The sequence below is a fragment of the Trachemys scripta genome, chromosome 5, assembly GCF_013100865.1.
Source record: "Trachemys scripta elegans isolate TJP31775 chromosome 5, CAS_Tse_1.0, whole genome shotgun sequence".
In the NCBI taxonomy this organism is placed as follows: Eukaryota; Metazoa; Chordata; order Testudines; family Emydidae; genus Trachemys; species Trachemys scripta.
In genome coordinates this window covers 13,379,009-13,450,884 of record NC_048302.1, presented here as the reverse complement: position 1 = coordinate 13,450,884, position 71,876 = coordinate 13,379,009, and the positions used below count along the sequence as shown (strand labels likewise).

General features: G+C 45.7%; 2 protein-coding genes across 2 annotated transcripts in view; both read right to left on the bottom strand.

Annotated features, from left to right (window-relative positions):
- LOC117878201 (C-X-C motif chemokine 13-like) overlaps window positions 1–9,348 on the bottom strand; it is a 10,783-nt gene extending 1,435 nt beyond the window's left edge. Inside the window, exons 1-4 of the mRNA XM_034772256.1 lie at window positions 9,280–9,348; window positions 5,808–5,943; window positions 1,386–1,469; window positions 1–136 (exon numbers count right to left, since the gene is read on the bottom strand). The exon at window positions 1–136 is cut by the window's left edge and continues 1,435 nt beyond it. Of these exons, the coding sequence (XP_034628147.1) occupies window positions 103–136; window positions 1,386–1,469; window positions 5,808–5,943; window positions 9,280–9,343 (318 nt within the window). The 5' untranslated portion in view covers window positions 9,344–9,348 and the 3' untranslated portion in view covers window positions 1–102. The remainder of the gene's footprint in view (window positions 137–1,385; window positions 1,470–5,807; window positions 5,944–9,279) is intronic.
- Window positions 9,349–36,373: 27,025 nt separating this feature from the next.
- LOC117878180 (interleukin-8-like) lies at window positions 36,374–41,280 on the bottom strand. Its single transcript, XM_034772205.1, has 4 exons — window positions 41,169–41,280; window positions 40,205–40,337; window positions 38,820–38,903; window positions 36,374–37,031 (listed from the first exon to the last, which is right to left on the bottom strand). Exons 1-4 carry the CDS (start codon window positions 41,230–41,232, stop codon window positions 36,998–37,000), a joined length of 315 nt encoding a protein of 104 aa, XP_034628096.1. The 5' UTR covers window positions 41,233–41,280; the 3' UTR covers window positions 36,374–36,997.
- Between the last annotated feature and the right edge of the window lie 30,596 nt (window positions 41,281–71,876).

Genomic DNA, 71,876 nt, shown 5'->3' with positions numbered 1-71,876 from the left:
TAATAATAGTAGTTGGGAAATCGGTGAATCGTTGCTTTCCAGGAAAGGAATTTCAGTCCATTAGTAAGCCTGCATCTTGTCGGTTTCCTTTACTGGGAAAAGTCAGTCAAAGAATTGCACTGCACTGACGCTGTTACTGTATCGAGAGAGAAAAAAGTTGTTTTTTTAAAGAAGGTAGCAAATATTTTTAGTTACTTAAAATGATCCAAACCAGAAGTCAATTACTGCAAACTACAAATGGCAATTTATAGTGTGTGTGAACTGAGGGCTGTTCATGCTCTGTTCCTATCACTGTGGTGCTTGTGATGTTTGAACGCTAGTTGTGAGATGGGGAATTTAAATTAATTATCCAGGTGACTGTTTCTGATGCATAGACGTTAGGGAAAGAAACGTCTTGCACCATCATTTCCAAGCTTTTCTGAAATGAATCTTTTCTGTTGGTCAATGCCTAGTATTTGCATAATGATATTTCTCATCCCCCCCCTCTCAAAGTGCTTTACACACCGTAAATCCCTCACTGAAATACTGCTCACTCAAGTGTAGAATGTAGCAGCTGTTTAATGGCTCACAATAGCATTAGGGGCCGGTCTCTGTAGGGGGAAGGAATTTGAAGTTGCGGAATATAACACATTGCTAGATTCTTCTGACTGTCGAGTGGCAGCAAAAGAGACTTGCGTATGATTAGACTCCTCTTTCTCTTCTTTAGACCCTGGCTGTTTTTCAGTTTGAACTGGTGAGCCAGAAAAAAAACTATTTTGCTGTGTATACTTGCATCTCTTTCTCAAGGTGCCTCAGAGGTGAAAGTAAGCTGGTACGGTACGGTACAGGGTACCGGCAAGAGCTGGTACACCGTGCCGACTGGACCAACTTCTCCAGCAGTGATTTAAAGGGCCCAGGGCTCCAGCCCCTGCGGGGAGCCCCGGGTCCTTTAAAGCGCTGCCAGAGCTCCAGAAGCGATTTAAAGGGCCCAGGGCTCCCCGCAGTGGCAGGAGCACCAGGCCCTTTAAATCGCCTCCGGAGCCCTGCCGCCGCTACCCCAGCCCTAGCCTGAGCCCTGCCGCCCCGGTGTAGCGGCGGCAGGGCTCTAGCGGTGATTTAAAAGGCCCGGAGCGTCACGGTGGCTGGAGCCCTGGGCCCTTTAATTCGCCCCTGAGTCCCGGGGCTCCCAGCCGCCTCTGCAGCTGGTAGCTCCAGGATGATTTAAAGGCCCTGGGGCTCCCAGCCACAGCCAGAGCCCCAGAGCCTTTAAATCTTGAAAGGCCCCGCCTCTTCCGGTTGAGGCCACGCCCCGCTCAGGACTCCAGCGTACTGGTAAGTCCTTTAAGTTACTTTCACCCCTGAGGTGCCCACCCACAGGTGGCGATTAGCTAACACATATACAGTACCTCTGCGTCAGCTTATGAAGCAATATCTGGATCCACGGTGCATTGGGATGCACGCAGGCTCTCTGTTTACTCTTCAGGGTAAGTCTGTGAAATATAATGGGGTCATTTTAGCTTCTCATAATATCAACCCTTGGGAAATCTTCCAGGAGGTCACCTAGCGAGAAGAGCCGAGGCAGATTACAGTTCTGTGGGGCCGTGGCCAGATCAAGTGGGGGCCCCTCCCCACCCTTTTAGCCTGCAGCCACCTCATCCCCCACCCTCCTGGCACTCCTGCTGGGGAGTGGGGTCAGAGCATGGGGGCTTCCCCCACTCCCCAGCACAGGAACACAAGCGGAGCAGGTCAGGGTGCAGGGGCATGAATTTTTCCAGGACCACCCAATTGGCTGGGGCCCCTGAGCACGGGTCCCATTGGCCCAGTGGCTAATCCGCCACTGCAGAAGAGTAATTCTGCAGTGTTCAAGTGGGAGCTGGGTTTGGCTGTGTGGAACTGGCAATTTCAGCATTCAGTATAGTGCACCGGTGCTGACCCCAAGGGCATGTCTTCACTCAGAGCTAACTTGGGTTCTGACATGGGTGCTGCCCCAACCCTCCTGCTGTCCACACGCAAAGCTCTGACCCTGGTTTGATAGTGGTGCTCTAAACCCAGGCTAGCTGGCACGGCTGTGGGTGTGGGTTAAATCTCAGGTGTTGCTTTCACTCAGGCCAGTAACACACCCACTTTGCAGTCAAGGTGCAGGCTAAACCACTCAAGTGTTGATAGTCCTAAATGCCTTCTCTCAATTATCCCTGGGTGCTCAGAAGGACAGACAAGTTCTCCCACAATTCATTGGGAAAGATTCCTAGAGCAGCTCAAACAACGTTGTTCTTACTGTAGCACAAAACCCATGGTGAGGATATAGTACATTTTGGTGTGACTTTGTGACTTTGGTTGCTTACATCCCAGCTCACTCTGCAGTGAAGATATAGCCTAAGGGCATGGCTACACTTGCAGATGTAGAGCGCTTTGAGTTAAACCAGCCTTCGTAGAGCGCAGTAGGGAAAGCGCTTCAGTCTGTCCACAGTGACAGCTGGAAGCGCACTGGCGTGGCCACATTAGCAGCTCTTGCAATGGCCACAGAGAGCAGTGCACTGTGGTAGCTATCCCAGCATGCAAGTGGCTGCAACGTGCTTTTCAAATGGGGGTGGGATGGAGTGTGACAGGGAGTGTGTTGTGTGTATGTAGGGAGAGAGAGAGTGGGTTTTTGGGGGGCTGAGAGCATGTCAACAGCAGCAGACCCTCCCCCCATCTCTCTCTCTCCCTCACACAGCATTCCACAGTAATGGTTGCTTTGTCTTGGAGCAGATCAGTAGCCGGTTTTCAGAAACGGAGCTTTCAAAGGGCATATCGGCATTCCTGCAGCGATTCCAAAACAATGACAAGAGTGGCCACTTGACTTAAGGGGATTATGGGACGTTTCCGGGGGCTGATCAGAGCACAGTAATGCAACATCTTGTTCACACTGACGCCCGGGCGTTTCAGCCAAGGCGCACCAAGTGTTACTGCTCTCGCCGAGATGGAGTACCTGGAGTGCTCTAGCTGTGGAGTGAGAGCGCTCTACGTGCTTTGCCAGTGTGGACGGGTAGTGAGCTAGGGCACCCGGGGCTGCTTTAATGCGCTCTAAACTCACAAGTGTAGCCAAGCCCTGAATGTAGACCAAACACGTGCAATGGGCTTTCAGCAAAGCAGGGTTTACCTTATTTTAAGCAAGGTTAAATCCTGACTAGCAAAATTGGTGCAAATCTCTGAATATCTTTGTTTACACTTAGGATAGGTATAGAGAGGAGTTTATGGCTGTGTTGTAACTCAAGTAACAATTGGCAATGAACCAATTGAGCCAACTCCTCTGTAAATGCCAGTTTAGATACTCTTTGCAAATGTTTGTTCCAGGACACACGCAGTTGTGATGTACCCCAGGCAGAGCCCTACAGTAAACCTCAAAAATCTGTGCAGTTGTAATGCTGACAGACCCCGCTGTTGTCGGTGGTCAGGATCGAACCGGGGACCTCTGGAGATTAGTGCATGAGCCTCTACAGCATGAGCTAAAAGTTACTGGCTGGTAGCTGAGGTGTAGAGCAGACTCATTTTCTCTCTCCATTTAAGTGGTCTCGGACCACTAAATGGGACAGAACACCACACCCAGGTGGTGTGGGGGTGACAGTGTCTAAATTAGCATTTACAAAGGTGCGAGCTAACTTGAATTAACTGGCAACTAATTAAGTTGAGTTCCAATGGGGCCACAAACGCTTAGGGGTGAGCACAGGTGCAGGTATCCTGCATGCTCAGACAGGGCTATTCCTGAGTGCAGATACGGCCTAAATTAAACTGACAAGAGCCATGTTTACATCAAGTGAACAGAGTGTCCACAGAGCGATTTGCGCCAGGGCTTGTCTACACTGGACATGTATACCACTCTAAGCTAAAATGTGAATTTAAAACATTAAATGTTTTACTGGTATAACTCCCCACATGGACACTCTAATTGGAATAGGAGCGGCTTTTTTTGGTTTACTTTATGTCACTTTGGAAGGAGTTCAAACTAAATTGGAGAAAGCTACCCTTATTCTGGATTAAAAGTGTCTGTGCAGGGAGTTATACCAGTATGGCTATAGAGGTTTAACTTCTCAGATATAACTGGAAACATTTCTTGTGTAGGCAAGCCCTGAGACACCGACCTTTTCTAGACTAGGAAAAAGCACCTGTGGATTCCTTGTGTGGCAGCTAACACGTTTTAATTAAGTGCTCTTAATAATAAAAAATAAAGTTAGCTGGTTATCTTCAACTCTGGGCTCTCCTCTCTTCTTAAAGGTCTGCTCTCACTGCTAAAATGTTTTGAAATAGCACTTCCTTAAAGCTTGGTAGCTAAAGCCTGCCCTTACACACTGAGGCCTTGTCTACGAAATTGTGCAGCTTTACTTGTGTAGTCAGAGTTAAAGTACAACCTGCCCAGGTGGGTTATACTGGTGTAGAGGTGCTTAATACTGGTATAGCTATTCCTGTACAAGGAAGGGGAATAGCCCATACTGGTCTGAGGCACCTTTATACTGGTATGGCTGACGCATACTAGGGCTTGTACTGGTAAAACTATTTCAGTTTAAAAAAAACAAAATCATACCCCTTAACTGAAATAGCTATATCTGTTACAATTTTCAAGGGTGTACCAGGCCCACACTGTCCCAGTTTAACTAAATATGTGATTTAGAGTTACCTCACCTCCTGAGCTACGGAGCTGGGCCCTAGGTTCCCTGAGCACAGGGCGGAGGTTGGTTATTTGACCCGCCTGGCTGTTTTTTAAATGGATTTGACAGTTGCCAGAAAAATAAATTAATCTGCTGTGTTTTTTGTTTGTTTTTTTTAATATGGGTCTAAAGATCTGCATCATCATCACAATGCACTGGGCTATCGAATGAGAAAAGTTTCTGTGGCCAGCTAAAAATGCTGCAGTGTCCCCACTTCCGCACTTTGAGATAACAGATCAAACCTGCTGAAATACAACAGCTGTTTGCCCACCAACGCGCAAGTGCACGGAGCATGTGTGTGAGAGAGGATTTGAGTCACAAGAGTGAGTATAGGTACGGGGGGAGGGGGAGTGGTTGTGGAGTTGCCTTGTGGGTTGGGGTTGCGGTTGCGGTGGGCTTGCCTTTTGGGGGTGGATAGGTGCTGGGGGTTTTGCATTTCAAAGGTGACTTTAAACTGATGCAAACCCCTCTGTGGATAAGGTGTGAACTTGATGTAAACATGGCTCTTGTCAGTTTAACTTACCTCAGTCAATTGACAGGTAAGTCATACTGATATAACCAGTTTTAAATCGCTTATAAGGGTGTCTTGTAAATGTACACATGGACTTGCACAGGATTCAGCTAAATCAGTTGAATCAATCACTATCTTAGTGAAACCAGTGCAATTTGTGCGTGTAGATGTAACCCAGTGCTCAGTGCGAGTTCATTATGGCCCCTAGCTACATAATCTGGCATTTTAACTCATGCTGTAGAGACTCATGTGTTTAGTTCTGGAGCTTCCCAGTTCAGTATCTGGTATGTTGGCCAAGATGGCAGCTGTCACAGAAACAAAACCCAACACGTTTTAAAAGGCACCTTTCCTTAGTTTAGACTAGGCCAGTGAGGATTCAGAGGTCACACCCCATTAAAGTGAATAGAGGCATTTCACATCCTGGCTAGGGGCAATTCTTGCCTCTTTTTGCATGGAGGTCTCGGATTCAGTAGAATCTGTTACAATTAATCTACAAGAGGTCTGGCAGGATCTCAAGAGTTGAGGCAGGACATGTATAAACAACCCCTGGATAGAAAACTGATCACACAAACTACTCAGTGAATGAATGCCAAAAGAAATTGCATAAATTGAGGGTCATTGGCGTTCCAACTTACATAATCTCCTTCCTTCTACACTGAATCCCCTGAGGAATCACCTCAATAAATCTAATCTTCCAAGCACTGATGACATCTGAGGTTTGCTTGCGGCATCTGCATCTCTGGTTGGTTAGAAGGCTTTCCAGAGGTAGGCCTGCAACAGGAAGTGATGAACAAAATCATCTTTTTGTCTCTGTTAGCCAAAAATTGCCAAGGCCCAAACCCATTCTAAGCTACTACGGAGAGCACATCAAAAATAACCTAGCCTCAAAACGAATAAACACTAATGAAAATAACCGTTGAATTTACAGCACTGTCTTTTTGACTATGAGCCATAGCCGTGTGAGGGAAAGCGGGATGGGAGTTAAGGGTATTTTGTTGTCCTCCTTCAAACTCTCTCCCTCTCTTTCGTGATACCCGCAGAACACTTGACAATGTTTAGGCAACTCGTATGCTATGAGCGCTGTTTATCATGCTCAATAGTATCATTTCCTTATGCCGCCGGTTGGTTGGTTTGTATTTATCTGTGGTCTACAGTCTTAAACTTAGTCCCTGCCCTGAAGAATTCATAATCTAGATCTTTGCTTGTACAGTGCCTAGCACTTTGGTGCCCTGACTTCTAGACTCTACCATAGGACAAGTAATTAATAATACATTTATTTTGTGCCCATGGAATAATACATTTATTCTATGCCCATTACAGGGCTTTGTGGAGGGATGCTGGGTCGCATGGCACTCCATGGACATCAGTGGGGTTCCACAGAGGAACATTAGCTGACCCACGTGCAATCAGTTTCAGGATCAGACCTGTTAAGCTCAGATGTAAATTAACAAATGCCCTCATCCTGTGAGTTACTCCATGTGGGTACAGGAGTCCACCTGCAGGGAGTAACTTACAGGACTGGGGACAAAGACCTTAAAAGGTGGAGGAAGCAGTGAAGGTTTTCTGCAAGCCTGTATATTACACTGTACTGTAATTACAGAAGTGAGGTATCTTTGGAGGTAACTAGTTTGGAAGAAGGTTAAAATTGGAGATAGACGCTGAAATGTGGAGCCTAAAGGCATGTCTACACTGCAGCTGCAGTGCGCCATTATGTGGTGTCGTGCCGTAGCGTAGATGCTTCCTCCGTTGACAGAAGGGGTTTTCTGTCAATGTCATCTCTGTGAACGGCAGTAGAAAGGTCAACAGAAACATTTCCATTGTCCTAGCACCATCTCATTGGGCGTTAGATTGCCATAATCATGGCATTCAGGAGTGTGAGCTTTTCACACCCCGTGTGATGTAGCTAGGTTGATCTAAATTTTAAGTATAGACCAGATCTATTTAAGTGGAAACTAGTTTTCTAAGGCTAGGTCTACACTACCCGCCTGAATCGGCGGGTAGAAATCGACCTCTCGGGGATCGATTTATCGCGTCCCGTTGGGACGCGACAATCGATCCCCGAATCGGCGCTCTTACTCCACCAGCGGAGGTGGGAGTAAGCGCCGATGACAGAAAGCCGCAGAAGTCGATTTTGCCGCCGTCCTCACAGCGGGGTAAGTCGGCTGCGATACGTCGAATTCAGCTACGCTATTCACGTAGCTGAATTTGCGTATCTTAAATCGATTCCCCCCTGTAGTGTAGATGTACCCTAAGTGCTTAAGCCGCTTCTGAAAGTTTTACCCATTATCCTGCTCTCCCCAAAATAAACAAGCTCCAACTTTTTCCTTCTGTTCTAGTGAGTTGGATTTTTTTTATAATGAAAATGTTTGCCTTTTGGTTCAGCCAAAAAAATCATTGGTTTTGCTATAATAGTTTTTTCCATGTTTGAGTTAAATTGTGTTAAGTTTAACCAAGACATAATAACCGTCCATGTAATATTACTTTAAATATTTATTTTAGTTTCAGTAATAAGGGTTTTTATTTTAGAAGCTAAGGCCCATTTTTAACGAAGCAGGCAATTAGGAGATGAAACTCAGTGGGAACTAGTCTCTCAAGTACTTAAGTCACTTTTGAATATGGGCACTTCTGAAAATTTACCCAATGTTTTACACAGCCCATTAGTTCTACCATTATGTACAAAACAAGTGATTGGTACTTTAAAAAGAATAATTGTTACAGTAATAATTCCTTTTGCAATGTTATTGCAGTGAAGTGACCGAGTGTAAAAGACAACTGCAAGAAAGGAGAAGTGGGGTCCGGGGGAGTCAAAGTATTGACAGTGCCAGTCCCGCAAAGGTACATACACATGCTTAACTTAAAATATTGTTAGCAGTGTCATTGTCTTCAATGAAGTCTACTACTTGCAGTGCATAAAGATAGGCATGTGTAAGTTTTTGCAGGATCAGGGTCAATATTACTGATGCCTTGATATTTTCTTTGACTAATTAGGTACCTCTGCTTAGCATGCAGTAGGTTAATTTTTCCAATATCATTACAGGCCCAATCCTGCTCACATAGGACTCAATGGCAAAACTCCAATTGGCTTCAGTAGTAGCAGGTATCAAGTCCTAACTCTTAGTTTAGAGTTCCAGGTAAGAAAACCAAACATCGAAGGCCACAGTTTCTGTGGTGATGCTATACTGTAGATATTAAAACTGAATGCTTTGACGTCTGTTTCACCAGTAAAATGATTGGAGTTTGCAGCTGACTCCCAGACTGCTGCATGTAATTAATAAATTGTCATATTAAGTTTCTTATTCAAAGTCACTAACAAAAAATGGTTAAGACAAATTTGAACAGAAATAGAATTGTGGAATTTTACAGGGACTGGGTGGAACATATTTAATCTCATTTTACCCAGTTAAGAGGGTAAAAAAGGTGTGGCAGTACTGGTGAACCAAAATGAACCAATAATCTCTCCCTGCCTAGAGTTGTAGAGAGGGAGAATTACTGTAAGATGCATGAGAGAGAAATAATAATTTACTCCCCATATGAGAAATCACAAGCCTTTTTCCCAGTTACATCATTTATGTCAAAATATAGTTTCATTGTAACTAACATTTAAAATGGGTTAATTAAAAAATGCAGTCTGTTCTGTCTCATTTGCAGTGTTGCATTAATATTTTCAAGTATGTCTTATTTTGGATGTTATAAGGAGAAAAGCAAAATAGGGAGTACTGTACATGGGTTTGGACTATAAAGTACTATAAATAGTATGTGTGTGTAGATAGTCCTATTTACTGGTTTGTGTATTCCATTATAACACAATGTAATGTAAAAAGCAATACAAGTATAGGCTCCAGTCTTGCATACCCCCAGGCACTGAAATGGAGCTGTCCGTGGTGGGGCAAGGTGGCACTCTCTGGATCTGTGCATGGGTATGAGAATCTGCCTGCACAGTTCAACTTTCAGAATCAGGGCCTTACTAATCGAGGGGTAGGAATAGCGCCTAAGCCAAAAGGAGAGGCATAGCTTATAGGGCTTATTGACCGGTTCATGGTGAAAATTACATCCTTTTAAAAGCCAATTATACAAGAGCGTGAAGTTCTAGTAGGAAAAGTTACTCACCAGTCAGGGTAGTGAGGTCAGTTACAATCAGGGCTATTGCCAGGACTACAGCCAGGTTCTTCATCTTGGCCTCTGTTAGACTGAACGCAGCTTGAATGATACTTCTTTTTATTTCCCTCCAAAAAGGGGAACTTGCAGATTAGCCTTCACAATGGAATTTTCTATTCAGAGTCCTGTAATATACGGAAACAATTTCTTCTCATGGTTTTTTTTTTTTTTTTTTTAAAGTGTCTTGCCTGGACTTCTCTCATTCCTTCCTCTTAAGAGCCAAATGTGGTGGGTGTTAGGGGTTAGAGTACCACAAGAACATATGCAAATTTGCAATTGGGAATGTGGCGTGGCACCCCTTCTGCCTTGCTGGACCTAGTGCTCCCTCTTCTGGCAGGGACATGGCCTGGGGTAAATCAGCCCCACTCTGGAGCGTGTCTGTCTTCCCGCTTCGGGGTTTGTTTCTCAGAGCCTGCCCGGTAGGCCTCGGGGCAGGCCTGAGGAGTGCTTCTCTGCCAAACAAAGGGAACCAAGTCTATTACCTTTCCCTGGCCCCCCTCACTGGGGCAGATGTCGTCCTGTCACTGGCCCCAGGGTGTCAGTCCTTCCCCTAAACAGGCACTGGGTTTGGTGTCTCCCCTATGGGGAGGAGCGCAGTCTCTCACACTGGAGAAACCTATCTCCCTGCTACCTCCAGCTTCCCACCCCTCACCGAGAGGTTTTAATAGGTGTCAGGCAGCCCTTAATTGGACTCAGGTGTCCCTAATTGACCTGAAGTAACCCCTTCCCAGCTCCTCGGAAAAAGGGCCTTTAGCATTCTAGGGCTAACATACCTGTTTTCCCAGACCCTCCTGCAGCTGCCCGGCCTGACTTTGTCACAAGAATTAGGTGTAATTTTTACTGTGAGGGAGCTAGCATGGTGCAGTGAACCAAATAAGACGGAAGAGAATTAGGCCTCAATCCTGGGACATGCGGAAAGGTGCTAAAAGTGCTTAAAGGTAGTTGAACCACAGAAGTTCTGTGTCGAGTGTCTGGGCACGTGGTGGCTGCGCAGATATGATATGATAGAAGGGAACTCTGTGCATTCCAGCTGCACTCTAATTCCCTTCCTCTTTGCCATCTGCTGGCCTCCTACAGATGCAGAAAAGTCCTGTACTGGGGAAGTTCCGTCTCGGTGCTTCCACCATTGTACTCCATGGAAGCGGAACAAGAGGGGTTAGCGCTGGAGCCCACTGACAAGCTGTGGAGGAAGAAGGCGTGAGAAGAACTCACTAGTGGGTTACAGGGGAGACTGAGGAGGGACGGCCTGCAGCTTGCTAAATGGCTGCAGATGCAAGAGCATAAGGATAGGCTGCGAATAGCCAGCCACAGAGATTGGATCTGGAAAAAGAGGCTTTGCTGCTTAAAATTCTGATGGACAGATTCAGAAATAACCAGTAACAGGGACTATCCTTCGAGCAGGCAGCCCAAGTTGTAAAATGGGGATACGACTACTCAGCAGTGGTTACCAGGGCCTTGGCAATTGTTAGGTGTGATGTTTGTACGTCTGTTATTGTACTTACTCACTTAGCATGTGTTTGTATGTCCTGGATTTCATCAGAGCTTCATTTTGAATAAATCTCAGAAAGCTGTGGCTTCCTTTGACCCATCCAGGTCCGGCTCCAGGCACCAGGCACCCAAGCACATGCTTGGGGCGGCACCTGGTAAGGGGCGGCGGGGGGAGCGCAGCGCGGCATTCTGCGGGGGTGGGCGCTCCGGCAGCGCGGCGCGGCAGGGCTTCCAGCGGCGCTCGCCAGGGGGCGGGCTCCGGCGGGGGGGGCAGCGCGGGGCGCGGGGCTGGGGGGGGGGGGGCGGGGGGGGGGGGGGGGGGGGTTCCGGCGGCGCGGCGCTCGGTTGGGGGTCTCGAGGGGTGGCGCTTTTTTTTTGCTGCTTGGGGCAGCAAAAAAGCTAGAGCCGGCCCTGGACCCATCCCTTCCTTTTTTTGGAAACTAGACTCCATTTTAATCAGCAAACATTTTAATTTTAATCAGCAAACCCCGAACAAGGGCAAATGATCTTCTGCTGATCACTAGCAAGCCAGGCCGTGGCTCAGCAGGAAGCCCGACTTATTACGTAAACTCAAATTCAATACTTTATTTTATACTCCATATTTCTCTATCATTATTTGCTTGTGTGGTTTCTCAGTGGAAACTATTACTTCTGAGGCAAGTGGTTTTTCTACTGACTCTTGGCCGGATTTGGGCAGAAACGTCTAGTTAATGTGCTTATCTCAAACTGCCTCCAACAACTTCTCCGGTTGTAAAAGTCCCAGTTGTGTCCTACACGGCTGTTACATCTCCAGCTTTCCTCCATGAACATTTTTATGGTGCAGTTCTGTGCTGTCAGTGCAAAATTTATTGGCATATTGAAAATGAAGAGGCAGCGAAAAATGGAGAGCGGTTCATTGCATTAAATATAAACCATACCACCAGTGCAGTAGCCCCTATTTTACTGATTTTTATTATTTAATCTTATGTGAAACTGCTTCAGATTTTCCAGGCAGTGCTGTTTGTATTAATTTTGATGGAACAAATGGGCTAGAGTCAGGTGCTCTGTGAGCTACCCACACGTGATCCTGGCTGCAGCACTGTCCAACTCCACTCCCTTTTGAGTTCAGTGGCAAAGCTTGTATTAAATTCAATGGGAATAGAATTGGGGTCCTTGGTTGCCATGAGACTCTCCATGGTTAGATGATGTAGACAAATCCATAAGGACGAGAATGTGTGCAGCAAACTCATCTTCATTTTTGACCAAAGGCAGGATTTGAATCCAGGACCCCAGAGGTGAATGACCAATGTATTGACTACTCGTTGAATCTCCTTAGCCCTAGGAGGAGAGAAAAAATGTTGTCTAACAGTTAACACGCAGCCCTATGGGAGTTAGAACCTATGGAATTTCCTAATCCCTAGTCACTTATACTGTAAAATAGGGACAATTTTTACTTACAGCTGGGCTGTGAAGCTCAACTAGTCGATATTTTTAAGGTACTTCATGCACTTTGAGTGGGAGAGGCAGTGTTATGACTCCATGTAAAGAATATGTTGGGGTTTGCTAGAACTGATCCTTTTCTTTTTCGGCAACAAGCTGCCCCTTTCATTCCAGGCTAAATACTGTACTACAGAAAGTGACCTGTTTGTATTGCAACACGAGGGGAGTTCCACCTTCTGGATGCTAAACACACCTTGCTTGCTTAATGATACACAGGAGAAGTAATGGGAATTTTTTAAATTCTATAATACAATAACCTATTTACAAATCACTTTTACTTTCCCATCTTTTTAAAGGTTGCACTAAAGAGCAGATGAAGGGGGAAAGTAGCACAATTATGCAAATGAGCAATGTCTATTTTAAGTATATATAATAAAATCAGTGGGGAAAGAGGAATTTAAACACGAAGAGAAAACAAGAACATAAGAATGGCCAAACTGGGTCAGACCCCAAAGGTCCATCTAGCCCAGTATCCTGTCTTCCAACAGTGACCAATGCCAGGTGCCCAAGAGGGAATGAACAGAACAGGCAAGCATCAAGTGATCCATCCCCTGTTGCCCATTTCCAGCGTCTGGCAAATAGAGGCTAGAGACACCATCCCTGCTAATCCTGGCTAATAGCCATTGATGGACCTATCCTCCATGAATTTATCTAGTTCTTTTTTGAACCCGGTCTACTTACGTTTTAGCACCAGATTTTCAAAGTGAAGCTGACCCAACAGTTGCAAATACATTGTTAAGCATGAGTGCCAATCTTGATCAAGGTATTTACACAGCTAGTTGTATACTCAGTTTGGCCAAATACACATGAAATACTTATAAGTACTGCATTCCTAATTGATGCATACAATTACATGCGCTTTGCTTTGAAAGTCTGTCCCTTAAGGAGTTAAATGGCTTCACTCTATCTCTTTGATGTTACTATCATTATTTATGTTCCCAGCTGCTCTTTATAATCAGAATCCAAAGGTCTTTGGCTTATTACTAGTTATAATCTTGTGCCAATGGGAAATAGAGATTTTAAAATCATATGAAAAGACCTAGTGAGTACAATTTGAGGGGGGCTAGTTTACCTTCTCATTTAAGGCGAGGCTGAAGGAATTGGAACAACTACAAGTATTGTAAATGGTTTCAGAGTGGTAGCCATGTTAATCTGTATCAGCAAAAAGAACGAGGAGTCCTTGTGGCACCTCAGCGACTAACAAATTTATTTGAGCATAAGCTTTCGTGGCCTAGAACCCACTTCATCGGATGCATGTAGTGGAAAATACAGTGGGAAGAGATATATACACACAGAGGACATGAAAAAATGGGTGTTGCCATACTAACTCTAACGAGACTAATCAATTAAGGTGGGCTATAATCAGCAGGAGGAAAAAAAAACTTTTCTAGTGATAATCAGGATGGCCCATTTCCAACAGTTGACAAGAAAGTGTGAGTAACGGGGGGGGGGGGGGGGAATTAGCATGGGGAAATAGGTTTTACTTTGTGTAATGACCCATCTACTCCCAGTCTAATCACATCAGCCACACTATCAGAGGCTCGTTCACCTGCACATCTACCAATGTGATATATGCCATCATGTGCCATCAATGTCCCTCTGCCATGTACATTGGCCAAACCGGACAGTCTCTACGCAAAAGACTAAATGGACACAAATCAGACGTCAAGAATTATAACATTCAAAAACCAGTCGGAGAACACTTCAACCTCTCTGGTCACTCGATTACAGAGCTCAAAGTCACAATACTCCAACAAATAACTTCAGAAACAGACTCCAACGAGAAACTGCAGAACTGGAATTAATTTGCAAACTGGACATCATTAAATTAGGCTTGAATAAAGACTGGGAGTGGATGGGTCATTACACAAAGTAAAACCTATTTCCCCATGCTAATTCCCCCCCCCCCACCCCGTTACTCACAGCTTCTTGTCAACTGTTGGAAATGGGCCATCCTGATTATCACTACAAAAGTTTTTTCAACTCCTGCTGATTATAGCCCATCTTAACTGATCACTCTCCTTATAGTGTGTATGGTAACACCCATTGTTTCACGTTCTCTGTGTGTATATATATCTTCCTACTGTATTCATCCAATGAAGTGGGTTTTAGCCCATGAAAGCTTATGCTCAAATACATTTGTTAGTCTCTAAGGTGCCACAAGTACTCCTCGTTCTTTAAGTATTATAAATGTAATTCCTGATCCCAGTATCGTGTTTAGTTATACCACACCCTGAAACACCACTTGGAAAGATAGCATGGAACTGCTGTGGGTACAGATCAATAACTAAAGAAGCTAATGGGAGCTCAGGGCTGTTTTACTTAAGTTTATTTCAGTGGGGGCTCAAGGCACATGTCTTTGTTTACTACTTAGTGTCCCCTAATAGCTGTCAAGTGTTAGCATTGCTGAGAAAGATGCCTGGTGGAAGGATAACCGTGACCTATGACAGGTGTAACCAAGCTGTGTGAGTCCACACTTGCCTGTTGCAGCAGTACCAGTGTGAGCAACGTTGTAAGCCGCTAGAGGTGTGCCAGCTGTCAATCATCTCTACTCCCTTCCTTTAAGGTTTCCTTGTGATCAGAAAAGCCAGAGGGGAATGTGTGGCTCTCCACCCTACGTGAATCTCACCGTTGTTGCCAGCCCCTCTTCCAGGCAAGACATTTGGGCTGGCAACTCCCTCGAGTTCACACAGAAGTTGAACTGCCAAGCCCTGCTAGCTGCTTCCCGGTGCTGCAGCCTTCTGAACGTCACACGACTGGGCAAAGGGGTGCCACTGTCCATGGACTGGCTCTGTGCGGCTGTCCTACGTGTTTGACGCAAACAGCAATCAGAATCCGGAGCTGGAGTCTCTCGTGGCTCTACCTTGGAGCACATCTGCCTTTGACAGGGGAATAGGTTGAGAGTCGGGGTGAGCAGAAGGGAGCAAGTTGCTGGGTGCTGAAATCAGAGTATTTTTTGAAAGGCACCATGGCTTTAAAAATAAGTTTTCAAAAGGGGGGTTAGTTGGGAAGGGGGGGAAGCAAAATGTTTGGAAGAAACCCTAAAGTTTATGATCATTTTTCTGTTACGAGGAAAAGCGCTAATTTTTAAAAAATTAAGTACTTCCATTCATCCTATGCTAATGCTGGGAAAAGTTCCCTCAGTTTTCCCAAAATAGCCTAAGGCAAGGGAACCTCTGTCTGCACTGGTGCTAATCAGCCAGGTGAAAACATGACCTGGTCATATGTCCCATTACCCTTGGACTATGCAAAGCTGTTCTGTGAGTGCTGCCTTTACGTAGCCTGAGAGCTGCCTTAATGCTAAAGGCAGCTCTCAGGCTACGTAAAGGCAGCTTTCCCAAGTCTTCAAAACTCTTTGGAGAGGGGAATATCTGCAGCATATCTTTCTTGGACATTCACCCCATCCTTTCTTCTGCGAGATGCATTTGCAGGTGCTAATACGGCAACAACAGATCTCAACGTTTTTGAAGGTCATATGAGGCCTCTAATTTGTACCCACCAAATTATACCTACCAGTCCTAGAGAAGTGAGAGGTGTGGGAGGTTCTGTCTTGATGTTGCCTCAAGCAGTCAATTCACATGCAATTCTTTCTCTTGAGTTGGAATATTCCTCCATTTAGCTACAGAACAAGGACTTTGCACAGCTCAGGATTCTGTGGGCTACAGTAAACAGCCAGGAAGGGATACGTATGACACCAATGTTTGCTGGACTTTTGCCTTTGAATTTTATAGGCTGAAGGCCTCAAGTGTCCCTTAAAAAAAAAAAAGTTGGGTTTGTGATGTTTTGGGGTTCCCCATATGTGGCTGCCCCAACCATCTAATTAGCAATTTCCATCTCCCTCTTTACAAATGTCATGATCAGGGCTGGTTCTGGCAGGAGTCGGGTGTCTTCATTCAGGGATGTCATTTTCCCCACTTCCCTTGCCTCTTCCTTCCCATACCTGTAACAACTGTACTGTGGCACCTGACTTGGCAATCTTGATAGTTGCTGGCAGCTTGCTGGCCACAGCCAGTGAGACTCAAGAGCTTTGGAGTCCAGGTTGGGATTAACATCTACAAATCTGGAGGCTTTATTCCCGTCATTCGGGATCAAGGGATCAAGATTTCTTTCTGAGATTTCCAGCAATGTCTGATTGCTGCTGACACATACACACCCCCACACTTCCACCCAGAACAGATTGTGTCAGGGTATTTTGTTACTTCTGCTTCTGAGTTCAGCTGAAGCCAGGAAACACAGAGACATACAAAAAAGTGAAGCGCAGCAAGCCCCCGAAGGTGGGAAATGTCTGTCTAGCTCTCTTCGGGGAAAAGCGTTTCGGTCAGCATGCCATACTCATTGCAAGCAAAGTGCAGAGAAGATACAGTTGCCCCTTCCTTTGACACCAGTGTCGTCCCTCTGCCAAGAAGTGGCAGGTGTCCTGGGCCTTGCAGGTTGGCTTCCCAGTCCAGAGGAATTGGGACGTGGAGGCTGGCTGCATTCTAGGCATAGCTTGCTTTATTTACACACGTACATCAGTCCTGAAATGAGAGGGTCAAACAGCAGCCAGGTCTATCCCTTCCCCTAGGAAACACAACCCAATACCAATGCCTGGTTGTCGAAAACCCACCCTGCCTCAAGAGAGGCCTAAACAGAGCCTAAGGCAGCGCGGAAGCTCTCCACCCAGCTCTGCATAGAACCTTGCATCTCCCAAACCTATCAACACAGAGCGGGTCTTCCCAAGAGTCTGAGCTTTCTCCTACATTAAGAAAACAACAAGGAGTCTGGTGGCACCTTAAAGACTAACAGATTTATTTGGGCATAAGCTTTCGTGAGTAAAAACCTCACTTCTTCGGATGCACCCGAAGAAGTGAGGTTTTTACTCACGAAAGCTTATGCCCAAATAAATCTGTTAGTCTTTAAGGTGCCACCAGACTCCTTGTTGTTTTTGTAGATACAGACTAACACGGCTACCCCCTGATACATTAAGAAAAGGAGCCTGAAGATGACTTGCAACAACGTCACCTGCCGTAACTATTTATCTTAGGTATCTGTACACAAACACAAGAAACCTGGGAAACAAGCAGGAAGAACTGGAAGTCCTGGCACAGTCAAGGAACTATGATATGATTGGAATAACAGAAACTTGATGGGGCAGTTCACATGACAGGAGCACTGTCATGGATGGGTATAAATTGTTCAGGAAGGACAGGTACGGGAGGAAAGGTGGAGGAGTTGCACTGTATGTAAGAGAGCAGTATGATTGCTCAGAGTTCCAGAATGAAACTGGAGAAAAGCCTGTTGACAGTCTTTGGGTTAAGTTTAGAGGGGAGACCAACAAGACTGATGTCCTGGTGGGCGTGTGCTATAGACCACCGGACCAGGAGGATGAGGTAGACGAGGCTTTCTTTGGACAACTAACTGAAGTTTCCAGATCACAGCCCCTGGTTCTAATGGGGGACTTCAATCACCCTGACATCTGCTGGGAGAGCAATACAACAGTGCACAGACAATCCAGGAAGTTTTTGGAGAGTGTTGGGGACAACTTCCTGGTACAAGTGCTGGAGGAACCAACTAGGGGTCATACTCCTCTTGACCTGCTGCTCACAAACGGAAGAATTGGTAGGGGAAGTAGAAGCGGGTGGCAACCTCGACAGCAGTGACCATGAGATGATTGAGTTCAGGATCCTTACAAAAGGAAGAAAGGAGAGAAGCAAAATATGGACCCTGGACTTCAGAAAAGCAGACTGACTCCCTTAGGGAACTGATGGACAGGATCCCCTGGGAAGCTAATATGGGAGGGATAGCTCAGTGGTTTGAGCATTGGCCTGCTAAACCCAGTGTTGTGAGTTCAATCCTTGAGGGGGCCACTTGGGGATCTGGGGCAAAATCAGTACTTGGTCCTGCTAGTGAAGGCAGGGGGCTGGACTCGACGACCTTTCAAGGTCCCTTCCAGTTCTAGGAGATGGGATATCTCCATTAATTAAATTAAAAATTTTTTTAGAGCTGGCTGTATTTTAAAGAAGCCTTATAGAGGGCACAGGAACAAACCATCCCGATGTGCAGAAAGAATAGCAAATATGGCAGGCAACCAGTTTGGCTTAACAGTGAAATCTTCAGTGAGCTTAAACTCAGAAAGGAAGCTTACAAGAAGTGGAAATTTGGACAGATGACTAGAGGGGAGTATAAAAATATTGCTCGAGTATGTAGGGGTGTAATCAGGAAGGCCAAGGCACGATTGGAATTGCAGCTATCAAGGAATGTGAAGGGTAACAAGAAGGGTTTCTACAGGTATGCTAGCAACAAGAAGGTGGTCAGGGAAAGTGTGGGACCCTTACTGAATGGGGGAGGCAACATAGTGCCAGATGATGTGGAAAAAGCTGAAGTACTCAATGGTTTTTTTGTCTCGGTCTTCACAGACAAGGTCAGCGCCCAGACTGCTGCACTGGGCAACACAGTATGGGGAGGAGGCGAGCAGCCCTCAGTGGTGAAAGAACAGGTTAAGGACTATTTAGAAAAGTTGGACATGCACAAGTCCATGGGTCTAGATCTAATGCAACCAAGGGTGCTGAGGGAGTTGGCTGATGTGATTGCAGAGCCATTGGCCATTATCTTTGAAAATTCGTGGTGATCAGGGGAGGTCCAGGACGATTGGAAAAAGGCAAATATAGTGCCCATTTTTAAAAAAGGGAAGAAAGAGAACTGGGGGAACTACAGATTGGTCAGCCTCACCTCAGTCCCCAGCAAAATCATGGAGCAGGTCCTCAAGAAATCCATTCTGAAGCACTTGGAGGAGAGGAAGGTGATCAGGGACAGTCAACGTGGATTCACCAAGGGCAAGTCATGCCTGACCAACCTGATTGCCTTCTATGATGAGAACTGGCTCTGTGGATATGGGGAAAGCAGTGGATATGATATATCTTGACTTTAGCAAAGCTTTTGATACGGTCTCCCACAGTATTCTTGCCAGCAACTTAAAGAAGTATGGATTGGATGAATGGATTATAAGGTGGATAGAAAGCTGGCTAGATTGTCGGGCTCAACAACTAGTGATCAACGGCTCGATGTCTAGTTGGCAGCTGGTATCAAGAGGAGTGCCCCAGGGGTCAGTCCTGGGGCCAGTTTTATTCAACATCTTTATTAATCATCTGGATAAGGGGATGGATTGCACCCTCAGCAAGTTTGCAGATGACACTAAACTGTGTGTGTGGGGGGGAGAGGTCGATACGCTAGAGGGTAGGGATAGGGTCCAGAGAGACCTAGACAAATTAGAGGATTGGGCCAAAAGAAATCTGTTGAGGTTCAACAAGGACAAGTGCAGAGTCCTGCACTTAGGAAGGAAGAATCCCATGCACCGGTACAGGCTCGGGACCCGACTGGTTAAGTAGCAGTTCTGACCAGATGTCCCCATTTTATAGGGACAGTCCCAATTTTTGGGTCTTTTTCTTATATAGGCTCCTATTACCCCCCACCCCCGTCCCGATTTTTCAAACTTGCTGTCTGGTCACCCTAGCAGAAAAGGACCTGGGGATTACAGTGGACGAGAAGCTGGATATGAGTCAGCAGTGCGCCCTTGTTGCCAAGAAGACGAACGGCACATTGGGCTGTATTAGTAGGAGCATTGCCAGCAGATCGAGGGAAGTGATTAGTCCCCTCTATTTGGCACTGGTTAGGCCTCACCTGGAGTATTGTGTCCAGTTTTGGTCCCCCCACTACAGAAAGGATGTGGACAAATTGAGAGAATCCAGTGGAGGGCAACGAAATGATTAGGGGGATGGGGCAAGTGATTTATGAGGAGAGGCTGAGAGAACTGGGGTTATTTAGTCTGCAGAAGAGAAGAGTGAGGGGGGATTTGATAGCAGCCTTCAACTACCTGAAGGGGGGTTCTAAAGAGGATGGAGCTCGGCTGTTCTCAGAGGTGGCAGATATGACAGAACAAGGAGTAATGGTCTCAAGTTGCAGTGGGGGAGGTTTAGGTTGGATATTAGGAAACACTATTTTACTAGGAGGGTGCTGAAGCACTGGAATGGGTTACCTAGGGAGGTGGTGGAATCTTTTACCTTAGAGGTTTTTAAGGTCCGGCTTGCCAACGCCCTGGCTGGATGATTTAGTTGGTGTTGGTCCTGCTTTGAGCAGGGGGTTGGACTAGATGACCTCCTGAGGTCTCTTCCAACCCTAATTTTCTATTATTCTATTCTATGATAACATACTTCACCCCTCTCCAGCACCCTTGTGGCAAAGTTAAATGTGCCATCTCCTCCACACGGGAGGTATGAGAATGAGCTCTCCAGACCTCCCATCTCCATCAAACTGTGTGAAACCCACATGGGGCTTCAAGGAAGTAGTTTTCGCTGCAGCATATTACATGGCCTTATGGTGACATTCTTTCACTCTTTTGTTTCCTGCTTCTTAAATCAGTGACCAGAAGGGTTTTTTTCCCCCCATCCTCTCTCAGCTTAACAATAGCAGCCCTATCACCATCATGTGACTGAGGAAAATTTCCCATGTTATACCATACAATGGGTCTCTCTATAGTACAAATCTTCAGGTCATTAAACTCAGCTTGACGAGAATGCTTCATAGAGTGTTGGAAAGATAAAGAGTGAACAGATCCCTTTTGGCAACTCCCGGAAATTGACTCAAAGGTGTAGCTAATTGTTTGAATGTTCCCAGTTCATTCTTAACAACGTTCAAGAGACCAAATAACTGAACTCAGCCAAAGTGATTGTCTAAAGACAAAGCAGTACGATATGAAAAGGACACATACACACCCTCCCTTTGGGAAGCAAATTCGTGCAGTGTGTTCACCTTACACAGAAGGTGTGATTCAAAGCGACCCATTTCAACTAGCAGTACATATAGTATGATTTTACACGTTTGGAAACTTTTTATACGTCACTAAAATCCAACCCACCAATTTATACCAGTTCCTTAACTTGTTGCTCTGTACCTTCCTTATCTTAGTTTGGGATACTAGCATTCCCGGTTCTGGGCGGTGATGGTACTTCCCGATACTTTCCCATATCTTGTTTTGAATACTACATTCCAAGTGTTGATGAGCCATAAAAATACTCCCCGGACTATACTTGGTGCAAAGTATTCATACAGCCTTGCTTTGACATAGTTTCCTATTTTCTAATGCCAGAGTTGACTTCAGCTTTGCAAAGTGTTGTAGGATACCTGACATGGATGAACAGAATAGTGGGAAGAGTCGAATACATTCAGTTAACAAATTCCCAACACCCATAGAATATCAATATTCTATTAATACCATGCACATAACTATTCATGTGTTGTGTACTATGCCTGACATTGTATTGGCTAAGTCTGGTTTGGCGTTTGATGCCCATGTGCCAAAGCCCATGCTGGAATGCTGATTTACTTTGTCATCCAACGTACGCCATCTGGTCTCAGATCAGGGCCATCCTTGTGAAGTCAGTTCTATGACCTGCTGTTGCAGCAAAAGCAGCCTGGCCTTTTCAGGCATTATGACTCGCTGGGACTTTGTTCTCTCCCCTGTGCCTGGGAGCTGGACAAACCCCTTTGGCGAAGCAGTGGAATGTACCTTGGTTTTTCTCAAAACTGAAATCTCTGTGCTGTGGGGGAGGGGAGAAGCCAAAACAGCTGTGCTTCATGATGCCCCACATAAAACTTCTCTTTAGAAGGGAAACAGGAGGAAGCACAACCGCTTGCCAGCCAAAGTCTGAACAAAGGAAGCAATTGTATCTGTAACTTCTAGGGAGTTCATTGCAGTTGGTGGTAATGGCAGATGATCCAGCTAGCAAATAGGCTTGTGCTGGGAAGGCAGGAGAAGTGCACGGTGATGCGTGTTACAGACAAAGGTCAGTGGAGTACTAAGGGCAAAATGTAGGCCTGGCAACTATGGGAAAGCAGTGACCTCATTTGGCAGGGATAACACAGGGAGGGGGTGGCTATGAGATAAATACCTCTGCTGGACCACACGGAGATAGAAACCTTCAGGAAACTGCAATGGTTAATGGCAGCGAGCCAGGCAATGCAGGGCCCTGAGGACAGGAAGGGCATTTGGAGAGGGAAGCCTGTGGGAAACGGGGGCCCTGTTTGCAGTGGAAGTATAGTTATGTCAGGGCACTGCTTGCTAGGCTCTTTCACTGTGTGTAGAGGGGTGGCTGAAGCTGTAAGACTGCAGGACAGCCTGAGGGTGAGGGGATCAATTGAAAGGGAATCGAAGGGCTGGGTTAAATTTTCTGACATCCCGGACTAACCTGTCAGGTGCCTAAATCCCTTTGTGGCTCTGGCTCAACCTGCCACATTTGGTACCCAAACCCTAAATGTAGCTCATCAAATTTCCTGCTCAGCTGCCACCACCCCACCTCGGTACCTACATTTCCCCTAGTAAAATTCCCTAGGTGCCTACGTTTCTTCCAATGGGCATGTGCAAAGCCGCTTAAGTCCTGACCCCTAGGGCCAAATTTCTAAATGTATTTCAGCACCAAAGTCCCTCGTATTCCCGCACCTGTGAGGCCCACCAGCTTGGGCATTACCCAAAGCAGCCAGTGGGGGTGCCACTGCCCGCATGTCTAACCTTTAACCCAGGATGTGGGTTCAAATCTTCCCCGCGGCCTAACGTGGCTCCAGATCTCCCACCTCCCGAGGTGACTGAATTGAGCTATGGGGTATTCTCAATCTCCTCTCTTGGAGTGTTCCACTTTGTGTAGTCGTTGGAATCAGGGCTCAAACCCAAGTCTCTCACGTCCTGAGGTAGTGTTCCTATATGTTTCCTCTAGCATGACCCCTCACACATCAAAAAAGGGAAATATAATGAGTGAGTAGTTTGATTTCTGTGAATTGTTTCTTTCAGCATACAACTAACTTCATGCTGAGTAAGCTCGTTTTCTTGACAAAAACAACAGATGGCAACAAGTTCGCATGTGCTGGCAGTAGAGGAAAGTGTTCAAGTCTTTAGTCATTACTATATTTTAATCAACAAGAAAATAGCCCTATGAGATTTTAATGGCATATCACTTCTGGAGAATAGAACAACTAGTCAATCTGATGGGTATTTTGCCAAATTTCTGCTGGCTACTGTTGCTTCTCTTAAGAACACAAGAAAGGCCATACCAGGTCAGACCAAAGGTCCATCTAGCCCAGTATCCTGTCTACTGACAGTGGCCAATGCCAGGTGCCCCAGAGGGAGTGAACCTAACAGGCAATGATCAAGTGATCTCTCTCCTGCCATCCATCTCCACCCTCTGACAAACAGAGGCTAGGGACACCATTCCTTACCTGTCCTGGCTAATAGCCATTAATGGACTTAACCTCCATGAATTTATCCAGTTCTCTTTTAAACTCTGTTATAGTCCTAGCCTTCACAACCTCCTCAGGTAAGGAGTTCCACAAGTTGACTGTGCGCTGCGTGAAGAAGAACTTCCTTTTATTTGTTTTAAACCTACTGCCTATTAATTTCATTTGATGACCCCTAGTTCTTGTATTATGGGAATAAGTAAATAACTTTTCCTTATCCACTTTCTCCACATCACTCATGATTTGATATACCTCTATCATATCCCCCCTTAGTCTCCTCATTTCCAAGCTGAAGAGTCCTAGCCTCTTTAATCTCTCCTCATATGGGACTCGTTCCAAACCCTTAATCATTTTAGTTGCCCTTTTCTGAACCTTTTCTAGTGCCAGTATATCTTTTTTGAGATGAGGAGACCACATCTGTACGCAGTATTCGAGATGAGGGCATACCATCGATTTATATAAGGGCAATAATATATTCTCAGTCTTATTCTCTATCCCCTTTTTAATGATTCCTAACATCCTGTTTGCTTTTTTGACCGCCTCTACACACTGCGTGGACATTTTCAGAAAACTATCCACGATGACTCCAAGATCTTTTTCCTGACTTGTTGTAGCTAAATTACAATATGATGGGGGCTATGTATAGTTGGGGTTATTTTTTCCAATGTGCATTACTTTACATTTATCCACATTAAATTTCATTTGCCATTTTGTTGCCCAATCACTTAGTTTTGTGAGATCTTTTTGAAGTTCTTCACAGTCTGCTTTGGACTTAACTATCTTTAGCAGTTTAGTGTCATCTGCAAACTTTGCCACCTCACTGTTTACCCCTTTCTCCAGATCATTTATGAATAAGTTGAATAGGATCGGTCTGAGGACTGACCCTTGGGGAACACCACTAGTTACCTCTCTCCATTCTGAGAATTTACCATTAATTCCTACCCTTTGTTCCCTGTCTTTTAACCAGTTCTCAATCCATTAAAGGACCTTCCCTTTTATCCCATGGCAGCTTAATTTACATAAGAGCCTTTGGTAAGGGACCTTGTCAAAGGCTTTCTGGAAATCTAAGTACACTATGTCCACTGGATCCCCCTTGTCCACATGTTTGTTGACCCCTTCAAAGAATTCTAATAGATTAGTAAGACACGATTTCCCCTTACAGAAACCATGTTGACTATTGCTCAACAGTTTGTTTTTCTATGTGTCGGACAATTTTATTCTTAACTATTGTTTCGACTAATTTGCCCAGTACAGACGTTAGACTTACCGGTCTGTAATTGCCGGGATCACCTCTAGAGCCCTTTTTAAATATTGGCGTTACATTAGCTAACTTCCAGTCATTGGGTACAGAAGCCGATTTAAAGGACAGGTTACAAACTCTTAGTTAACAGTTCCGCAACTTCACATTTGAGTTCTTTCAGAACTCTTGGGTGAATGCCATCTGGTCCCGGTGACTTGTTAATGTTAAGTTTATCAATTAATTCCAAAACTTCCTCTCGTGACACTTCAATCTGTGACAGTTCCTCAGATCTGTCACCTACAAAAGCCAGCTCAGGTTTGGGAATCTCCCTAACATCCTCAGCCGTGAAGACTGAAGCAAAGAATCCATTTAGTTTCTCCGCAATGACTTTATCATCTTTAAGCGCTCCTTTTGTATCTCGATCATCAAGGGGCCCCACTGGTTGTTTAGCAGGCTTCCTGCTTCTGATGTACTTAAAAAACATTTTGTTATTACCTTTGGAGTTTTTGGCTAGCCGTTCTTCAAACTCCTCTTTGGCTTTTCTTATTACATTCTTGCACTTAATTTGGCAGCGTTTATGCTCCTTTCTATTTGCCTCACTAGGATTTGACTTCCTCTTTTTAAAGGAAGTCTTTTTATCTCTCATTGCTTCTTTTACATGGTTGTTAAGCCACAGTGGCTCTTTTTTAGTTCTTTTACTGTGTTTCTTAATTTGGGGTATACATTGAAGTTGGGCCTCTATTATGGTGTCTTTAAAAAGCGCCCATGCAGCTTGCAGGGATTTTACTTTAGTCACTGTACCTTTTAACTTCTGTTTAACTAACCCCCTCATTTTTGCATAGTTCCCCCTTTTGAAATTAAATACCACAGTGTTGGGCTGTTGAGATGTTCTTCCCACCACATGGATGTTGAATGCTATTGTATTATGGTCACTATTTCCAAGTGGTCCTGCTATAGTTACCTCTTGGACCAGCTCCTGCGCTCCACTCAGGACTAAATCTAGAGTTGCCTCTCCCCTTGTGGGTTCCCGTACCAGCTGCTCCATGAAGCAGTCATTTAAAGTATTGAGAAATTTTATTTCTGCATTTCGTCCTGAAGTGAAATGTTCCCAGTCAATATGGGGATAACTGAAATCCCCCACTATTATTGAGTTCTTAATTTTGATAGCCTCTCTAATTTCCGGTTTCAGAGTAGCAGCCTGTATCCGCAAAAAGAACAGGAGTACTTATGGCACCTTAGAGACTAACAAATTTATTAGAGCATAAGGTTTCGTGGGCTACTGCCCACTTCTTCGGATGCAGTAGCCCACAAAACCTTATGCTCTAATAAATTTATTAGTCTCTAAGGTGCCACAAGTACTGCTCTTCTTTTTTCGCTAATTTTCCTTAGCATTTCATCATCACTATCGCCGTCCTGGTCAGGTAGAAATGCTCAGATGCTACTAAGTGCGCTTGCATAACACTTTTGCCAAGCCACTAATGACCAAGAATGTTGTCTGGAATTCCAGTTTTTGGTAGGGGCCTAATTTGTTGTAACAGCATTAGTCACTTAGGCTACGTCCTCACTACGGGAGGGGTGGGGGGTGTTGATTTAAGATACGCAAATTCAGCTACGCGAATAGCTGAATTCGACGTATCGGAGCCGACTTACTCCACTGTGAGGACGGCGGCAAATCGACCTCCGCGGCTCCCCTGTCGATGGCGCTTACTCCTACCTCTGCTGGTGGAGTACAAGTGTCAATTCGGGGATCGAATGTCGCATCCCGACGAGACGTGATAATTCGATCCCCGAGAGATCGATTTCTACCCGCCGATTCAGGCGGGTAGTGTAGATGTAGCCTTAGGCTGATGCAAGAATTCCCCAAGCCTTAAAATTGGCATTGCTCCCACATCAGTCCCATTCAAAGGGTGTCTAGACAAGATACCGGCAACTACAAAGGCCTTGTCAGATATGTGGACTGTCTTCAGGTAAAACGTCATTAATCATGTGCCTGTGAGATGGTAAAGGTGTCCTTCAGTGCCCTAAGGCCTTGCTATTTTTTAATGGTCAGAGAAAGGTTTACAAGATTCTAATCCATACACGACTTCACAATTTTTTCACACACCCCAGCACTGTGGCGAGGTGCTCCTTCTCAGTGTGAGCGTAAAGTTCCCAGCCAGACAATGGTCTGGAGCAGCAGGCAACTGCCTTCAGCTGACTTTGCTATGATGCTGCTTAACCACAGTATTTCACTATCTAGGCAGATTTATACCCAACTGATCCAAATCATATTTAGCAGTGGCTTCACTTCTCTACTCTGGATTGAGGCACTGCATTATTTAACAGCGTTTACATTCTCTGGAGGTAGTCCAAAGTGCTCACACTCCCATCGCTTTCCCTAAAGACGAGGCCGCACCGAAGTGCTGCTAACAGTTGAATGGGTGTGGGACTGGAATGCTCGTACTTCCATACAAATGTTTGCTACTAAGTGCACAGACTCAGAATTGGGCAAATTATTTGCCGTGAACTTTTTATTCACTTGACGTAGCCCTTGTTTTCTGTTTGCGTATTGCCTGCGAACAAGTCCCCTAGTGCTTGTTGCTGAAGATATTTGGCTGAGGAGCTGAGACTAGTTTGCCAAGGACATTAGTTATTTCACTGTGAGCACAGCTTCAGCTGTTGATCAAAACAGCTCAGATTTCACGAGTGATTATCAGACAGATGAGGCACAGGTTGCGTTTCTGTTCCCTGATTTGATTAATATAATTCTGGGGTTCAGCTATTCCCATGGGAAAACTTGCAATTATGAAAGTGCGAAAACAATGGATTTTGAGTGAATACTCCAGAATAGACACTGCAAAATGGATACATTGTGCCCTAGAGTATACAGGGAAGGCAAACTCAGTGTCTTGGTCTGTTCTAGAGCAATTAGTTGTATCTAGACTTCCCACCCTGCTTCTCTTCTGCATAGGTTGGAGGAGAAATGATCTTCCTCAATACCTTAGGAGTTTTCAAACTAGTTGTAAGAAACATTTTGGGGGAGGGATAGCTCAGTGGTTTGCGCATTGGCCTGCTAAACCCAGGCCTGTGAGTTCAATCCTTGAGGGGGCCACTTAGGGATCTGGGGCAAAATCAGTACTTGGTCCTGCTAGTGAAGGCAGGGGGCTGGACTTGATGACTTTTCAAGGTCCCTTCCAGCTCTAGGAGATAGGATATCTCCATTTATTAAAAAAAAACCCATTCTTTAGTGTCTCCAATTGACTCTGAAGATGAGGGAACCCATCCTGTGTCTTTTTAAAATGCCTTTGGATGCTTATCCTTCCTCTGTTCTTCTTGACACATATACTAATATCTTTGGGGGTTTTCTATTAATGTTAGATTATTATTATTATTAATCAATTATTTGTATTACCATAGTGACAAGGACTTCATTGTGCCAGGCACTGTACAAACACAGAACAAAAAGCCAATTCCTGCCCCAAAGAGTTGACTATAGAAGTATAAACAAGACACCATAAGTGGATAAAGACGGATGAAGTAGAACAGGGAAACCATGAGACAATATTGGCCAGCATTACCGACTGTGTGGTCTCAGCACCCCAGTGGCTTTTTGTAGGCACCCCATCAAAGGAGAGTTTTAAGGGAGGGGATTTGAAGGAGGGTAATGAGGTAGCTTTGCAGAAATTTACAGGGAGCTTCTTCCAACCGTGAGGGGCAGCACAAGAGAAAGCACAATGGTGCTTGTTGTATAATTGAATAGGTGGGTGATGGAAGCTGATATAATAGACCAGAGGTGGGAGTTGACCTTTTGATGATGCAGGAGAGATGATAATGGGGTGGGGCATGTAACAGTTATAATGGGGGAACAATCAATGTTTATTAAAAAATCCCATTTCACCAACTGTCTGGGCTACGCTGGAGGCTTTGGGAGCAGGCTGTTTGTCGTATCACGCCGCTTTGTGGACCCTGCAGCTACCCAACAGGAAGCAGGCTAGAAAGATACAAGGGGACAGATGCATGTGAGCGATGCTGATGCAGAAGGGAATGGAAGATCTCTCTGAGGATGATGCGTTTGTTACTGTTAAGGGCCCAATAAGAGTGGCTGAGGTGGCCATGGGGTAGGGCTTGCTGGCTGAGAGGAGGGCCTGCCAGTGGCCAAGAAGAGGCGGTATAACAGGCTGATTACTGGCCCTGTAACACCTCTGCAAGGCAGGGTTTCAGATGGGACGCAAGACGTTCAGAACGTCTGTCTGAGCACTGTCGTTAGGATGCGGATGCTGCTGCTGTTGGCAACAGAGAAAGGGCTATAGTGGTTCAGGCTACTTGTCCACATCCTTGGGTGATGCCTAGGGGGAGTATGAAAAGAGAGCGGACTTATGGCAACTGCTAGCAGGGCCGGGCACCGAGCTCAGTGCAGCATGGGGCAAGCCAGTGACTATCTGGGTGAGAGTGGGGACATGGGTCAGCTTTGGTAGCAGCAGCCAAACGGCATGCAGGGCACAGGCGGCTTTGAGAAATCATCCGCTCCTGTCATCCTCTGGAGCAGCTCCTCTCCCCGCCCCGGGGTAGTGGTGTCAGCTAACGAGAACGTATACAACCACCCAATTTAACAGGCTCTGTAGAACCCTGTTGATTTCTTCCCAATTAAAGCCTATGGGCCTTTTCCAGAAGTATCAGTACGTTGGGCTTTGGAGTTTTAGTTTTAGCTGATAAAACACCTCCAATTAAAAAAAATGAAATCAGTGTTTGTTCAATAAACTCCAGAAATGGTGACTTGTAGCTAAGGGCTTGTCTCCTCAGAGCAGTAATGTGGACTACGGGGAGTGTCTGTGGTGTGTAACATGCACTAATATAATTAATTGGTACAGACCCTGCTGGTGCGCACTAGAGATTCCCTAGGGTGGTTTAACATAGTGCTGTCATAGTTCACTAGGGAACACTACGGAGATTTCTCATGACAGTGCTATCTACTGTAACGTATGTAATAGAGCTTACTCAGTACAGTATATACAAAGAGAAAAATCCTGATTTTTGGACAGCTACATAAAACTCACAAGTTGCTTAAACGATACCCTGAAAAACAGAAGCCCTGTCACTGTAATAATGGCACTAATTAAACATGTCACTGCACTGCCCGTTAGCACTCTGTGTGCTCCATGGTATGAAACTAATTTGTGTGTCATCGACCTCATCCCTCTGCTGCACCATTAGGAGTGATGTGCAGAGAAAAACCCCTGTTGTATTCACACAGAAGACTTTCGTGAGCATATGGCATTTTTACTGTGATGCACTTCAATAACCATTCATTTCCCTGCTCTTTATGGCAGGAACATGCATCTCATGCATACCTGTCAGAGCCACGGACTGCTTCTGTTTGCCACTGCCCTTCCGTAACTATCTTTCTGCCTCCCCAAAGGGACTGATGAAGTGCCCGCTGGTGCTTGTCTGAGGGGGATTTTAGTCATAGGTGTAGTTTGACTTCTATATTTGGGTGGGGCTGCCCCAGTCAGGCCTATGGGACCGTGCATGGCTGGGAGGGACAATTCCGTGCCTGCCCACAGGGGTACCATTTCACATGGGGGCGGGCATGACTTTCACCGTGATTCCAGGGGCTACTTAGGCAACTGAAAACTCTAGTGTTTTTGCAGATAACTTAGAAATATCTGATGGGAGGATTGTATCTCATAGACTCATAGACTTTAAGGTCAGAAGGGACCATTATGATCATCTGGTCTGACCTCCTGCATGATGCAGGCCACAAAGCCGTCCCTACCCTTTCCCTTGACTCTGTTAAAGTCCCCAATTCCTGTGGCTTAGAGACTTTAATTAGCAGAGAATCCTCCTGCTAGCGATCCCTGCTTCATGCTGCGGAGGAAGGCGAAAAACCTCCAGGGCCTCTGCCAATCTACCCTGGAGGAAAATTCCTTCCCGACCCCAAATATGGTGATCAGTAAAACCCCGAGCATGTAGGCAAGATTCTCCAGCCTGACCCTCATTAGCCCTTATACTATTTACCTGCAATGGCACGCGGTTTCTTTGACTAAAAATCATGTTATCCCATTGTACCATTTCCTCCATAAACTTATCTAGCTTAATCTTAAAACCATTGTGATGGTATATACTATTATGGTCACCTCTTTTACAAGAATATGATAAATTTTGTACTAAGTGTGCCTTGTGAGGTATCATTTGAAATGTCAATCTGCTGAACATTATTGCCCTGGTAAAATGTGTATCAGTATTGATTGTAAAGTTACAAGATGCTACTGTATAGCACTGTTATAACATGCTCCAAGATTAAGTAAAGCAAGCCCAAACAAGTTTTTCCACAGACAAAGACTCACTGGCACTCCAGCCAGATGTTAAAGAGCTATCACAGGCTTAAGCAGCCACTCTCCAGCAATGGGAAGCTATAAACAATAAATTTACATTTCACCATAGGGACGGTTCAACCCTCACATCCACAAGAGACTACTTGTTGCCTGCACCCTATCTGGGGGTAACCCTCAAAGAGGCAAAAATGGTATAAATATGAGAGACAGTGGCCTCCACTGTACCTCTCTCTTCTTTGCTCATACAATTGGAAGGGACCTCAGGAGATCATCTAGTCCAACCCCCTGCTCAAAGGAGGACAAATCCCCATACAGTTTGTTTTTTTTAAACCCCAGTTCTCTAAAGGGCCCCCTCAAGGATTGAAGTCACAACCCCTGGGTTTAGCAGGCCAATGCTCTAACCCCTGAACTATCCCTCCCCCATGACATCAACTCCTCTCAAAAAACTGAACTAAGGGGGAGGGGTCCCAGGCTGAAAGGAGATCCAGCCTCTGAAATTTACCACAGTGTATGGTGAGACAAAACCTTTTGCTTAGCTTGTTAAGTTAGGTATTAGCTTGCGTTTTACCCTTTGATTTTCTTCTGTAACCAATCTTGACTTTAATGTATCACCACTTGTAATCGTTTAAAATCTGTCTCTCTGTAGTTAATAAACTTATCTTATTGTTTTATCTTAACCAGAGAGTTTGGATTAAAGTGTGGGGGAAACTTCATTTGTCGCCCTGTTTGTAATTCATAAGTGACTGGTCAGAGTGCTCATGTATTTAGCTGGGAGTGAATCTACATGCTAAAGGCTGTGTGAGCAGGCCAGGAATGGATGTTCTGACAACAAAGCAGTGTAAAAGGCACACCAGCATAGAGAATTAAGAGCAGTATGTTCAACAGTCCAGATTGTTCCCTGGGGAATGTCACATATACGTGTAAGAGTCTTCAAGCATGGAAGGAGGTTTCAACAAGAGCTGAATTAACAGTCTTATACTTCTTGCGGAGATGCAGTTTCAGTAATACCTTACGTTTGGGAGTTCAAAGAAAACCTGCCATACTGGTTTCAACTTGTTTGATAATAATTTACATATTTACAATTGCAGCTTTCAAATGCCAGTACCTTCAGACATCCAAATCTGCATTTTTAGCATTCAAGAACCCCCAATACTTATTTTAGGCATGTAAGTGCCCATTTCAGCATTCAGAAAGCAGGATTTGGTTGCTAAAAATGTGCCCAAGTTTGAAAAGTTAGGACTACAGACTTCAGCAGAATTTGGACAGGCCCAGAATGAATACAGGCAAAAGAATCATAAATGTCATACAATTTTTATTCAATATATTTTGGTGGGCCCCAGAACAGGAGTCCCATTGTGGAGGCACTGTAAAAATATGGCATCATGTCACTGTTGCTTCTCTTCATAAAATATTTTCATTTATTCATTTTTTCAAATCTGAAATTATCTCAACTAAAAAAACATGTTTTATTCTTTGAGTTTGGGAAGCATAACACCCAACACCCTTGCAAATACAAACAAGCACAGCTTGAAATTGGACTGATCTGCTTTATCCTATATGAGGACTATTTATACTGGACAGATATACATATTGATTATTCTAGATTAAGGTTACCGATATCTGAACTACCAGAAAGTACCTATGTCTTTGCTTTCACACACTGCAATATTAACTAATACTGCCTTTAATATTTCAACACAACCTAAGACAACATTAAGTTTCCAAACTGTACTTTGTTTACTGTACATACATTCCTGCCCCTCTAAATGTATTTCATTATACATAATATGTACATGATATGGCTGTAATTTGGGAAGATTGAAGTCTATTTTTGACCTCCAAGAAAACCTGAAGGGCAATCTTCTCAAGAGACCATTATTCTTACATAATATCTTATTACTTTTAGAAGCCAGTGTTTTGTGTTAAGGACCCTGATAAGAGCTACATCATCAGACTTGTAGATGTTGAAGACAGTTATAACATGATCTCATATACAATTTATTTTAAATTGTGCTGTAATGTATAGTATATCTGGATTGTTATGGAAGAGGTTTGCAGTTTTAAGAACAAAATTCACTCATTCTGCTTTTAAATTTTAACATTTTAAATGTTGTATTAGGAAACCTCTTAGAACTGGAGTAATGGAAAAGATAAGGCTTACAAATAAACTCAGTCAATGCAGTGATAATGAGAGTGCTTTCAAAATAATCTTTCCTTATTAAGACTTTCTAAACAGAGCTGGCTGACATTCAATTAACATCCCTTCTACAAACAATCTGAAATATTCTTGATAAAATATTTTTAGTATTGCCACTGTTTGGCTCAGGCATATAAGAACAGGCTGAAGGTCATTTTGAGGATGAAGAAAATAAATCTCAGATAAAAGGAAAATTAATAAATTAATCCCTAGAAAGACAAAGTATTTTAAGAACTCCTATATTTAAAGTTGTGTATATGTCTTTGTTTACAGTAATCTGAACCTATTATAATTCAAGGAAAGAAAATTAAATATTAGACCCACTCAGGTCTAATATTAACATGTTCTGACATCTTGTGGCAGGTCACTTATGGGACACTGGTTAGGTTTAAAATTGTAATGTCTATTCTTACTCAGATACGCTTACTGAAGTCAGAAGGGACCATCACGATCATCTAGTCTGACTGCCTGCACCTTGCAGGCCACAGAACCTCATCCACCCACTCCTGTAATAGACCCCAACCTCTGGCTGAGTTACTGAAGTCCTCAAATCATAGTTTAAAGACTTCAAGTTACAGAGAATTCACCGTTTACACTAGTTTAAAACCCCCATAGTCTCTGCCAATCTGACCCAGGTTGAAATTCATCATATTTTGGGTCAGGAAGGATCAGTTAGACCCATCAGGTAGATACCTGGGAAAAGCAACAGAGGGTCCTGTGGCACCTTTAAGACTAACAGAAGACTAACAGCTTCTGTTAGTCTTAAAGGTGCCACAGGACCCTCTGTTGCTTTTTACAGATTCAGACTAACACGGCTACCCCTCTGATACTTGATACCTGGGAAAGAATTCCCTTTAGTAACTCAGGGCCCACTCCTTCTAGCATCCCATCTCCAGCCATTCAAGATTTTTGCTACAGGTAGTCCTGTCATACTGCACCCTCCATAAACATATCAAGCTCAGTCTTGAAGCCAGTTAGGTTTTTTGCCCCCACTACTTCCCTTGGGAGGCTGTTCCAGAACTTCATTCCTCTGATGGTTAGAAATCTTTACCTAATTTCAAGCCTAAACTTGTTGATGGCCAGTTTATATATATTCCTTCTGGGACCCACACTGATGCTTAACTTAAGTAACTCCTCTCCCTCCCTGGTATTTATGCCTCTGGTGTATTTATAGACAGCAATCGTATCTCCTTTCAGCCATCTAGTGAATAGACTAAACAAGCCATGATCTTTGAGTCTCTTCTCAGAAGATAGGTTTTCCATTCCTCATATCATCCTAGTAGCCTGTCTCTGCACCTGTTCCAGTTTGAATTCATCTTTCTTAAACATGGGAGATCGGAATTGCACACAAGACATCCAGGTCGATGAGAGTTACTGCATTTCCTTTGTCTAAAAAAAATCAGTGATCTTCTCAAAGGGAGATATTAGTAACTATTATTTTGGGCTACTTACTTTTGCAGCTCACCAAGCTTGGAACAGATCATTTAACTTTTAGGAACATCCTAAAGCCCTTTCTTCTCTTAATCGCTACTAATCACTCTGTTTATAAACAAAATTCTGTCTCCCTGCCTCAGGGGCGCAAACTGGGAGCAGTCTCCGTTCTCCTCTGCCTGAGGTTTGCAGTTTGGGGGGGGCAATGCCCTCCTCTTCCCGCCCCCCCAAACTCCACCTATGATTTCAGTCTGCAGTTCCTGTGTTTTGCTGAGCTGGCAGTTCCCACAAGCCCTGGGAGTCACCTGCTGGCACTTTTCCTTATTCTGGTTCCCTGCTAAGGTGAAAACTGACCAGTGGGTGGCAGTGTCTGAGTGAGATAGAAAAGCCATACAGCGATTCCGTTTTAATCCATCAGTTCTCAAATGGAAAGGATGCCCCTATTTTTATAATGCACACATTGGCTAACGTGCTTCATGCTATCAATTCACTAACGAAGAGACAGTGGAAAGTGGAGTGGGAGTTAAGCGATGGATTAGATTAGGATCATGGGTGGAAATAGTATATGGCCCTGTCCCTCCCCCAATGCTAATCAATGTCCCAGGGTAGGTGACTTAACTCATAAGCTATTGCTGATTTCGGCCAAAATATCAGCACTGAAATACCGGCATTTGACATTTCCATTATTAGGCTTGGCGCCTACATAAATTAGATGAACAAGGCTTTTTGTACTGTACGCTCAGCCCTTTAACAGAGCAATGCTGCCCAGAAAAGTCATGTCAAGAAAGAAAAACCTCATAGAATTGGATTAGTGTAATACAGGTTTGTACATCTGTTTCAGCAAATTAGCTTTTTCAGGCTCTTGTCTTATCCAAAATATAGCAAAAAGCTTAGAACAGGGGTGGGCAAATTGCAAGTAGGGCCATGAATGTAGAGCTGGGGCAGGGGTTTGGGGTGCGGGAGGGAGTGCGGGGTGTGGGAGGGCGCTCAGGGCAGAGGGTTGGGGTGCAGCAGGGGGCTCTTTGCTTACCTGGAGTGGCTCTGGGGTGGCAGTGGTATGCAGCGAAGCTAAGACAGGCTCCCTGCCTGCCCTGGCCCTGCACCACTCCCCTCCCGGAAGCAGCCACTACCACGCCCCTGTGGCCCTTGGGGGAGGGGGGCGCAGAGCACTCCACGCGCTGCCCTCACCTCCGGGTACCTCCCCTGAAGCTCCCATTGGCCATGGGTCCCCGTTCCCAGCCAATGGGAGTGTGGGGCAAGGGTTGCACGCGGAGCCCTCTGCCCCACCAGGGGCCACAGGGACATGGTGCCGGCCGCTTCCGGGAGCGGCGCGAGACTGGCAATCCCGCGGTCTGGATCTGCCCCCTCCCCACCAGTGTGCCGCATCCCCGCTCCTCCCCCACCACATAACAGCTGTTTGGCGACGCTTAGGACTTTCTGGGAGGGGGAGGAGGCAGAGAAGAGGCAGGTCAGGGGCAGGGACTGGTTATTTATTATTTGTACTGGAACAGCACCCCCAGTCATGGACCAGGACATCATTGTGCTAGGCGCTGTACGAATTGCAGATGGCTTTTGCCAAAACTCCAGAGAGTCATCAGCACTAGATTAAAAGGAGGACGCAATTATTGTAAACTGTGAGCTTTAATTGAATTGCACTTGCTTCATAGCACACACACAAAGAGTACATTATAAAAAGTTAAAAGATTACAATCTGTTCAAAGAATACTTTGCACTGAAAGTGCTTCACATTTATTCCAACAAGCGTGGAAAGGGCCCTTTAAGACATACTGTGATTTAAAATTTACTGGCAAAGAACAAGGTAGGGATTAATATTTGGGAAGTTTTCAATATGCATCATGGAAAAAGGACACTGAGGAATCAAATGCAGGATCATTACGTAATAGCTCACTCTACAAATTCTTCTTATAGCAGATGCCATAATACTTGGTAAACATTAGTCCATTTATTCCAAGAAACCAAAGTGGTATTGTTCTAGTTGGTTTGATTTGATATTACTCTTCCATGACTCATGATGCATGAGGTAGCACATTGAAACACTGAACAAGAAATCTGACTAATGTAAAAATAGGTCGAGCTTTTCCGAAAGATGTGAGAGGAAGCTGTAGCTAACAAAAGTTGCTGCTTGTTTAGAAAGAATAATTCTGTGGGCTGAGCAAGACAAAGATAAGAAGCAGCAAAAGCAAAACTAGGAAACAATCAGATTTGTGCCCTCCATCCTTTTTCCTTCTCAAGTTGTTTAGGCTTCTATTCATTTTGTGAGGAAGGCGTTTGTTCCTTTCTGTAAGGGGAAAATAAGAAAAGTAAATGCAGAGAAAGTGGGTGTGCTGTGACAGCTGTACTTCTTGACCTTGTGAAAAAAAATCACTGAATCTCTCTGCCTTAAGAAGAACAGGAGTACTTGTGGCACCTTAGAGACTAACAAATTTATTAGAGCATAAGCTTTCGTGGACTACAGCCCACTTCTTCGGATGCATATAGAACACGGCTGTTACTCTGAAACTTGTCTCTCTGCCTTGTTTTCCCATCTGTAAGATGGGGGATAAAGATGGTCTCAAACTTTATTTAGGACCCGTCTTAATTATATGAAAAAACAAACCAAGCAATTGTGATAATTATCATGCACACAGAGCTTTTCATTCATAGCCGTCCATTGATTTTATCTAAGCAAGAAATGGGACAGGCCTGATGTTTGAACTAGATGATTGTACAGAGGGTTAAGCAAAAAGAGTAACATCTCTCATTTGAAAATAGACACGCAGCATGTAAAACTTTCCTGACTGGACTTAGTTAGTGATAAAGCTGAACAATCAACTTTGTCCTAAAATGGCCTAATTGATTAGATAACATTGTCTCAGCGGACTTAGCTGTCAATTTTCGCCATTAAATGAGAGTTTACGTTATTGGTGTAATGCTTTGTATTTTATTACTCAAGAGTCAGGAATTGAGAATTATTCTCACAATATCCTTTATCTTAACCATGTTGTACATCTTCTAGATTTTATATTGAACAAAAATTTTAAAGATCCAAAAGTAAATGTTCAAAAATCAGGAAGGGAAATATCCCTGTTAAATGTTAGATCACGAAGGGTTGGGTTTTCAAAAGCCTTCAGCATTGGCTTAAATCTGCTCCCACTGGAAAAAAGTTCATAAATCAGTTTTTTAAAAGGAAAATTTTACAGCGCTTAGCTTTGAGCTTAAAACCTAACTGGTTGCAAAGCCAATCAAGTATTAGTACGTAGTTTACAAGCGGTTGTTCTGACTTCCCCAAAGTTACCATTTAATTTCTTTTTCTAATAATAAAAGAATGAGTCTAGTCCTTAGCACAGAGATGGTCTTGTGGTTAGAGCACTCACTTGGGACTTGAGATCCTGGTTCTACAGTATACTTGCTTATGCAATTTGACAAAGGTCACACAATGAGATAAAAGGCTTTCATGAGTCAGTGTTCTAACCTGTTTACAATTGTGAAACTAGTACTTCCTTACTTTACACGGATGTAGTAAAGTTAAATTAATTTGATGTTCCTGAGCACTCAGATATCACACTGTTAAGGACATGGAAATAGCCAGAGAGAATAGCCAACCAGAAAGCTTGATTTGTGGAGCTGATCAAATAAGTTTCTTGAAGTTTAAGTGGGGATATTATTTTTGCTTTTCTATTAATTAAAAATGACCAGATGAATCTTGCTCAACCTTTCCAGGATAATTTCTTTCCTGGCTGAGACTAAGCAGTGGACTGCAGGCAGGAAGGGGCAATTTTTAAAGAAGTGTGAGCTTGATAAAACAGAGGGTTAGAATAAAAATTCAAATATAACCGTAACTACAACTTGTGCACTCAGACTGCTGTATAACAAAACATTAACTTGAAGCCTAACTGTATGAAGCTGCCTCATTTAAGATTAGGTCTCTTTAGTCTGAACTGCTACAACTCAGGGGGGCAGTTCTGCAAACTTTAATTGCATGAGTAATTCTTACTCATGCACATAGTACCATTGATGTCAGACTACTCATGAAGAATGGTTGCAGGACTGGATCCAATTACAGTCAAATAATTTAAATGAGACTTACTGGTTACGGATCTTAGTCAGCAATTTCTGCATCCAGGGGGCCTTGGGATTCACACACAATTTCTGCCCTGTTTTTAGTTTGAGTCTGAAAAACAAGCGGAGTTTAAGTTTTCATTAAATACTGTTCTTTCTTCAAATAATTTATTAGCAGCAATAGCCATCCCTCAAACAGGCAACTTATGGAGCAGTAGAATGTAGAGGAATGGGCAAATAGAAGTAATTTCTACATGACATGAGGACGAGTACAAGTTTTCAATTATTCAAAGCACAACAAAATTTCAGATTTAATTCGTACCACATGTGATCAGTAGACACCTCTTCTAAAGCTCCCACTCTGCAAAGTCAACGAGACAACTTGCAGTTACACATAACTGGGCAATCAAGATCATGTGTGTGATTGAAGGAGGGAGATCGCTGGACTGATGCAAGTTCTAGCACATGTATTTCTACAAATCAAATAAATCTCACTCCTTTGAAATAACTAGCGAGGAGCATATTTTAAACGTGTTAAATGCTTTGGTCACACCCTAGCAGCACACAGAAGCTTATGCTCCAATACATCTGTTAGTCTATAAGGTGCCACAGGACTGTCACTTTTTACAGATCCAGACTAACACGGCTACCCCTCTGAAAACTGTAGGTGTTTCTCTAGAAAACAGAAGAGACCAAACTGAAATACTTTCTCTAGTTCTCAGTCTCAAACTTTGTCTCAGATAAAATGGGTCCCTGTTACTAGTCTGACAAAACCAACACCTGATTGAGAAGTTTTTTCCAAACCAAATCCTACTCACTCATTTCATCTCCACTCTAAAGTGTATCCCTAATTCTATGGTCTCAGAACTGGGCTAGAAATCCAGTGACCTCAAGCTGTTTGGGAAGATTTCTAGTACTTCCTGGATCCATACAGGCTTAGAATAGCACAAGAGTAATTCCTTGTGGTATTTTGGTTCTTCCACTTCTGGTCTGGTCCAAAGAACAGGAAGTGCAGAAGCACATGAAGTTAAAAACAACAAAATTAAAAAGTTTCTGCATTTAACACGTGTTTGATTTGAATCTGTTCTTACTACGTCGGAACCAGTTCGCACAGCTGGAAAAAAAAAAGGACGGTTCAAGGCTGTAGTTAAGCCAACAAGATTTTATACTTGATTTTCCTCTGAGTGCTAAGTCAATCCTGTGACTTTGGGCATTAAAACCTACTCTTTGTACTTTATTTCTATAAATACAAAAAGTGACCCAGTATCTAGCTATGTTGTTATATGGAAGCTGAAATGTAAAGGTATACACTGCGTCAGTGTGTCTACTTTAGTTATGAAGAGAGCACCAATTACACTTACAATTAGAGGCTTGGTGCAGCGAGGCTAGTTAAAAGCAATTTATGCCACTTACATAATTTCTGTGGTTCGGCAGGCGCCCCCAAAAGGAATGATCTCAATACTTTCGTATCTCCTTGGCGATATAAAGTCTGAAGTCTGCTTTGTGCATCTGCAGCTCTTATAGGAACCGTTGGTTTCTAGGATAGCTGTGGAGCAAAAATTCATCAAATTTGGTATAATTCAGGGATAGCAATAGAGTAATTTTCTTACACTTAGCTAGTGAGACAGAGAAATCCTTGCTTTCTAGTACGTTATTAATGGAGTTTTAGCCACAACTAACGGAAATAATTATTATACCTTGTATTTCTAAAGCCCCTTCCATCGGAGGATCTCAATGCACTGTACTGACTAATGCATTAGTCCTTGCAGTACTCCTGTAAGGTAGGTGGTATCATCCCTAATGTACCCATGGGGAATTGAGACACAGAGGGTCAGCGTCTGTTGCGTTTACTCCACAAGTAGCCTTATTAAAACAAATGAGGTAATTGGAGGAGTAAGATACTATGAAGCATGAGTAAGGGCCAGATTTTTAAAGGTATTTAACGATAATATTGATTTCAATGGGAGTTTGGTGCTTTTGAAAAATCCACAAGGTGCCTCTTTCTGCATCTTTAGGTGCATCTTTTAATTAGCGGTACAGTAGTGCCTAAAGGCCTCAACAGAGAGCAGGTTCCCATTGCGCTAGGCGCTGTACCTACACATAAGAGAGTCTCTTCCCCCTCTCTTGTCGTTAATGTGGATTGTAAGTTTTTTGAGGCAGAGAAGCACAGGGAGGTGAAGTGACTTGCCCAAAGTCACACAATAGGTATCAGAGCTGGGAACAGGACCCAGGTCTCCAGACTCCTAGAGCAGTGCCCGGTCCGCTGGACCACACATTGCAAATCTGATGAGAGAAAACCATTTTTAATGATTACCTTACTCTCTCAAGAAGAGTGAGCATAACCCCTCTTGCCCCATCAAGAAATGAAAGTACTTACCTGCGTAAACAGAGTGACAGATCACCAGCAGAGAGACCAGCAGAATAGCAGGGTGGGATCTCATTCTGGCTAGAGTTGTGAGTTGACCTCTCAACAGCAAGTTCAATCTCAACGTTTGTCTGAGGCTCTTGGTGGAGAAACGGTTCCTATTTATTTGGGAGGTTCACACTGTGGCAAGATCAGCAGGATTCTATTTTTAGAAAGCAAAGCCGAGAAATGGCATCATCGCTCTTCACGGGCTGCTACCCAGACATTCCCCTGAGACAAATTGCTGAATTTGCAATATTGTTGATACAAATCAGCAGAAGGAATTCATATGTATTTTGCTGATTTTAGAATCAGCTAAACAGTAGAGGAAAACATTGCATAATGGAAGAAAACCCAAATTACTTCCCTTACATAAGATATTGAGATAGTCTTTGTAATGTTTCACCCCTGTGTTTACACCAAATAATTGTATTGGTTTTATGTAATAGGGCCTCCACATGCGTAAGTATTTTATAACCCTACAATAAATAGCTTGTCTACTTTTCTGTATTTTACAGTACCAAGCAAAATGCTGACAGACATCTCCTGTCCTGAAGAGCTTATAGTCAGACTCAGACATTACAATTTGCACTATGTAGAATCAGTGAAACACACATTCAATGGATTAATAAATGGCTAACTGGCCTATCTCACAGGTTGTGGGGAATCATCGTTGACTGCTTGTGTTTCTAGCAGGATTCTGCTAGATACTGCTGATAAAACTTGGGGATGGCAGACTGGTGGCATAATATATAACAATGAGGGTGATCATATAAAGTGATCTGGCTTGCTTAGTGACTTGGGCCCATTCAAACAAAGTGCATATAAATATAGCCAAATGTAAAAGTTATGCATCTAGGAACAATGAGGGCAGGGCATACCTACAGAACAGGAGACTGTACATTAGAACATGGTGACTCCAAAAAGGTCCTGGGGTCAACGTGGACAAGCAACTCAACGTGAGCTCCCCGTGTAATGCTGTAGCAGGAAGCTGATGTGATCCATGGATGTCGAATCAGGGGACTGATGAGTGGGAAGGTGATTTCACCTCTGTATGCGGCACTGGTGACAGACATTGGAATGACGCAGCCAGTTCGGGTGCCATGTTTTAGAAAGAGGTTGAAAAAAAAAAACAGAGGGTGCAGAAACGAGCCACAAAAATAATTGGAGGGTGGAGAAAACACCTTGCAAAGAGATTTAAAGAGCTCCCTCTGTTTATCTGGTACACTGTATGAATTGAGAGGTGACTTGGTAGGTCCCTTCATGAGGAGAGAATACTGGGTAATAAAGAGATTGAGAATCTCTTGGAGAAATGTAACCACCACCAATGGCTGGGAGCTGAAGCCAAACACATTCAAATGAGAAATAAGGCAAAAAAAGTAGCAGTGAAGATGATGAACCATTGGAACATACTGCCAAGGGAAGTGGTGGATTCTCCACCTCCTGATGTCTTCAAGTTCAGACTGGATGCTTTCCTGGAAGGAATGCTTTAGCCACATAAGTTATTGACTCTGTACGGGGATAAATGGGTGAAACTTAATGGCCTGTGGGGTTCAGAAGGTCAGACTAGATCTAATGGTCTCTTCTAGTCCTAAAATCTGTTAAGTAACCTCTGGAATGTGACTAACATTAATATTCAGTTGTATGAGTCTCCTATTTGGTATCCTTCTCAAAGCCCCCCCTCCTGGAGTCATGTGGTGATGGGCAGGACTCAGCAGCCAAGGTGTCCCTCCTAGTTCACCTTATGTTCCTAAAATCTCATCCTTCAGGGCTTCAGACAGTCATCTATAAGGGTCAGGAAGGACACTCCTCCTCCTCTGCCCTCAATCCAATGTATTCATGGGTTTGTCCTCTGATGCTTCAAAGACAGCTACAGCTGGAGGTGGGACTATGTATAGGGTGGGCTAGTGCTGTGAGGTGGTAACTGATAATTTGTTCTGCTGGCTTGGTAGGCCTTGCTCACATGCTCAGGCTCTAACTGATCACTGCATTTGGGATCAGGAAGGAATCTTTCTCCAGCTCAGATTTGCAGGGGCCTTGGGGATTTTTTTTGCCTTCCACTGCTGCGTGGGGCATGGGTCACTTGTTAGAATCGTCTGGGTATCCAACTAAATCAATTTCCTGCTACTGCCAGAGCCTGAGGCATTGATGCATGTTAGTCCTTCCTGTTCTCTGCCTGTCACACAGTCCCCTGAGGGCTGTAATACTTGGGTCTAATTCTGGTGGTTGGGTTTGGTGGTATTTAGTGACCTGTGACATAGGGGATCAGACTAAGTGATCTGACGGTTCCTTCTGGCCTCAGATTAGATTAATAAATTACTTGTTTGAGCCCCTTGCTGTAGTATCCGAGTGCCTCTGTCTTTAATGAATTTGTCCTCAATACCCTGTGACAGAGGGGCATGCTATTGTCCCCATTGCAGTGATACAGAAGGGAGACAGAGAGAGACTGCGTGGCATGTCCAATGTCCCTCAGGCACAGCAGGGATTAGAACTTCTGTTTCCCTGGTAGTAGGCTCCTTCCCCCAACCACTGGACCATCTTTTCTCAACTTACCTTTGTTTAAAAAGTTTCTAGCCCCTCATGATTTCGTGTGGAGAAAAGTTTGAAAAAGTGAACCCTAAACTCTCACACCAGATGGCCAATAAAAAAAAAAACCACAAATACATTGTAGAATGTTAATTTTAAGCCAGGTTCATGATCTGGTTGGGGAGGTGGGGGGCAACTCATGCTACTTCAATGTTCAGGACCGGAAGCATTGCAACAGCCTGACCAAAGGACCCTAAGCCAGCAGGGTGCCAGGAAAAATGGCGGACTTGGCAGGACGGGGTCAAGCACTCGAACTCCAGACTCAGCATAGCAGCCAATTTGTGCCAACTGATGGGGGGCTCAATCTAGTTCCCTCTCTAGAGGTGTGCAAACCACAAGCTATCAACTCATTTCAAAGCCTGCTGGGGCTTACGTACTCCAGGAATCTAACTTCCCTGGAACTTCTTACAGGAGGCAGACCCAGATGCTAATGACTTTTGGATACTAATGAAATAGGCTGGTTTTTTAACAGAAGTCTGTGGATTAAGGATAAAATGATGAGAAAGGAAAACATTCATTGGAAAATGTATTACAACATATGCCCATTTTACATACAGGGAAATATTATATGCGGACCTACACAACTTGTACCCCTCCTAATTCCAAGGATGCATCATTGTGTGTTTTAGTGGTGCCACAGTGTTCGTTTCACACCCTACTTTGTGACTACAGACGTGCTAATACAACAACATGACCATCAACTAGAAAAATATCAAGGTTTCCAGGAAAGGAGCACAACTCTGCAGTTTTCTGAGAACACTGATTATAATACTTCTTACCACTCTAACTGCATCCTTTACTGGCCAAGTGAAGCCTTTAAAATGGTGTGTTGAGAAAACACAAATGCCTTGCCAGCTGCGTCCAATTTTGAATGTGTCCTGCTGAATCCCTCAGTGTTTCCCTTGAACCTTTAAAATTTGCAATAAGACTAAATAAGGGATGATGTCTGTACTGCAGGACCATACACAATTAACTTCTCTGCCATGTGGGGGGGGTGGGGTTCTAGTGTTTGCCCATCTTTAACAGCGATCAGATGTAGACACTTAACCCACTATTGGAAGAACCTGAAATAGTCTGTTTTATTTTACCTCCGTCTTGCTTGTCTAATATCCCAGAAAATCAGCTTTAACTGTGCAAATGTTGAGACCTGTCTTTCATGCCCTACAATTTGGTGTGAAGGGTGGACGTTTTAATACTGATTTCAACTTGTATATCATGCAGTCACTCCTACATTCATAGAATCATAGAATATCAGGATTGGAAGGGACCTCAGGAGATCATCTAGTCCAACCCCCTGCTCAAAGCAGGACCAATCCCCAATTTTTGCCCCAGATCCCTAAACGGCCCCCTCAAGGATTGAGCTCACAACCCTGGGTTTAATAGGCCAATGCTCAAACCACTGAGCTATCGCTACATGGCCTATTGGGAGCTAATGGCCAAGTGGTCTCAATGAACAGCAAAGCAGAATTGTGTGAGTGATAGAAAGCAAAATTGGATTTTAATGAATCCTTACAACACTGTTGATCAGCTCTACCACAAAGCTCTCGGTTGGCCAAGTTTGGAAACTAACATGGACCCTTGTTGTCTCACACAGATGGACTTCCCTCTACTACCATTTGGGGGTCTGTCTACACGAGAACTACAGGATTGGACTACATTTAGCATATTTCACAGCTGGGTAACCCCCAGACAGTATTCTGAATTGTAATAATTTCCCTCATCAGACTGGGGACACCCACACTGGAATCAGTGGCTCATGTGTTTTGGATCAAAGACGAGGTCCCAGGTCTGGAAGTGACACAACACTACATGGTGCACAGTAAATGTATAGATTCCCAAATGCATAAGTAAGTGTTCGGTTTCTTGGTTGTGATGAAAGTGAATAAGCAAAGAGATATTCACAAGATGGAGCAGATTAGTCTGACTCATGAGAAGACTAGGTCAGCATTTATCAGATAATAATGACTATGCTGTAGTGTAGCCTTAAAATGAACCCAAACTTTAGATAATTAAGAATATATGTTATTGTCTAAAATAGGAAAATTGGTTTCCCAAAAATATTTAGTTAAATATTGAACAACAAAATTTGTTTGCATTTTGATAGGTCTTTTAAAAATGTGATCTAGCTCAGAGGACTTAAATAATTCCCTGATGCTGAGTGAAAGGGGTGAGCAGTGACAACTTTCTCTAGTGAAATGTACTGTGGGTTTTAATTTAAGTGTCCACCATTTAACTGAGGTCTACACGGAGATAAGTCTGAGAAGATGAATGCAGACTCAAGGCAGCCCCAGCAAAATGGCCAACTACTGATGGACTCGAATGGAGACAAAAATCAAAACAAAACACAAACAATTGCTCAGAGAATTTTCAAACTAATAGTCTTATTAAAATGTTTGATGACTGTTAATGGCTGATGTGGTTGGACCACCCGAGGAGGCCTCTGATTCCTGCAAGTTATCACATCACTTAACTGGTTAATTTCTATGTGCTTCACTATATTCTGCTGAATAGATTCAGAGCAGCGCACTTGTGTCCTAGACCCCATCATGCTAACAGGTTTGCCCGCAGCTCGAGATTTGAAGCAGAAGGATCCGGGTTCAGTCTATAAGCCAGCCTTGCTGTTCTGAACGGCGCTTGTGCAGAATTATCATGGTACTGCCCAAAGTCCGCAGATGAAGCATGGGGCCTCATTGGACTGTCACTGCCCTAAACAATTTAAATGTAAAGACAAGATGCAATAAGTGAGTAGATGGGGGGCAGGAAGGAAAAGGGGGTTACACGATAAGATGATTGTAGAATGATGTGCAGAACACAGTGGTTTCAAGTCATGTAATTTTTTTTTAATTAATTCACCATTTAAATAAACCACAAAGCACTGTCATCTCCCACAATTCCCACCCCTCTCACCAGAGAAAGTGAGCGTTCATCCCTTGTTCAAGGCCCCAACTTTTAGCATGCAGAGCCAATCTTCAACAGTTTTACCCCACTGTACATGACGGCACAAAATAGAATTTGATGAGGATTTACCTGAGCAATTTCCCAATTCCTTCAGAATTTAATAGTGAACGAGAGCCTCACGGTCTGTGCTTATGTCGCACCCTATAGAATTTAACAATTATACCGCTGCTGCAGGCTGGGGCAAAAGAACCTATCACAAGGCTCTCATTCACTATGAAATTCCATAGGGGCTCAGAGTAATTTGCATACAACCACATAGGACTCATTCTTAAATTGTCCGCCTTTTTTTTTATAAAGGAACTGCGATGTAGGGTTGGAGTAGAGGACATGGGTGTGCATGTGAAGCTGCCCCCAATTTGGGAGGGAATTGAATTTTGTTTACCCCCCCCCCCGCGTTGGTTCCCCCAAAGCCTGTGTGCAGGGAGGGGTAGGAGATGGCATTTTCATCCTTTGAGTGGAGAGCAGTCTCGGTATTTGGACTCACTCAGGGTTCAGAGCCTGATGATTCTTCTCTTCAGTGAGGGCTTAACTCTGCCCGCCTTTAATGAGCATAGATAGTCAATTAACAATGACTTGTCGCTGGGGTTAAACATTCGGCAGTGGCCTGCGCTGAGGTTACAATTGGAAAAGCCCCCACCAGCAGTCAGCTTCCTCGGTTTAAAAATAGAGAGTAAGTGTGATAAACTGAAACAGCACTTTCTCATTTCTCCCCCATTCTTATTTATATAAGCACAGTACGTTGGCTTAAGAAAATCTCAACAAAGCCATGTGTTTCCTTTGTGTTGTGATAAGATTTTCTTTGGAATGTCCCTCCTGGCTGCAAAACTGCTATCTCTAAAGACTGTGACACTTGTGTGTGCAACAAAATTTCTCTTCCTCGATTTGCACTGCAAGCAGAAAAAGTCAGACGTCAGCAGAACAGAGAGCCGAATCCTCACCATGACTCAAGGCTCTTAACATCTTCTTAGAGTCGGAACTTAAAAGGAGTATTAATATTGTAAGTACTAGAACAATAGCAGGTAAATTAAAGCTATTTGGTCACTGTAATTAGAACTGGTGGCCTTTTCATAGCAGATAGCTAACATTTTAGCTGCAGGAGATACAGTGGTATTTTCAATTATGAGCCTGTTGTGTGTGATCAGGAGGAGATAGTTAACATGTAAAGTGTTCAAAGCACTGTCCAGAGTTTAACTAAGCCTCACAACACTTCTGTGAAGTATTACACCCATTTTACAGAGAGGTAAACAGACTGAAGTGGCTTGCCCAATGCCATACAGCAAGTCAGTGACAAAGAAGGGATTACCTCTCAGATGTGAGAGACAGAAGGTCCAATACTTTTTCCTCGAGTCCCCACAGTCCTTTTTATATTGAGAGGTACTACACCTCTGTAGTAAGACCAAAATTAGAAATAGGTATGTCCTTTCCTTGGAAGGGTTTAAAGTTAGTGAATAATCCAACTCTTAAAAATTGATTCCCTGAGAGAAGAATTTGGAACATTTTAAAAAATGAGCAAGTAACTGTGCCTGCCACTGGAAGACACAATAAATAAGTTACTGTGAGCACTCAGTGGGGCGCAAGATACCAAGCGTCATATTTGCTTGCTTTAGGAGAGAGAGAAGAGATACCTAAAGGTCAAACAGCATATCACCACCTGAGAAAACACTGGACACAGGGTTTCCTTGTCTTTAAGCACATACACTGGAATTCAACACTTCTATCCTTTAGACCTTTGCTATGAATGACCTTGAATGACTGTTAAAGTGATTGCTAGATAGTGGTCTTTATGCATCTTTTCACCCATGTGTCTGTTACTCTGGTGGGACCAAAATATTAGCTTTCCTCTCCAGTATCATTCTTGGGCCAGCCATGCTTCTGTCTGGCCTCTTCCCACCTTTCCATCCTAGCTTCACTGTACCTTTCATGGATAGTTTAACCTTTCAACCTGTAGTAGGGAACCACAGCAGGTAGTGCTCACTAATTTTAAGTCCCCTCTGTGACTGTGGTACCTAGGGCAGCCTTCACTGGAAATACCAAGGTCAGGGCAGGCTGCAAAAGGGAGAGCAGATCCTCCCAAGACTGGTGGGTAACACTGAAGTAAAACTCCCCAACCAGTCACACACTGTGCTTCTGATCCCCCAACCTCATTATCAAAAAGCAAAAAAGAAATCACATAGCTCCCTTTATTGCAGTCCAGTTCTCTGGCTCCCAATCAGCACCTAGGTCCAGTGCAGAGAGAAGTTATTTTAAACACTGCTCACATATACAAAGTGTTCGTCTGACCCCAAAGGGTCAGCCACGTTACCAGGACAGTATAGGTTTGGATCTTACCCAAAATACCATGCTGCCAGCCAATCCTTTAGTGTCTAAAATTAAAGGTTTATTATAAAGAAAAAAGAAAGAACAAGAGAATTGTTAAATGATAAAGCAATCAAATACATAAAGAGACCTCAAGGTCCGTATATCAGGTTCTTAGCAGTATAGATGAGTTTGCTGGCTTGAAAGTCCCTCTGGAATACATCCACAGCTTGGATGGGTCATTCAGTCCTTTGTTCAGAGCTTCAGTTTGTAGCAAAGTTCCTCCAGAGGTAAGAAGCAGGATTGAAGACAAAATGGAGATGATGCACCTGCCTTTTATAGTCCTTCTGCCATGTGGCCTGTGCTTCCTTTGTTCCAAACACAAGCTTCACATGGCAATCTGGCCTGGAAAAGCCTAAGAGTTCTGTCCATAGGCGTGCCCCTCTATGTCTTACTGACTTACAAGATGTAGTCCCTGGTCTTTCAATGGGTTTATTGTACAGTTGATGTCCCTTGATGGGCCATGCAACAGACTGGGCAGTGCTGATGCCAATCTGTTGGGGGTGTGTGACCCAGAAACAGCACAAGTTTGGAAATACAGATATACCCTACATATCTAGAATTCATCATACAAAGGTGATACATATACACAAGATCATATTTAGTGAACTATAACTTTTCCACTGATACCTTACACTGTATATCTGGAAAGAGTGATTGTGCTTTTATAATATTGGGATCAACAATATCATAAAGTGTCTCCCATATTCCATCCTGCGTCACACCTTCCAACGAATTTGGGGAACATTTAAGGATCAGCATAACCAGAACATTTTGAGGTAAGGCTGAAATAAGCTTTAATCCTCTGTTCCCCCCCATTCTGTTCAAACAGACAGCCAGCAGTTTTGAGGTGCCCAGGGGAAGGCAGGGGAATCGATCATGGCTCCTATTTCAGCCCAGGGTGTGGAATACAGATGGTGGAGCTGTTTTGTGTTCTGCCAGTGGTTCAGCAGAAACTCCCAGGCCTTCCAATCACTGCATAGTTCCCCAGCCAGCCGCTTTAATGGTCTCTGCGGGGGCAGGGCGTTGAGCTGATGGTGCAGACTCAATTTCCTCGCTGACGCGAATGAAGTGGACAAGAACTTCGTACTGCAGTTTCAGTGGCAAGAGGACTGGAGTTTGAGAATGACTGAAATAGGAATGACTGCTACAAGTCTCATCTTGGTTTCAGACAGTCGCCACCACACGCCCCATTACATAGAGTGGAACATGTCTACATGCATCATCATTTACCGAGGTACCATTTGCGCGTTAAACCACACTGAACCCTCTGCTCCACAGCCTGAAAAGCTTGCGTTCTCAGGCTTTTTTATTTGTTTGTGTTATGTTTGCACTAAAAACAAAAAATCCAGCCTCTTGCTCGTAAATGTAAAGCAACATAGGTATGGCAGGATGGGATTTTCAAAAGTACCTAGTTCGGTGACCAACTTCCATGAGACTTGTGTTCCTCGTGCCTCAGATGCCTTTGAGCATCTTTCCCCCAGGTGCTGGTGGATTTCACATGCATGCTGGTGATGTTAGTTTAGATTTTTATATGCATTTCTTGAAAGCTATCAGGTGCGAGGCTAGGGTGACCAGATAGCAGATGTGAAAAATTGGGACGGGGTAAGGGGTAATAGGCGCGTATATAAGAAAAAGGCCCTGAATATCGTGACTGTCCCTATAAAATCGGGACATCTGGTCACCCTATGTGAGGCCCTGCTAATTGAAACTGTTATCAAAGATCTCATCTGCTAGGGAAGGAAGAAGGTGGTAAACCCATAATTCCACTAAATGCTACATTTGCCACCCTCCCACCTACTGTATCGTGTTGCAGAAATAGAGGATATTTTGTCAAAATGAGGCAATGTTGCAGAAACATAATATCGCAAACTCCTCACCACAGGTGGTTAATGGGTTTTGAATCAGGCACCTTCCTGAACTGAAACACAGACCTCTACCACTTGAAGTAGTAACTGTTAGCTGGCAGCAGTAGTAGGATGTTATCTGAATGAAAGCCTGAATGGCACAGAGGGTAACACACACGGTTGTATTTTGAATCACTGGTGGGTTTCCTGTATACCAGCAAATACACACATGAAAACTTGTTTTCACAGTTTGGCTACTTATCAGCTCTCCACTTCCTGCAGATGCTACAATACTGCCTCTCAAAACTGCCTCCCTCATTCCTAACTAACAGCTACCTGGCAGCCTCCCTTTGTCACCTTCAGGACTCAGGAGCAGATGCTAGATTCGCTCTCCCTCCAGCTGCCTCGTGGGATTATCTCGATTAACTCAAGTTGGCCAAACAACGTGTAACATTTGCTGTCAGAGAGAGGGATAAAGACTAAGGGATAGATTCACAGAGGCACTTCAGCCCCTAAATGAATCATTTAGGCACCTGCACAAAAGACAGCCAGGAAACAGGGTGAACATGAGTATTACTGAGCAGGAGCAAGAGACAGACCCTGTCAGGGAAACAGACAGATTAGATAGAGAAGTGGTAGGTTGGCTGGTCAGAGATGGGGAGCGGGTTAGTGGAGTAGAGTGGAGGTCAGGGACAGCTGAGATAGCCAGCAAAGGGGGGGAAATGGAACCACAAATAGTCAGGTCTGGGAGGTGGGGCTGGGCTTGGTCGCTGGGGAGGGAGAGGCCAGAGAGCAGGCTACAGTAAATATAAATCAATGTCTTTGTGGTGCAGCAGCTCCTATTGCTTCAGGCGGAGGACCAGCGGTGGAAGGCAGCAACACCCTAGCCCTAGGGGGAGCCACATGCCCACCCGCAGTTTCTTGGGGATCTCAGAGTGGATCTGCATGCTGCACCATTAGCTAGGCAAGAAACAGAAAAATCAAGAGAGCAAACTCCAGCTGATGGCACACTATGGCTGAACCTCTGACACACCTGCATCCTCCTGCAGGGGAGGCCAGGAGCAGTGCCCACCGTGGGACGGTTTCCAAGGCAGCAGTATGTTTGGAAAGAGTCATCTGTCGCTGGGGGCTACAGTTATCTCAGCCAAGACTTCTAGAGCAAGTTGCAGCCTATAACAGGGCGTAGCAGGGTCCCCTTTGCTCCGGTCTCTGCTCCAAAAACCACTCAGGGACCCTCCGTTTCAGCAGTCACCGGTGCAGTTTAGTTACAGGGTGCAATCCCACCAGCTTCTCACCCTATGCAGCTTGGGGTTCTCAGCCTTGAGAACTCCTCAGCCTCTGCACTCAGAAGGGAAGAGCTACCCCCTTCTTCCCCTCTCTGGCTTCCCCTCTGCTTCCTTTCTCTGGGCCTGTCTATGGCCCCAGGCTAACTGGGCTGGCAGCTGTTTCCCCTTTGTCAATCAGGTACAGGTGTCTCTAGCCAGCTCCAATTTACCTCCCTTAATTGGCGTTAGCGTGACAGAGGGCTGGCTCAGGAGTGTCTGCCCAGCACCCTGCCACACACCCCTGTTCTTGGAGCCGTCAGGGGCCCAAGAATGAGAATCCTTTCCCAGCCAGCAGTGGCTTCATTATACATCTGGATAAGCAAAACTGTTCCCTCCTGCGTGCGCCTGTCGAGCAGACCCAGATCTGGACGCCTCTTTGACGAAGGATCCAGCAGGAGCAGACGCTGGACAGCAGGAGCTCACTCCCCAAGAGCAGATCTCGGGGTGCAGTCTCTGCCTGGGTGGCTGGTGGGGTGAGGACATGCCTGGTACAGGCAGGGTCTATCTACAGGTTCAACTAGGATGCCATCCACAACCTGTGCATCACCACCCAGGAGGACCTCTGTGCCAGAACCCACAGGAGCCACACTATACCAGTGCGCTATGGGTCAGTGCTGGCCACATTGACCTCCAGCTCTTTCCAGAGGATCACCCCCTAGACCACCAGCATCAGCCAGACCAGTTCCTGGGGGGCCATCATAAGAGACAACAACATGGACTACATCTGGTTCCTTACCAACCCAGACACCCAAAGGAGGAATGTGCTGGGGTTCTATTGTGCCTCACGCTGCCCATTGGAACTGGGAGAGGTTGATGGCACAGGCAGGATACCCATTCATACATCAACAGGCACCAAACCTGTGATGAATATGATGGCAGCAGTGCAACAAATAGATGCAATTCATTATCATTGTGGGCAGATTCCCAGATTCCCAGTCCAGCCTCAGCAGCTCCTTCATCCAAGGGGAAGTCTCCTCTCCATCACTCATACTACCAATCCCACCTTATGGCCTGGCACGTCCCCCCTCCTCCCCATCCACAGCCCACTACCATCCATCACGGTGCAACCTTACCACGACAACTGTAATACGCCTCTACCTCGATATAACGTTCTCCTCGGGAGCCAAACAATCTTACTGCGTTATAGGTGAAACCACGTTATATCGAACTTGCTTTGATCCGCCGGAGTGCGCAGCCCCGCCTCCCCGGAGCGCTGCTTTACTGCATTATATCCAAATTCATGTTATATCAGGTCGCGTTATATCGGGGTAGAGGTGTATATAATGGAGCTGAATGAACTTTTCTGCCACAGGTCCCAGAAAAAGACCTTCTGAGCCCAGCCAGCAGGTGAGTGTTTAGAACGGTGTAGATCTTAGTGCTGTGTGGACACACTGACTCATAATTGAATCTGATCTTTAGAAAATGCTGCAAAACCTTTCCTAATAACGAGAGACACTCTAGCACTCCTTTTTGCTTCCATACCCCCACCCTAAGCAAAAGCATTACCTTACCTCCCCACCCACCCCCTCCAAAAAAAGGGAGAAGAGCTAGGGACTTTGCTAATTTGTTCTATGTGAAAGATGCTCAAATATTATGGTGATGGGTGTGGGTATAAGATTGCCAGCACCACTTTTCTTCAATTCCTACATTTTTTCCAGTACTGATGACATTTGCCCATATTCACAGATGCTCAGCGGGTAAGCCTCACTTTCAAATTGAGAGGTGGGTGCATTTAAGAAAGAGCTAGATTCTAAAATCTTTTTTTGGAATGGTGTACCAAGAACCAAACCTCTAAACCAAATCTCTTTCCATTTCAAGAGGTGAGGGTCAACTCCCATATGGCTACAATTCTAAGTCCTAGCCAGAGTGGGTCTAGCGTGCTAGTTTCAATTCAGATATATCCAAATTCTGCGACATTTAGGGCCAGATTTTCAATGGAGATTTTCATTCTCCATTCTCATTTAGGTACTTAAGTGATGTGGTCAGATTTTCAAGAGAGTTCAGCATATTGGATGCTGAGCTCTGTTGGAAGTCTAGCCCCAAGCTCTTGAAAAGTTGGCCCAGAGACTGGAGAAGACAGCTAATAGATAGGTGTCCTGATAGATAAAGGCTGAGGGACAAGGATGCATCAACGTGTGAAGAACTTGCAGGGATAAATAAATAAAACAGGCTAAAGTGGCCTGGTTTTCAGTTTTGTCAATATAAAGCACACTGAAAAAATGCGTATATCTGTGATTAGCACATGTATCAATATACAGCAGGATTCCGAAAAGGGAAAAGTGTGTGTGTGGCTTTCTGAGGAAGGAACACGTTACCCAGCACAAGCTTTCAGTAACTGAACCCAGAATGTTTGACACCTCTTTAAACATATTCTCAGATAAGAGCCTCACCACGCTAACCGCTTCCTGGATGCCAGTAAATCAGAAGCACGGTTCTGATCTATTCAATAGAAACAACCGTTGATGGGACAGATGAGTCCACAAGTTATTAATCTTGATAATACTTTGCATATCTTCGGCAGCTGCTAAATCTGTCATGAGAGGCAAGGTGTCAAAGTTTGCTATTGACTATTGTGCGCCTCCTCCTACCCACTCACTGCATCTGTGGATGGGACAACAGCTCAGACTTGGAGCTGGCCAAAAAGTGGCATCTGAGTCAAGTAACTGACAGAATGGCTTGTTTTGGGGCTGCTTTTTCCACTTGGCTAGACAAGAACTACTCAGCCATGGCAGCCTACAGGCAAAGCCTCATGGTTCAGAGGTCTCACAATATCCTCCCTGTGGAGCCCCATTGAAATCAGCCTCAAGGGAAGGGAGGGTGGCAGAGTCCATGGCTCCTATTTCACCCCAAGGTGTGGAACTGGCCTGTGTCCTGCCAGCGGGTGGGGAGAAGGATGGGATAGGTTCTCACCCTTTCCAAACACAGCCACTTTACTAGAACAGCATCCGCCTGATGGCGTGCATTGACGGATCAGCACGTGGCAGGTCCCGCAGGTTTCTGAGGCTAGACCTCAGCTGAATAATGCAAAAAGTTTTGTGAATTTCAGGCACCTTCTTTGTTCATTTCCCATGAAAGTTTTAGCAAGCAAGCAAAAATGCTCCTCACACCAGGCAGCTTTAAATGCATCCTTCTCAGAAAGTCAATTTTGAATTATCGTAACGATGAGGGCTCACGCCAGGAACCCGATTCGAAGAGTTAGTGCCAATCAGTCCAGGGACAGAAACACACCAGATGACCTACGTGTCCACTCGCAACACTCAGATTTTGAATTCCAAGTTCATGAAGCAAGCTGCTTGTGAAATGAGCTCCAGATTAAGACGGATTTGCTCAAAAGCTTGTGAATATTTTCAAATAACTAGGAGAACAAAATCTGTTAATGTGAATCGTTGGAAGACCAGAAGTTTTCCTAACCAATTATTCGTTAGGAAGTATTTTCTCAGGATAGCCTCATGCGTCCTAGGAAGCGAATCAGAATGCCATAAGTCAAAGAGTTAAGATACTGCTGGTGGAGTGAAATGGAATGGAGCTGGAGTAAGGATATCAGCCTGACCCATACATATTGCTACTGAGGATTAACAGCGGGATCTATATTATAGAACAACAAGGCTACTAAACCCTTTGAAGAGTAGTAGAATTTTTGTACTTTTGTTATCAGGGTTCAACTATGGGGGAAGGAGTTTAGACAGCATAGTTGTTTGGCGACCTAAGCACAATTTTGAAATAGACTCCCAGTCTAGCATAGTGCAGAAGTTTATGGTCTGTACACACTCCCTTTTGCTTCTCTCCCTACCTGTCCCTCCCTACAATGTGGGCGCCTGTGGTCACAGCCTGACCTTACCACGGCCTCTCTCTCAAACCGACAGCTCCCACACAGCGAGTTCCCTGGTAAATCCAAAAGATGCCTGTATTCACTGACCTCAGCACCTCTTTGTTAGCAACGGTGCAACTTTTTTTTCCAAAAAGAATTAACAGCATTCCAAGGCGCCGGGCCTGAAACGGAGAAAGGGGATTTCACATACGGATGACAAAGTCCAGAGAAGCGATATAGCTAGTTCAGCCAAAGAATGACACTACACACAATGATATGGGTCATTGAACAAGTGGTAGACAAGTCACTGATTAAAAGTGACAACAACTCCAAGGCCCACGATGCTCATTGCAGGATTGAAGTTTAAGGTGTTTGAAAGGGGTTCATCAATAGATGCTTGCAGTATCAACGGTTTTAATGATGGGAACATCTCCGTGCCTGCCTCATTACTCCCCATTGTATATGGCATCAGGCAGGTCTAAGCACTGGGGGGGGGGAATGTCGAAGCAGCCTGCATGTCTGGCACCAGCCCGGTCACAGGTGCTGAATTAATGGGAATCAGGAGAGCAAAAGTAACTGGATAAACATGGCTGAAAGTCGGAGAGACTGTCCCATAGTTTCATTAGCTCCTGTGTAGGCCTCAGCAAAGCAGTGTAAAAATATCCCAGGCTCGCTGATGAGTTTAGTGGGAGAAAGGAGCAAAGAGCACCAGGCTAGTGAATAGCCAGGAGGCTGTGCAGCAACTGCAGACAAGCGAGAAAGAACATGGCAAGTGAGCACTGTGAGGGGCGTGGGAAGGAAAGCAGCTTTTCCATACAGGAGGCGGAATACCTGAGGCCTTGTCTACACTCTGGGGGCTTCAGCAGCACAGATCCAGCACCGTAGCCGTGCCGCTGTGACACCATAGTGTAGATGCTTTCTACAGTGATAGAAGGGGGATTTCCCATCACGGTAGGTAATCCGCCTCCCCGAGCTAGGGCAGGAGCTAGGGGCAATGGAAATATTCTTCCATCGACCTACCCCGAGGGTTAGGTGAGCATAGCTCTTTTCACGCCCTTGAATGCTGTAACAATGTTGACCTAACTTTTAAGTGCAGATCAGATGCACGGCAGATACACGCCTTATACGCCCGAGCCCACTCCCAAGGATCAGCTAGGCAACGTCATCAGGGCTTTCACAAAGAGTGAGCAGAGGTCGATGGCATTAGCTCCCTAAATAGCCATCAGCAGTCAACATCAGAGAGTAGCAGAAGTGGCAAAAACCACGTGTCTCTGCACACTCAAGTTCCACAGTAAGCACTAGGTGTGGCCCAACTTCACCGCCTAAAGCCCTCCTGCCCTAAGCCCAAGCCCATGAGAAGAAGCCTGTGTCACTCCAGGTAGGTACGCCAGCACACACAATAGAACTGCTCCCTGATCACAAGGCTGGTTAAGGATTCAAATCAGTCTAGTACCACAAGGAGTTAAAATGTGTATGTCTTGCTGTAAGTTAACGTAAGTGACGCATTAGGTACCGGACCCTGAATTCAGAAGAAGCCACTGAGCCATATCAAAACTGCTAAGCTTGTCCAACTTTGCAGCGTACAATGCATGCTGTAACGTGCAAGTGAATTTCAAGGAGCTTCAGTTCCCCTTTCCCAGTTTTTCATACACTATTGTGTAGTTTGCCCCTTCCCCCTTACCCAGTGTTCCTTTGGCCATCACTGACTGTTACAGGTTTTTTCCTACTGCATTGTTTGCTAAGAGACGTGTTTTGACCTGTCTATAGTGAATTGTCACTGCTGTGGTTTGTGGTGCGCCAGCTGCTTCATAGAAAGGGACAAAGAGATACTCCTTTTGTATCCACATCAGATGGTAAGCCACACACACCTGGCTTTCAAACTCGGTCTGAGTAAAACTGGGTGAGAATCATTCCCCTCTCACTTGGTAAATTCCACAAGGGCAGGTACAGTAAGTGAAGAGGAAGTTAGTTAGCATTTTATTTACAGGTGTTTCATGGCCATTAGGGTGCAGCTGATGTGTTTGGAAGAACTAGGGCTGATGTTCACAGGGAATCTCAGAGCTGCGTGACAACAAGCTGGATGAGTAGTGTAGATACTTAGATAGCTCCCATCACGACATTATCGGAGCACCTCAACCCGTAATAGATTTCTCCTCCCAGTCACAATCCCTGTGTTACAGATGTGGAGCCAAGGCAGAGAGATTAAGAGCTAGATTGTTAAAGGTGCTTAGAAGCTGCCCAAGCAGCTCACTGCCTACTGGAATTTCTAGGGCTGAGGTGGTGTATACCCTCCCAGTTGCCGCATGGGGACTGTTTAAGCACCTATGTAGGGGGTTTTCAGAAAGCCAGGGTAAGCACTGCGCCACCTTACTGGACATTTTCCCCAAGCAAGGCAGCCCTGAAAAGTGACGCAAGACTGGGCAGCCCTTACAGGCGGCTGTCTGAAACAATCGCTGTGCAGTCCATCACTGTCTGACTGCTGCACCCTTACACTTCACCGGGACATTTCCCTAGCTAATCCAATGCTGCATCGGAGGAAGAAAGACATGTTCTCCCTTCCCTCTGGAGTCCTCCCACAACACCTAAAACCCCAGGCTACTGGTAGGACACTCCCCACTCTCCTGCTCCCAGACACAGCTTTAAAACAGACGCTGGACAGACGGGATGGTTAGTCACATTTCCCACCATGCCATGACGTCTGTACATGTTGTCATTCCAGGAGGGCTGAGGGAGGAGTGAATGGAGGCCCCCATGCAAGGCAATCATACTAGTCCCAGCTCCTCTGTCCCTAGCTCAGAAGACTTCCCAGACCTACAAAGGGAACCCCTGGGGGGAGTCAGTCTCCATAACATCCCCAAGTGCAGAGAGGATAGTTTACACAGTCTAGCTAGGAGGCACCCTGGATCAGGGGGCCCATACGTCTCGTTTTGGCTGGCACAGTCCCCATTTCAAGCTCTGTTCCGGATGCCGTGACTTTTGGCAAAACGGGGCATTTGTCCCATTTGATGACTTGTATGCTATTCAGAATAGACTAGTCTACTCGTAATAAAACCATTTTTATTATTCAAACCATCCAGGATATAGTTTTAAAAAAGTATTTAGCTCAATTAAGTGGAGACTAATCTCAATACTGTAACTTCTACCCTTCATGCTAGCATTAACTCAGTTCATTAACTCATAGCTCAAATCTCCAGGGAAGTGACGAAAGATACACGAATCATCAAGTGTTACGTACATGATGCTTTTGGCCCTTTTGGGGGGGCTTGTGCGTATCTGTGTCATTAGAAGAACCAGTAGTTTGTGATCATTTATTGCTGTAAAATGTCTCAGAATCGTCTCTGTAATTTTGATGAAGACCTCCAAAAACAGTTCAAGTTTTTTAAAAGAAAGACACTTTAACATCGGACAACAGCAAAGTTGTATGGGAGACGTATGGAGCACCTTTCTCCATTGTCCCCATCCTACGTCGAGCACGGGAGACCTGCCTTTGAGTGCACTAAAAAGTTGGAGCGGGCTCCGCTGAAGAATATGCCGCGGTGGGAGTAAATGCGAGACAGCCTCCCTGCGTGCTGCTCCAGAATTCCCACCTGGAATATGTTAGATGAGAATCGTCTCTTTGAGGAGTGGTCCAGTGAAAAGTCAATGGTCTCCAGTTGTCTTTCAGACTGGAACCGTCGGCGAACGCCCATCCGGTGGCAGAAGATTTTTAAGAAATGGACAGTAATGCTGTGCAATACATAGATCTAGCCCAGGCTGTGGAATTTGTGCTGCATCTGCCTGGTACTACGGTGCCCGTTGAACGCGTCTTTTCAACTACGAATGTGTGCCCTCCTGAAAAATCATGTTTGAATATCTCCACCCTGGAGGCTGTCTTGTGCGTGCGAGTTAACTTTTCTCTGGACTGTACTGCATTCTACGACAAGTTGCTGAAAGACAGACAAGCAAACCCTCAGGAAAATAGCATCGTCAGAGAAATACAACTGATATCAAGCCGCTTCACACTGTGAAGAACAGCAGCAAGACAAGGAACAATGCCAGTAACTACTGAATTGTAAGTAAAATATATGGAACTATAAAATAAATGAACATCTATGAAGCTGCCTTATCTTTTTTGCATACTGTAAGTAAGTGACCATCTCTTCCTGGGTGTCCTGTTTTCAGTTTAGGGAAATATGGTCACCCTACACTGGATGTACTCAGGCGCCTAGTGGAGCCTGCAGTGCTATAGGAATGGAAGGGGGCAGTCTCCTACGATGATAGAAGAAATAGGAGATTGTCACTAGTGACAGCCATAGAAGATGGGGTAATGGGAAAGTACAGGAGAATCGCCTGCCAATGGAAGATACTGAAAGCAACAAGTTCCTAAAAGTGAACCAAAAGCATCCCAGTGTGGTCCACCGGGACCCACCCAGTGACTGATCCACCAGAACCTTCACACATAGCCAGATCGGCAACAGCCAGCCATGGGGCTTGGACTGCCAGCCACACCCATCCTCACTCCATAGTGCAGTACCCCAGTTCAGCTCTCCCAGTTCACTGGGTCACCGAGGGATGGACTGACATAATTCCCCTCCCACTGGATGAGGCACAGCAGTAGCTCCTCACGCCGCAACATCTGGACTCTTACATGGGTACATATCAAAAGATAAACAACCTGCGGGAACCACAGCTTTTCCTAAGTAAAGACTGGGTAAAAAGTTCAGAGGAAACTCTGTTACGTTTCATTTCTGTTTTCAACCCCAAACTAACTGAACTTACTGTAGTTTGAGTCCAGATTTAGAAATGAAACTTTCACTTCATGGTGCTGCAGTCTGTAGCCAAGTCACCCCGAACAGTGGTTTGGCAGGCAGTATGTTGCAATTGTTTGGAAAAGGGAAGTGACAGGTAATTCAAACCAAAGGCAGACAGGTTTCCCAGTGGCCCGGTGTTTGGGGTGGGGGTGACCTCTATTTTCACAAAGATGGATGACACCAGCGGTAGCAGTTCTAAATCATCCTCCTTGGCAGATTCATGGAGCATTAGCAGGTATTTCTAGGTTTTGCACAGTGGTGTCTATGGCTGGGATGTTCTGCATGTACGTTTATTCTAGAGATAGATGAGAGTGGAACTCCAGAACAAATATACCGTGGGTAGAAGAATTAGGGGATGGGGAGGAAAGAGCAAGGGGCTTATAAAGAAAAACAAAAGCAAGAGGAGAAACGTATAAGATTTTTGTGCTATATTGGATGTCTGAGCGCTGCACGTGGGGATGCGTAGACGGACGGGAGGGGAAAGTAAGATCATTCCTTCCACCTTCTTCCCCACATAAACAAAATAAAATCGATGGGGTGTCACTGTCCAAGAAACATGGCCCAGGTCTCTGGAGGATGCCCTGATTTAGTGCATCCCTAAGTGGCTTTGGGCCACAGGGCTCCTCTGAAGCTTTGGACACTCTTTAGAGCTACGCTTCCCAAATGGAAATCTCAGGTATTAGAGTCAAGTTAAACCACCACCTGTCCTCCCACAGTGGGTATACTCCCTCTGGGGCCTGGCTGTCCCTACAATGTGGCAAAAGGAGGGGCAACTGCATCAGCACGTGCCTGGAGGAGATCACAAGTCCGCCATAGTTTGTCTAGGAATACACATACTGGTCTAACAGGTCATTAAATGCCGTGTACAGTGGAGGTGTGTTGCTATGACAGCCTTAACTTTAGTTTCCTGACTTTTGTGCATTTAAATTACTAACCTGAACTTTGTATAAGATTAGGTTACATTCAGCAGTTTTAATGCATTTTACAAAGGGTCTAAAGGTATCAATACCCTTCTTCCTCTGGAACACTCTGGAAAAGCAGGACACGATTTGTATCCCAAGAACATGCCAATGTTCAGCAAGGGTCATTTAAAAAAAAAAAAAAAAGGGCAAGAATTAGCAAAAGAGCTTTTATCAGAACGATTGGGCTGCAGCTACTTAATCTCACCACACATTTGTCCACAAGTACACACTAAAAAAAGCCAGTCTAAAACATACCCACTGTCTAAAAGTACCGTTATTTATTTGCATATTACCGCAGTCTGATGTTATGTCAGCCGTCTGGGGTCAGCAGCTGTTGACACCAAGTACAAGCTAAGTAAACCTTTTACAGGGAAGCTCAGTTTATAATGCTGTTGGGAATTGCCCACTAAGTTGCTGATGCATTCGTTGTGGAAGAGTCTATCACTGTTAACTTTTAAACCTTTCGGAAGTTAAATATTGCTGGTGCAATACATATTGGATAAACCAGGAGAACATACGAGCTAAAAGCTCATATGTCCCTGGAGTGAATGAGATGGTTTGAAGCCCAAATCAGGTTTGGTTTAAAAAGTATAAACTGAAACACAGGTACAGATTTGTTCCTGTGGCCTCAAGCTAGGTCTTAGTTTGCCCCTCACCAGAGTATCTGAGCAGGTTCCATGAAAATTAAATCTAAAAAAATCTCTCTTCTTCCCCAAACTGGCAGGTAGGCACAAGTTTAAAGTGACTGATAGCTATCAAGGGGAGGATGTGCAAGTTTTGGAGAAGGCCATCATGGGACAGCTAAGTGAAAAATGTTGGTTTAGTCCTAACCAGTGCTGTTGTAGGACTGTTGAAACAGGTGCTGTAGTACCGAGAAGTTTGCATGGCACCTCACCAGCAACGCTCAGATAAACTTTTTATCTGGAAACTGCCACTAAATTCTCTGTACCAAGGGGTCACCCCAGCCAGAAGCAACCTTATATGGTTATGCTGACTTCCATGCCCCCCAGCTGCAATCTGTTTCAATGATGACTCACTCCCGCACCCAGTGACCTGCCAGATCTCAGTCAAAACATCTCCAAGAAGTCACCCTCAGGCATATCCCAGAGAATACCAGAAATGGCCTGGATCTCATGGCAGCAGAGTCCCCAAGGGGCTACACTCTAGAGTTGCTCAAGTTCCTAGTCTCCCCAGACCTCATTCACGTACGGAGGGGAACAGCCTCGTAATACAGGAGCTCAGGCGGGGCTGCCCAGCTGCCTGGGGTCCTTTTAACCCTAGAAGGCCTGCTACTCCAGAAGCCACCTTGCTGTCCTACACGCCGCCCACCCCCGCTACCCACAATGCTTCCCTCGCCCAAGACATAGGCCTGGCACTGCACGGACCCAGCTCCCTGTCTGGGGCAGTGGTGAAGCAGAGTAGCCTCACATCCTGCGCCAGTAACAGCAGCCCAACAAAGAGGCCCAGGACGTGTAGCGTCCAATCCTCCCACTATCTCCCCAGCTAGCATGCTGCCTCACCCCAAGTCCAGGGAAGCTGCCATCCCCCAGTGGCTGTGCACCCAGGCAATGAGCTGGGGCTCAGGTGTGCCCCTGACATCGGAGGTAGGCCTCTGTCTTCCCACACATGCTGCAACTACGTAGGTGCCTATGGCTAAGTGCGATCCACAAACCCAAACAGGGGGGAGCTGGAATTAGGTGCCGATGTGGTAGCCCTGCCCTGCACGGGGATTGAGTGGCAGGTGTGCACAGGCACACATCTCCATGGGGTCATAGGACAGCAGCACTTTTGAGCAATAGATAAAAGCAGAACCCCGGGTCCCACTGGGCCTGTGCCCCAGCACCGTCACGGCAAGTGCTGGGCCCGGGCGTGCGAGAGCAGCTGCAGGGGGGGGCATGGGCAGCACAGGGCCAACTTCACTGAGCCAGAGATCAAGGCCATTAACACTTTCATGTGTGCTCATGCCTCAGAAATGAGCGTGGCAGCAAGGGCCAGCCTACCGGGGGAGCTCAGGTGGGGAACAGGGAACATCAGAGAAGAGGAGGCTGATGAGCGAGTAGGTGCCGCCCTCACGTCACTCCCAGTGACGGGAGTCGGGGAACTGGACATCCTGAGGAAGCGTCACTGGCCGCGCTGTGCAAGCAGCAGGGCAGATGCAAGGGGACACTGCAGCACATGAACCAGACACGTGCACTGTAAGGGCGAGCAATCGCTGTAGCCAGACAGCATGTCCACACGTGCCCCCAAACCAGACACGAACCATGGCCCCAACGCAGCATCCTGATTCCATTTCCCATAACCCTCTGCACGCACAAACCCCTTGGCCCCTCCCCTTCCCAGGAGAGCAGGTCGAGGAAGGCCTCAGTCTTCTGCATAGCCAGCTGCCACCCCAGTGTGGGCCCTCAGGTTGTGCCCTGCTGGGTGACGGGAACTAGCGAGGTTTCAAGGCTAGAGGCCTTGAGCAGGCGCTGGAGTGTGGGGACGTACAGATCCCCAAAGCCTCGCACGGGCAGTGCCATCCAAGGTGGGGTGCCACCTCAGCAAAGAATTTGAAACTGGCCAACCAGATCGTGGCAGCGACTCAGATGGCCAACGCACTTCCGCTGATGATCAGCCAGAACCAGGAGATGTGTGTTGTCCCCAAGGGGCAACCCACACCTGCGTAATCTCGGGACCCTACCCTCGGCTCTGCCGGAGAGCAACACCCACTCCTGGTTCCCTGCCCCTTCAACATCCGCCCACAGAGCCAGGCCAAGCTGATCATCTCCCCCCACAGAAAGTTCTTCTGCGCCTCACATCCCACCTCTCCCCACCCAAGTCAGTCCATCTTCCCTCTCGACTCTGCACCACGAAGGTGCCTCTTTGACAGCTTCCCCCCCACCCCCATGGACCTCCCCACCTCTGCCATCAACATTATCCCCATTCCCCAGCTCCAAACCCTGGGCCAGGCCCATCTTACTGCCCTGATGCCACCCTCTTGCCCTGCCACTCTTCCAGAGGACAGCTGCACTACCCCTTGACAGCCTGCCCACCCGCCCGGAATCAAGGGCAGCGAGAAGCAGAGGCTACCGAGGGAGCAGGCAATGGTGGACTTGCAGAGGACTGTCAGACGAGAGCAGGGGGGTGGGGAGGGAGAGGAAGCCTGGTGTCCCAGCTCCCTGAACTCCTGGGGGTGGCAAGAGCGATGGGAGTAGAGGAGTTGGACACGCCGTGGCTATATCGCCAGCCACGCTGTGAGGATGAGCAGTAGGACAAATCCAGAGGGACACTGCAATGCATGGGCTGGACATGTGCACATTATGGGTGACTGGTGGCACAGCCAGAGTCTCCCCTCCACATCCCAGGGGGACAGGTCGAGGAAAGACTCGGTCTGCTGCATAGGAACATGTCACTCCTGGGTGGGTCTGCAGGCTGTGCACTGTGAGATGTCTGGTGGAGGGCCACACCACTGAAAGGAAGCATGTGCAGAAGCTATTGTTTTTTAGATTCCATGCAGCACGTTCGCCACGGGGCACGTTCCCCACTGGACACGGACTCCATTCCCCCAAACCACTGACACCCCTCCTTCACCAAACCTTCATTGACCACTGCACACCTCCGCTGGATCCCCCTCTTTAACTACAGGAATCCCGTTTGCACACACGAGTGTGAAGGATTGTCCTGGTCCTGCAGCCAGAGTTCCATCCTTAGCAATTTCCCTTGCAAGCTCACCATCCACAAACTTCCTTTATCCTTCCCCCTTGCCCTCCTCTAAACCAGTAAGTACTCAGTCACCAGCAGGGGATCCTTGAGATGGGCCCCCCCACCTCCTAACACAGCATAACTCCAAGGCCTGGCCTGTCCCCTAAGCTCCAGGTGGCCCTGGGAAAACTATTCAGATGTGGGTGGCTCTGCTTTCACTAAGTCTCCCAAACTGGCCCTGCACCACCCCGGGGTGACCAGAACATGCAGAGACAGACCTTGCCTGGCTTTGGGCAGTCCAGCCACTCTGAGAAAACATGGAAGGAGGAAACGTTAAGCCGTGGTGGGTTGGCGGACGAGATTCGGTTTGGAAGAATTGCCGTTTCGGTGGCCACCATCTGTGTTCTAAAGTGGTTTCATTTTGAGTGCAAGTAAAAGTGATATGTGCTGAGATAATAACAGGTTGTTGTGGGTGTAGCATCAGAGATGTCTATTTTCAGAATAGCCACCCATGGGTTTGACTTACCCGCCATTGGTTAAGTGAAAACACTATGTAGGTAGCTTCGGAAGAGAGACGTGCCATTCACTTTCAGGCATGATATAACCTTTCCCCCCAACCACAACATATGCAGGTATAGTGTGTATTCGCTTTCCATGCATGTCACTGACTCCTTTGCATACAATTGTCACTTCTTTCCAGAGGAACCTATGTTGATTTTGATAAGACTAACCTTTGTCTCTGCTGTTTCCACCGATTTTATATTTCCAGATGATGTGCTTGCAGTGTGACATTTCCAGTCTGATCAAATACTTTTTCACTGAATATTTGAAGTGCTTGTAAAACTCTTAGATTACAAGATCCGGGCCTCCAAATGATACAATGTTGTCAGCTGTAAAATAGGCTGGGGATTATGTGCTAGAGACCCCAGATGTATTTGAATAACTGACCGCTTGCTCTTAAGTTAGTTGGGAACAAAACGGTGACAGCCACCATGCAAATTCATGGAGTAGTATTTAAAAGCCAGCAAAAAACTGTTTGTACTTGACTGATAATACCGTAAGAAGGGGAAAACCAGCAACTCCACAGAAAAGGAACCATGCTGTTGCAATGCAAATGTCTCTGAGGGGGATCGGGCAATCTCAGCTCATTTGGAAATTCCCTTCAAAACACAATTTTCACTATCCCAGGCAGCACTGATTGGCATGTTACCAGATTTGCCCATTACCTTGGGGTACACTCATTTGTTAGGTATCAGAGGGGTAGCTGTGTTAGTCTGAATCTGTAAAAAGCAACAGAGGGTCCTGTGGCACCTTTAAGACTAACAGAAGTATTGGGAGCATAAGCTTTCGTGGGTAAGAACCTCACTTCTTCAGATGACTTGCATCTGAAGAAGTGAGGTTCTTACCCACGAAAGCTTATGCTCCCAATACTTCTGTTAGTCTTAAAGGTGCCACAGGACCCTCTGTTGCTTTTTACAGATTCAGACTAACACAGCTACCCCTCTGATACCTAACAAATGAGNTGATTCTGGGGCTGGAGGAACCCAGCCCTGGGGAACCTAGGTCCTGCAGGATAGCTCCATTGGGAGGGGACTTGCAGAAGGCAGAAGTAGAGCTCCATATGAACACACAAGTGACACAAGCAGCACATTGATAGAATTACAGACACCCTTCCGCCCCGAAGAGTAACCCTAACAAATGAAACAGAGGGTCCTGTGGCACCTTTAAGACTAACAGAAGTATTGGGAGCATAAGCTTTCGTGGGTAAGAACCTCACTTCTTCAGATGACTTGCATCTGAAGAAGTGAGGTTCTTACCCACGAAAGCTTATGCTCCCAATACTTCTGTTAGTCTTAAAGGTGCCACAGGACCCTCTGTTTCATTTGTTAGGGTTACTCTTCGGGGCGGAAGGGTGTCTGTAATTCTATCAATGTGCTGCTTGTGTCACTTGTGTGTTCATATGGAGCTCTACTTCTGCCTTCTGCAAGTCCCCTCCCAATGGAGCTATCCTGCAGGACCTAGGTTCCCCAGGGCTGGGTTCCTCCAGCCCCAGAATCACACACACACACACACACACAGCGCGCGTCTGAGCGGGACCGGGTAAATCAACTCTCCCAAGCTGACCTCTTATATGTCCCTGGACTTAGCAGGCTCCAAGCTCCCACCCTCCTATGCCACAGGTTCAGCCCGTCCCTATCCCCACTTTCACGTTACAATTGTTCTGGTAGTAACCCACTTGATGAACAAACCCCTCAGGATTTTTTGGGCATTACAGGGATCTTTAGCTTAGTTAAGAGGAGCGATGCTGCAGAGCAAATGGGGAAGCCAAAAACAAAGGGTGGTGACGGGGGGGGAGCAACCAGCTTAACCATAAAAGGTATTTATTGCCAGGTAATAGCCATAGAGGAGCCAAACCAACAAAACAGTTACAATATTAAATCTAGCTTAAATCTGATCACATAAGTCCGGGTTAGAAAACTATACCTAGAGTAGAAAAAAACAGGGGGGAGATTTGACCTCTTGCAGACCATCTTTGCCTGATATTTACCACTGCTGATAGGCTCAGGTTAGAGCTACAGGCCCAGGCGTTCACATAATACCTTGCACCTGTTCCCCAGTACAGAGTGGTTTGTTAGATCAGGGGCTTCACTTAGGTGAAGGATTTGTAGATCTTCAATATCACCTCCCAGCCAAACCCAAAGAAAGGAGGGAGGAGACGTCACTTTCACAGACGCAGCATATGATTGGGGGTGCGTATGTCTCAGGGTGAGCTGGTCTTCGAAGGGGTTCCAGACCCGGCTCTGCTACACCCCTGCTTTCATGCCAGACAAGAGGTCATGTTACCATCTGAGCAACTTAGACTGGCACGTGGCCATTTCAACAGTGGCCTGTTGTAGGGAATGTGGGCTTTGTGAAGTCCTTCCAGGAGGTCTTCCTGGCCTGGGGAGCACAGAGAGTTCCTCTCCCTGTGGAGATGGCGGGGAAGATGTCATAGCAGAAACTCCACACATACAACACCCCTAGGGCCAGTCAGCAGAGGGAGGCTGTGATGGAACAGCTGAAGCAGGAGGTGATGGAGCTGGAGGGGCGCCCAGCAACCTTCCCTGAAATTCCATCCCTCCATTTAAAGGAACTGAAGAAGGGGGGCGCGCTCTGAGCCCTTGGCCTGGGGCACTTTGTCCAACAGCACAGCTAGCTTCCACTTCCTATCCTCTGGAGCAGCGGCACAACCCCTGCCTCCTGGTGGGGGACAGCACTGTTCCTGCAGAGCCAGTAATGGGGGAAAGAGCAAAGTCTTTTACGCTGGCGTTCTCTCTGGATCCACCCAATGCTGCTGCTTGCAGAGTCCTGGGGGATTAACTACTGCCGGTCAGGGCAGGTGATTGCAGCCAGAGTGAGAGGAAGTTCCAGGCAGCCCCATTCTCAGCAGACCTCCACCTGATGGCCCCTGTTAAACTCTCGGGCATAGACTGGCTGATTGAGGAAACCTACAGTGCACTCTGGGACATACTGGGCCCAGACTCTGTCGTTGTCTGGGCCCAGTGCCTGAGGAGCCGGGGAGCAGGGGGTTTGCTTTCATGCAGGCAGGTCGTGCTCACCTTGCAATCCTGTCCATTCTCTGGCTCTGGTTCAACACCTTAAGTCTTCCCCACAGCCTGGCTAGTACCCAGCGGAAGCTTTTTTCCCCTGGCCAAAGAAGCACTGGGTGGTCCCAGTGTCCTGACCCTCTGTCTGGGAGAGGACAGACAGGGCCCAGCCTGTCACAAATTGCACCATCAGGCCTGGCAGAGATTTCTTTTACCGCTTGTAGTCTAGCATGGGGATTCCTAGTGCACATCTTCCTCCATGGGCTTCAGTATGACCAGCAGCTCTTCTACATCCATCTGAGAGATCCCCCAGAGACCCCTCCGAGCTGCCAGCCTTCTACCGGACCTCCTCCAGACCTGGAGGCTGGTTTCAGCTACCAGGTCCCTTGTGGCCACCGAGGGGGTAGATCTCCTCGCGGAGCTCCTGCTACACAATCCCCATCTTCGTGTGCAGGTGGCAGAATCCCCCTTGGTGTGCCGGAGGTTGGCCCTGGCGGGAGTCACCAAGATTGGAGACCTCCTGGACTGCGACCTGGGGGGTTGGGTGGATCCCCAGCCGCTTGGTCGGCGCATGGGGCTCTCCACCCTTACGACCCCCCGGCACGCACTCCAGAAGGTGGAGGCAGCCCTGCCTCCCACGGCTTGGTTTTTCCTCAAGCAAGTCCTGCGAGAGGGAGCACCTCGCCTGCCCCTCACTCCAGGCCCTCCGGATCTTTCCCTCAGCCCCCTGCGCCTTCCCGGCCTCCCCTTCCTCATACCTGGAGCTGGCTGTGTGCTTTGCAGCCAGTTCGTTTCCAATCCGCGCCAAGAGACCATCTATACGCGCTCGTGCTGCACGCACATCATTACCCTACGCTCGTGTCCCGCCCAGATACTAAGTGGCGGGACCTTTTACCAGCAGTGGAGGGTGGGGAACCCTGGTGGGCCAGTTTATATTCCATCTTAGTCCCGCGGCCTGCCTGGGACATTAGCTGGCAGCTCCTACATGGAGCAGCGTCCGCCTGCTCTCTTGACGTCTTTGAGCATCAGTGGGCGCTGTCCGGGGTTCTCTGAACAGTGTTCCCCTCTGGTTCCTTAGTTTTGGCCCTTTGACCCCCATGCCTATTCCCATTTTTGCATTTGTTGTCCCCCCGAACTCGGTTGGGTTCTGGGTTTAATAGCCCCTCCCTAGGCTGGGGGAGGGGCTTTTAGCAGTGGGCAAGCTAGTGCTAATGTTCGCCCACGTCCCGGTGGTCAAAAAGGACCAGGATCACCTCAGGACCTGGAGGTTGGTCTCCACATCCATGTCCATTGGGACCAACAAAGGTGAGGACTTTTCACTATAAATCCTGCTGCACAATGTGCATCTTCATGTACAGGGGGTGGAGTGACCATATCTCCTGGCCTTCTGGAGCTTCATGTCAGACCTTTTGTGATGGGGGTGAACCCCCCATCACCCAATAGTGAAGGCAAACACTCCAAATAGAGAGATGTTTCACAGCTAGGGGGTGATTGAGTTATTGCCTCCCAGCCAGGAGTGGACCTAGACACCTGGGCCTGGTGAGGAAAAAAAAAAGAGGTCAGGATGTTCCTGGGGAAAGACTTGTAAGGGGGAAGAGAGGCCCTTGTCAGAGGAGGCTCAGGCAGACATTGCTAAAGGAAGCTAAGAGCCGGAAAGCCCACCAAGGAGTGGGGAAGAACTTGCTGGAACGAATGGCCAGGAGCTGTTGCAAAACCCTGGAGTTAAAGGGGCAAAGTTGTAGGCTTGGGAAGCCAGGACTTACAAGGACACGATGTTAAATAAATGAGATCCCCAGGGAGAATAACTTTCTTCAAGAGATTTTTGCTGGGGGGGTAGACTTCTCCTGGGAAACTGAGGCAGAGGTCATGCAAAGCCAGCCCAGTCTGCAGGGGAAGCTTGAGAGGCAGCTGCACCTCCACGTCACCCCGTTCCAAGAGCCTCCTCAGCTTTGTTCATTCTGGGCCATTTCCCACCATCCACCTCCAAACCGGGCCCAGGGAACAGCTATATGCGCTTGCACTCCACAGCAACATCATCTACTTCACTGTGTCCCTGGACGGATCCATGTTCAAAAGTGACAGAGCAGCAGCACGGCACCACGAGGAGGAAGCAGCTTGCTTAGCACGAGACAAATTTTGGCTGAAGTAGGTGTTATTAATGATTACGTTACTCAATACGGGCTAGAACAGAAAATATGGAATTGGCTAGTGTTTCACCAAAAAAGCTTAGTAGCAATTGGATGTCTAACATAGTGAATGCCAGTGAAAGTGAGGTAGGATCAGAGGCTAAAATAGGGAAAGAACAAGTTAAAAATGACTTAGACAAGTTAGATATCCTTAAGTCAGCAGGGCCTGTGGAAATACATCCTAGAATACTCAAGGAGCTGACTAAAGAGATATCTGAGCTATTAGCAATGATCTTCAAAAAGTCATGGAAGACGGGAGAGATTCCAGAGGAATGGAAGAAGGCAAATATAGTGCCAATCTATAACAAGGGGAATAAGGACAACCCAGGGAATTACAGTTTAAACTTCAGTCCCTGGGAAGATTATTTACTCCATTATCAAGCAATCAATTTGAAAATACCTAGAAAATAAGGGGATAAGTAACAGTCAGCATGGATTTGTCAAGAACAAATCATATCAAACCAACCTGATAACTTTCTTTGACAGGGTAACAAGCCTTGTGGAGGGGGGGGCGGGGGAAAAGCAGTAAATGTGGTATATCTGACTTTAGTCGGGCTTTGGATACGGTCTCACATGATCTCAAACTAGGGAAATAC

Bases quoted from the DNA above. Each gene is read 5' to 3' on its own strand.
- LOC117878180 (XM_034772205.1), bottom strand. From the start codon at position 41,232: ATGAGATCCCACCCTGCTATTCTGCTGGTCTCTCTGCTGGTGATCTGT. The intron at 40,338-41,168 runs GTAAGTACTTTC...TTTGCTCCACAG, and splicing joins CTGTCACTCTGTTTACGCAG to CTATCCTAGAAACCAACGGT. The intron at 38,904-40,204 runs GTAAGTGGCATA...CTTGTTTTTCAG, and splicing joins TGCCGAACCACAGAAATTAT to ACTCAAACTAAAAACAGGGC.